Here is a 72,089-nt window from a genome sequence, read left to right on the forward strand (position 1 = left end):
TGTACGCATTCGTGCGCTTCAGCGACGTCACTTCCCGTGCCGGTGGGAGACGTCCGCCGGCTACGCCTCTGGCCTCTCGTTCCGGTGACGCACTTCCTGTGGTCATCGGGGCGTGGTTATGGGCGGGTCTGGCGAGCGCCGCTCAGGGAGCCCAGGGCCACCAGGGGGCGGAGATGCAATCAGTTTGATTGCTCTCACCGGACTGCGCTCCTATTTAGGCACCACTCCCAGCATGGAGCACTGAGTACATCCACTGCTGGGAGGAAGTTTGCCTTGGAGTCTGCGGTCTTAAGGTCAGTTCTCATTATCTCAATGGGATTTACCAACCTTCATTTATATACAAATATGCATATCTAGCCTATGTCTTGACTATATTTCATCTCTATATACCCAGTCTCACTGGCTATCCTCTATAGTCACAAAATTGCTATAGCATGGGCTCCATTTAACTTTATGCACTAGCTTCTCTTTTTTAGTAGTGCTATTAACCATGCCTGATCCTAGTAAGATGCCACACATGCATTCATTAGACATTTATATATCGGGCTATTGCCTTTTATGTATGCAGTATTTGTATATACGTGCATATTTTTGGTTTTGCTGCGTCATTGTACTCTCTATACATTGTACCCAGACAAAACAAACATTCTTGGATTTTATTTTTACCTTTTACGTCTTATTCATTGTATCTCCTTGCTATTTACAGCATTACTGTGACTGACCCCCGCCCCCTTGGTTGAGCCAATTTGGACTCCAGCTGGAGCAATTTGGGCCCCCTCTGGTCTGCACACTTTCCACCATATGCTATATTCTTTATTGGATCCACTCCAAACACCAAACCTCCCATTTATAGACAAGGCTGACGATGATCTCTGTGGGTGTTGCTAATGTTCCATGTTTTTAATCTATGGCAAAACAATTGTGGTGTCCATGCATCCTTCAACCATGTAAGTGTATATAACGTTTTTTTACTTACAATGTTGTTCTATAAATGAATGTATGTTTATACTCAAAAACATGCCTATATGAATACTTTGTTGTTATATTATCAACAACTGCTTGTTTGCTTTGATATATTTCTTCAATACTTACAGATAAAATTATTCCCCAAAAAATCCCTGAAGAAGAGGTTCTTACCTTGAAACGTCGGATCTTGCTTGGAATAATTGGTTGAGTGATTTGCACACCTCCATATCAATATCAGTTTTGCCAATAATTTTATTAGCTTTCAATGTTATTTGTGTATGTTCACTTTTTATTATTATTTTTGTAATAAAACCAATATATATTTAAATACAATTTTTTGTATATCTTTTGAGTGACCTCCAAAGTCCCACCCCAAGGGGAATTCTCCAATATATTGCTTACCACTGCATCATTCACCAGACTGTCCTGTGTGCCATTCTATCAGAAAAGTTTGCAGAAATCATGGACACAATGCTGAAACTCATCAACTTCAGCAGGGTATCCTCATCTCATCAACATTGTTTACTAAGGTGAGTTTCTTAAATAAGTTGAGGCAAATGCAAATGACCTTTTACTTCACAACAATGTTAGATGGTTGAGTAAAAGCAGTGTATTGGAACACTTTTGGTCCATTCGAAAAGAAGTAGTAGCTTTCTTAGTGCAACTCAAAAGCCAGAAAGCAAAATCGTTTTTACAAGATGAGAGCACAATGGATAATATTGCTTTCCTAGTGGACATAACATCACACCTTCATGAACTCAAGTTAAAACTCCAGGGCAAGAACAATTCCATCTGTGATTTGATGACCGCTGTCTGCTCCTTTCAGTGAAAACTGGATTTGTTCAAAGATCTTCAAAGAGAGTGCTTGCATTTCACAAAGGTGAAAGAACAGATTCAAAAAGGAAAGAGGTTTTTCCTTTTGTTGATTTCATAAATAAACTGATTGGAAACTTCAATAAAAAGGTTTAACTGCTTCAGTCTTGAACAGCAGATCCTCCTGCCCATCCACAATCTATTCCTCATCAAAGATGTCAGTGTTTTCAAGGAGGTGATGCAGACTTTCAAGTGGGAACATGAGGGATCTCTACAGACAGAACTTGTTGATCTTCAAATAAATGTTGCACTAAGAGCACTTTGGAGAAACTGATACTGCTAACTTCTGGCTGTAGACTGTGCCTGAGACGGATATCAAGGTAGCACTACACATCTTGACCAGGTTTGGATCTACGTACAGCTGTGAGTCAGCTTTCTCCACTATAAACATTATTAAAACAAAGTATCATTCCATGCTCACCAATGAGCACCTACATGTGTGAATGAGAGTGGCAGTAACTCAATTTAAGCCAAGATTCAAACTACTGGCAGGACAACCAAAAGCCAATTTTTCTCACTAGACAGGGAAGGTTTTTGGTTGGTAAAAAAAATTAAAAAAGGGATAATTTGTGCACTTTTTCAAATTGACACCTCAAGTCAGAAGGTGCCATTTTCTTTTACTTAAAACAGGTGGGCTTTTACGTTTTATTAAAAAGTTATTGATTTGTTTCCATGTTCTTTTAGACCCCGTTCACATAGGGGCGACGCTACTTGCTGGGGCGACCTGTGAAGGCGCGACATGCACGGACTTCATATCATTGAAGTCAATGCAGGTCGCCCCAAAGTAGTACAGGACCTTTTTTCTAAGTCGGAGCGACTTGTGTCGCTCCTATTAGAACGGGTCCTGTGCTAATCGATGGCAAGTCGCGCTAGTGTGAACCGGGTCTCAAAGATAGTTATTTGTTTTCCATACAAAGACCGGAGTAAATGTACAGCTATCTTAGTTCCAACTGTCCACATGTTTAACGTTGTAACTGAAACTTCACAATAAATATTGTTGAAATGCTATGGCAAAATTGTACATTTCTCATTTTTTGATCGATATACAGTGACTACAATCTTTAGTCATAGAATAGACTTGAGATTCAGCCCTTAGCCCAAAGAAAATTTTAGTCTTGCATTTTTATTTAATACCCCCCTGGTCTATCATATAATCTCCCAATAAAGTACATTTACCTTTTTGGCTGTAACATGACAAAATGTGGAATATATCAAGGAGTACGAATACTTTTTCAAGGCTCTGTAAAGTGGAATTCCATAAAAAACAGTTCTAGTTTTAAAGTGGAGGTTTTCAAAGCTTTTCGTTTTTGTTTTTTGATACTCTTTTGGAAGATTTTCCATTACTTCCTGTTTCAGAAATTAAATGAGAGGAGTATCTGCTCTATATATTTTTTTTGTTTTAGAAAAGAAAAAAATGGGTAAACACGCTATTAGTTACATTCTAATCTTACTGGCAAAAATTCTCACTATATTACATTAAGTCACATTTATCAGGGAGACATAATTCTGACAAAATGCTTTATCTACTTTCTGCAGGATGTATCATTTTTTTTTTCTTTTTTTGAGAAAAAGAGTTAAAAAGAGCAAGCAAGATTCAATTTTCACACCAAGAGTTTCATACAGACAGGTTACACAGGTCTAAGTAATACCCTAACTGACAGAATATAAACAGATGCAAATTGGACTGACTGGGTTGTTTTTGTGTTAATTAAACCAAATAATTAAATGGAAAAGAAAGTGGTTCTAAAGCCCAAACATTTTTTAATTTAACTTAATACATTCCCTACATTAAGGGTAAAAACATTTTTCAGCTTGCTGTCCTCCCTCACCTCCCTATATACTTACCCGAGTCCTCAATCGACCTAGCGCTATGCACGACTGCATCTCTTCCCTACCTTCACTTCCTCTGCACACAGGGACTAAAGCAGTGGCTCCTGCTGCTGTCAATCAAATGCTGTGAGAAGGAAGAGGGGGACAGGGCGAGGCTGCTCTGTGTGAATCTATGGAGTACAGCTTTATAGACACGCACACACTGTAAGCTCCCACACCAAGCAGCTTGCACAGGGAGAAAAGGAGAAGCCAAGATCGCCAATAGGGACCCCACAAAGAGGAGGTTCGGGCCTGCTCTGTGCAATACCATTGCATAGAGCAGGTGAGTAACATTTTTTTATTAGTTTAAAGCATAACTCCACTTTTTGTTGAGAAAAAAAAAAAAAACATTCTCGTCTGGGTGATCTATCTACATTACAAGGATTATAATAACCTTTGCTGCAGATGCCTACCTTTTGATATTCTGAAGAAATCCTAGTTTGTTCCCCAGTGCTGAGTGGGTTTAATGGGTGTGGTTTAATAATTATCACTCAACTGTGCAGCTGCATGACATTAATGAGGAAATCTTCTGGGCCTGCATCCCTTATGACGTGTTCCAATTGGGAGTAGCTCACCAAAAAAATGGATTTTTGTAAGATCTTACCGTAAAATCCTTTTCTCTTAAGCTCATTGACAGACGTAGTCTTCTTGATTCTCAAGAGCTGGGTTATGTTGTCTCCGCAGGAGTAGAACTAGGCAGAAAGACAAAACGTTCTGGCTCCACCTTAGGGGCAGTCCCTGAGGGTATATCCTCCCTCTCTCTGCTACAGGGAATCAGTTCTGTTCTAAAGCAGTAACAGAGAATTTAACCCAACCCAACTCAGTGATAGAGGGGCGGGTACTACGTCTGTCAATGAGCTTAAGAGAAAAGGATTTTACAGTAAGATCTTACAAAAATCCATTTTTCTCTATCGCTCATTGACAGACGTAGTCTTCTTGATTCTCAAGAGCTGGGACATCCAGAAGCAGTGCCACAAATGAGGGGTGGGATTGACAAAAAATCCAAATCCAATCTAGAAGGCCCAACCGGTGCCAAACTAGAAGTTTTAAAGGCTCATTATAAACAAAGAATGAGACTCAAATGAAAATTTCCAACGGAAAAAACCCTCGAGGTAGACCACTGGTCTCCTCAAATTGCGGCCTGCAAAACCTTGCGGCCAAACGAGGCATCAGATGATGCCATTACATCAACTTTATAATGTTTTGTAAAGGTATGCACCGACGACCAGGTATCCGCCTTGCACACCTGGACCACTGACGCCTGATGGCGAAAGGCCCATGACGCACTAAGCGCCCGAGTGGAGTGCGCCTTAACAGGGAACGGGGGCTCCCGACCCTTAATAGAATAAGCCTGTACCACCGTCTGTCTGATCCATCTGGAAATGGTCGCGGCAGATGCAGGCAACCCCTTTTTGGGTCCATCCGGGATCACAAAAAGTAAATCGGTCTTGTGAAAAGAGTCTGTCGTTTTCAAGTATACCCTGATCGCCCGGACCACATCCAAGGAGTGTAAAGCAAACTCCTGAGGATGACTGGGCTTAGGACACAGGGAAGGTAATACAATTTCTTCATTCAGATGAAATTCTGAAACCACTTTTGGTAGGAAGGATGGATTCGGACGAAGAACCACCTTATCTCTATGAACCACCAGATATGGTGAACGACAAGATAATGCGGCCAGTTCTGACACCCTGTGTGCAGAAGTAATAGCCACCAAGAAGGCCACCTTCTGGGACAACATAGGTAGAGGAATCTCCCTAATATCTTCAAAGGGAGGTTTCTGAAGAACCGACAACACTAAATTAAGATCCCAGGGTGGTAACGGCGCGCGCACTGGCGGAGCCAGATGTCGCACCCCCTGGATGAAATTCCGCACCAAGGAATGAGTAGCCAAAGGCTTCTGAAAGAAGATAGCTAATGCTGAGACCTGACCCTTGATAGTACTCAAGGCCAGTTTCTGCTCAACCCCTTGTTGCAGAAAAGCTAATATTCGACTAATCGAATAAGACCGTGGACGGAACCCCAGAGGTTCACACCATGCAATGTAGGACTTCCATGTACGATGATAAATCTTTCTGGAAGTCGCTTTCCTTGCTTCAACTAGAGTAGGAATAACTGAAGTTGACAAACCTTTGTCCTTCAGCACCTGGGTCTCAATAGCCAGGCCGTTAAAGCCAGCGATCGTAAAGCAGGATGGAAGATCGGTCCCTGAGACAGTAGGTCCTCCCTGAGAGGAAGTCTCCACGGGACGTCTGCCACCAGTCTGACCACGTCGGCGTACCAAGCTCGACGAGGCCAGTCCGGAGCTACCAGAATTACTGGAATTCCTTCCTCCTCTATCCTGCGAAGAAGTCTTGGCAGTAACGCGAGAGGAGGGAATGCATACATTAGCTGGTATTGCCCCCACGGGGCGATCAGTGCGTCTGCGGTCTCTGCTAGAGGATCGCGGGAGCGAGCCACGAATCTCTGAACTTTCCTGTTGAATCGTGATGCCAACAGATCCACATCTGGGGTGCCCCACCGTAGGCACAACTGGTGGAAAACGTCTGGATGGAGGGACCATTCCCCCTGATCCAGAGTCTGACGGCTGAGATAATCTGCCTGCCAATTCTCCACCCCCGGAATGAACACCGCAGAGATCGCTGGAACAAATCGTTCCGCCCAGCGAAGAATGCAAGCCACTTCTTTGGCCGCTCGGACACTCTTGGTGCCCCCCTGGTGATTGACATAAGCCACGGCCGTGGCATTGTCCGACTGGATCCGAACCGGGCTGCCCTGGAGCTGCTCGGTCCAGTGAATCAGTCTGATCGCTCTCAGTTCCAATACATTTATCGGCAACCTGGATTCTTCCGGGGACCAAAGTCCCTGGACAGATAACTGACCGAGAATTCCTCCCCATCCGGATAGGTTGGCATCCGTGGTCACTATCGTCCAATATATTGGCAGAAATGACTTTCCCTGGCTGAGCATCGGAGACCGAAGCCACCAGACCAGAGACTCTCTGGTCTGTTTGCTCAATCGGAACTGATTGTCCAGGGATTCCGGATTCCGATTCCATCTGAGAAGAATCTCTTGCTGAAGAATTCGGGTATGGGACTGGGCAAATGGGACTGCTTCGAAGGAAGCCACCATCAACCCCAGAACCCTCATGCAAGTCCGAAGGGAAGACCAGCTGTTGGATAGTAACAACTGGACTGCTGATTGAATCTTTCGGAGTTTCCCTACCGGAAGGAAAACTCTTGTCCTGACTGTGTCTAGAATTAGACCCAGATATTCGAGCCTCTGGGTGGGAACCAGAAATGACTTTTGCTGGTTCACCAGCCACCCGAATTCCTGTAAAGAAATCATAGTAATTTCTATGTTTTGTAGCAAGGTCTGAGGAGACTCTGCATGAAGCAGAAGATCGTCTAGGTAACCAAGAATCGATATGCCTCTTTGGCGCAGTAGTGCCAACATTGGGGCCAACACCTTCGTGAAGACCCGAGGAGCCGTGGCGAGACCGAAAGGTAACGCCACAAACTGATAGTGGTTCTCTTCTACAGAAAAGCGTAGAAACCGCTGATGTCCTGCGAAAATGGGAATGTGAAGATAGGCGTCCTTGATGTCTATGGACGCTAGGACATCCCCTGGATGCAGGAAGGCTGCTACTGTGCGAATGGACTCCATTCTGAATCTTCTTATGTTGACAAAATTATTGAGTGCCCTTAAGTCCAGAATTGGACGCACTTTGCCCTCTTTCCTGGGTATTGTAAATAGGTTTGAATAAAACCCTTGAAACCGTTCTGTCCAAGGAACGTGGACTACCACTCCTTGTTGTAGTAAATCTGTGACTGCTCTCCGCAGATCTTCTAAACGATCCGGGGATAGTGGAATATTGGAAGGGAAGAATCGCGCCGGTGGGAGAGATCGAAACTCGATCTTGTACCCTGACCTTATGACTTCGCAAACCCACTTGTCTGGGATTCTGGAAAGCCATGGATCCGGGAACCGGCGAAGACGTCCCCCCACCCCAGTTATGGGTGGGGGCGCACCTTCAGGCTTTGGACGATTTATCTTCAGGTCTGGCGGGGGCGGGCTTTTGCTTGCCCGACCAACGACCCCTGACGCCTCCTGAAGGAGCTTTGGAGGACTTAATTTTTTCACCCGCGGGACGAAAAAACCTCTTGTGAGCAGAAAAAGAAGGCCCTCGTCTTTGACGAGTTCCTTTACCTTTAAAATTTTGCGGTAAAAAGGTGCTCTTTCCACCCGTGAGATCCTTAATGATCTCATCTAAATTGGCTCCAAATAGACGCTCTCCTAAAAAGGGGATATTAGCCAATGCTTTTTTGGAACCTTGGTCGGCTAACCAACCTTTTAGCCACAGCGTACGCCTGAGAACCACTGCTGAGACTGATGCTCGCGCCAATAATGGAGTGGCGTCTAACGCCGCATCACACACAAACTGTAACCCCTGTATCATTTGTTCCAACAAATCTGATACCGCCTGAGGGACCTCTTCTAAGTCCCGGCGTAACCACTTGGTCCATTCAGTTACAGCCTGCGAAACCAGACCAATAGCTATTATAGGTCTGAAAGCTGATCCAATCAAGGAAAACATGGTGCGAGACATAGCTTCTATCTTGCGATCCACTGGATCTTTAAAAGACGGAGCGTCTTCTAGAGGAATAACCGTGGCTTTATTCAATCTAGCAATTGGTGAATCCACCACAGGTGGTTCTGTCCATTTCTTAATGAGGGTTTCCTCAAACGGATAACGTCTGTTAATGCGTTTAGAAATAGTAAAAGTGCGTTTTGGCAGACGCCATTCTTCTTCGATTGGATTGCCAAAACATTTGGGCAATGGAAAAACCTTCGCCACTTTGATGCGTTTTTTTAGTCCCAAAAGGGATTTCAGTTTCAGCTATTTCCGACGGAATACCCTGTAATCTTAAGGTTTCTTGAACAGATACAATGAGTGCGTTTACCAACGCTTCCTCTCTGGCTATGGCTGATGCCGAAACATCCTCCTCACTGTCTGAAGAGACAGTACCCGAGACACCAATCCCAGATGAAGTACCTGCAACTGCAGAAATAGGCTCAGAGTCTGAATCCGAGGTTTCAGATAATAAGGGGTTAGGCGGGGGTCGCTTTCTTGCGCCCTGTCCCTGACAAGCCACTTCCACCCGGGACACAAAAGTTTCCATAATAGCTGACAATGATTCAATCGTCAGTGGGGTGCTGGAGGATCCTGCAGACCCCTCGAGGGGATCCGGAGGAGATACATGAGTGGCAGGGTCCATGTTAATTCAGGACACCTTTGCCAGAAAACCAAAAAAAACTTTTTTTTTTTTTTTTTATGTGTCTCCCCCTAGCGCAATAGCGCCCCTCAGAGTACCTGCTTCTCGATCCCCACAGAGAGAGAGAGAGAGGGACCCCCAAGGCTCACCAACCGATGCAGTGAAGTTTCCAACCAACTGCAGTCAGCGTCTGTCTTTTACAGACTGGAAGGAGCTGTTTGCTTTTCCCGGGTAGAAGGACGTGGCTCCGCCCCCTGTGTACGCCTTCCGGCGTTCCCAGCTCTCCACGAGGTAGCTGGGCTCATGAAACATGGCCGCCCCCATACAAGAGACATAAGACTCCAAAAACATGGCGGCCGGCGTGACCTGAGGACATACATGCACTAGGTCTACGGCAAAATGGCGGCGGACCGCCGAAATCGTTTTCCCAGCACATCCACCTGCATCTCTGCTAAGTGGCGATATATGGATCTACAGGAGATACACTACAAATAAGGTAGGATTATACCTCCTATGTCTGCTGTAATGTTACAGTCTGCTGGGTAGAGTGTTAGCTCTCAAACCAAGTCCACTTCCCACAAACACATACTGTATTTACAAGGGGGACTTCTTAGTGTCAGATATATACTGACCATGTATGGAGGGGCCCATAATTCATACTGCCTCATAACGAGGAAAGAAAAAAGGGAACGTTTACTCACCATACCAAACCGACAGGCACCCTCTCTTCACAATACCCTCTCTACCGGGGTGGGGGGTTGTGGACCACTCCGGACGCCTCGACTCTCTGGTTCCTGGCGTCCAAGCGAGACTTTTAACTCGCAAGGTCAGTCCCTCCACTGGGACTCCGTCGCGGCCGACCCAGCGCGGAGCTCTGGTCTGCACGCGCTCGTAGGCAGAAACCGGGGTGACCACTGGATCTCAACATCCAGCCCGTCGCCCGGCCCCGCATACTTACTTGAATGTGTCGCGGCCGACCAAGCGCAATGCAATGGTCTGCGCGTGCTCGTAGGCCGGCTGGGGTGACCACAAGTGTCGCCCAGTCCGGCGTTTTTGCTTGAAGATCTCACAGGAAAAAAACACTGGAGAAAAACAACCTAAAAAATGTTTTTTCTAAAGAAAAAAATCTTGCCAGGACCAAAAGATCCCAGCAAGGAACTTAGGTCCTTACTCCTGACTAGACAGAAAAAAACTGATTCCCTGTAGCAGAGAGAGGGAGGATATACCCTCAGGGACTGCCCCTAAGGTGGAGCCAGAACGTTTTGTCTTTCTGCCTAGTTCTACTCCTGCGGAGACAACATAACCCAGCTCTTGAGAATCAAGAAGACTACGTCAGTCAATGAGCGATAGAGAAATGAAATTTTTGTTGCAGGGGATGCCTGAGATATGACTTGTATCTTAGGCAGACTTCTGGGAAAATTAGTGAGCCAATCACACAAGCAGGAAATTATGTTTCTGGGGGGGCTTTCTGTACACATTCTGTGTACAGAACCCCTCCAGGTAGCCATATTACGTTGCATTTTCATAAAATGACAGCAGCTGCAGATTTAAAAGGAAATATAATTTTTAACAACATTCAATTACAATAGGAGTTGTGTCACAATTGTATACGCTATATTTTTTCCCCACAAAAGAGTGGAGTTACCCTTCCATTTTTTTTTTTTTTTTTTTTTAATATTTGGTAACACTTTAAAATGACAAAAAAATTTTAAAGCTTTAATGCAATTTGTTCAAAATATACAAAATTAGAAAAACTATCCCTATAGTTGCGCACAATGAACTCTAAAAGAGGCAAAACATTATCATAGAAATGAGAAATACAAAATGGTCGTGTACTAAAAGTGGTCATCATAAAATGCATTTGATAAATGGGGAATACATGAAATTTGTAAACTGGGCCCTGCACAAATGCTTTATGATATTTAAATTTTAAATGATTTAAGGACCCCAGGAAGATGAGGGCCTAAAGTAAACATCTCATGAAAATGACATTGAGTCCCCGATTGTCCACCCCACCTTGTGGAAAGGATAGTAGCCTGGATGTCAAAATGACCCTATTCTATTGCAATACAGCATTCAAAATGTGTATGCAAAACAAGATTGTTCTGGGTTACTGAATCAGAAAGATTTAAAGCCAGTGGTTCCCAAATACAGCCAGGTGTCTGGCATTTGTAGATGAGCAGCCCCTGCACATCTCTCATGAAAGGTTTACATTTTACACTACCTTAGAAGTATCCATAATAAAAATTGTGTTAAGTGCTAATTAGCTTGTTCAAATCTAACATGTGTGCCAGAAATACCACTTTTATTGTGCCTCAAACCTTTTATCCATATAAATAAAATCCTTATGATATTCTTGCAACTTTTCTGTTTCTAACTATACATATGGAAGGCAAAAATCAAGGTATTGACATGGATGATGATGATGATGATGTCGTCTGAAGATGCCTACTGTGGACATATTTTGGGTGAGGTATGCAATATTAAAAAAAGGTTAAAAACCCCATGTTAAACCCTTCTTTTTGTAATAAAAATACAAGGGGGAAAAAAAAAAAAAAAAAAGATTTGTGCAGAATTACATTGTAAATGCAGGCGATGAATCAATCTCCCCACTGAGTCAGTTTCATTCTGGAATACCAATTTTCTTGACCTTACAAAGCTAATGAAATAATTCATAGTACTCCACTTAACAGTAGAAGTTATTCAAAGCCTAAATGAGACGGTTCTAGCTGGATATTCATCCTATAAAAATGTTTTACATAATCATTATCTTATTTGAACGCTTACAGCACAGTACTGATATTGATTGAAGTTTCATTAAACAATTTTTATTTGATTGTTAAGCCATAAAAATCTATTTGTAACTGCCAGGAGATGGTTGTTGTTGAGTGCAGTAAATATTGCTGTGTTTCTGGTGTCATCTTATGTAGTGTTTTTTTTACACTCCCAGGATCTTTTTCACATAACTGCGGACATTGTGATGAAGCTGTGGAGAGGTCTGGTGGAATGTTTCTGAGGCTAGAGCACGAGCGGCCTCTGATCCAGCTTTCATAGCACGGTACAATGGCAATGTGTACTTCTGTTTTCCCTGGAGGCACAATAAGAAAATATCTTCATATTTATTGGTTAACAGGGCACTTAAAATGACAAAAATTATATATCGAGAAAGAGAAAGCGAGCAAGAGAGTGAGCGAGAGAGCAAAAGAGAGTGAGCGAGAGAAAGAGCGAGAGAAAGCAAGCGAGCGAAAGAGAGGGAAAGAAAGAGCGAGCGAAAGAGAGCGAGCAAGAGAGCGAGCAAGCACGCAGGTACGCTTAAACCTTTAGTATTTATAGAACATTAAGATTTAAACCTAACAATTTTAACCAGTCTCAAACTAGCTTTAGGTGGTATGCTTGAATAAGGATCTTGTATACATTTTAGGGGGAAACCCATGCGGTTTATTTTTTTGGCGTTGGGTTTCCCATTGACATTCATACCAGGCCTACCAGTCGCTCATCAAAGATCAAAGGAAATGCAAATTTTGATCTAGGATTAAAATGCTAATTACTTCGGTTTGTAATTTCGCCTACTATATGTTGGTTATATTTCCCACTCACATACCTGGCAGTACAAAAAATCACGAACTTTAGAAAAATGATCTTGGTAATCATTTTTCAGCACAATTTGAGCCCAGCGAAGACGAAGTTCAGCATTGGTAGCTTCTGAAATCTTTGTGTAATATTTTCCAAGCTCTTCCACATTACCTTTGTAAAACAGGAAATGAGATGTTAATAAATGAAGCTTCAGGAGACTGCCTTTTACTCATTTATACTATTCTGTAAATTCCTATAGATTATTGGTTGCCATCTAGTGCATGTTATATTTGAAATAGTTACATAACTCTCACAAGTGTGCCATTACTTTACATAAAAGCAGACAACGTTCCCCTCCACTATTCTTTACAGCTAAGGTAGCAGTCATCTAAGACTCTCATCCACAGTTGTCATGATGCTGCAATGTGATCAGTTTTGACTTCAGCCATTTGATGCTTTGGCAGTTTGGTTGAGAGCACAAGCAACAGTGACAGTGATCATTCACCTCATGCCTTGAATGTAATCATTTTGGGAAACACTAATTTAGTGGGGTTTTTTTCTGCTTCAACCTAACTTATTTTCTTACCAGGTGGTAGAGGGGACTTTGCAAGAAGCCGATCCAAAAAGTAGACTATCTGATACGTTTTCCAAGAAGAAATGTCCATTTTTCCAATAGCTTGCATATCCAGTGGAGAAGATGACCAGAGATCAGCCAACTCATCAGCTGGTTTCATGAGCGAAGTACCAGAAGACAGGTCTGGCAAGAAGGCAGGCCAACCAGGGGTATCTAGCCAATGGCAAAATTCTAGGCCTGAAGTAAAAGAAAAACCTTCAGTGATGTGTATTTACAAGAGAATTAGAATACATACAAACTACTGCTTTGCAGAGTTGTGAAAAAAAAAAAAAAATGCCAACAGATATGGTGGTAGATTGAACAATCACACTAGTGGTAATCAAGGAAGTTGATTGCAATTAAATGTAAGCACACCGCTTCAACAATAATCCCTGAAAAAGTGAAATGGCAAGTCAAATTATAAATCCTGAGTTAGGCTTACCTGTAACTATTTCCAGTAGTCTACCCACTGAGTGATGGAGCTGTTTCCACTGGGACATGAAACCCATTGCTAAATCAGAAAAATTGGCAGTCCTCCGAAAACTGAAGGATAACTCTGAAAAATACGCCACCATAAAAAAAAGAAACAGGGAGGAATCAAGCTGTCCTGGAAGACTACTGGAAAACGGAATTTTTGTAAAATCTTACCTGTAAAATTCCTTTCTCTGAGTCCTCCGACAGTCGCCGCCCACTTCATATTCATCACCAATGGGGTTATGTCCTTTATTCCGTAGGAGTAGCTAGGCAATAGAATATGTTAATACAAAGATTTTTAACATATCCCACCCCCAGGGGGTGGTCCCCTCAGTACATAACCCTCCACTTCCTGTATCCAACTCAGTTTCAGTGGAATAGCAGTAGAGAGTACATCAAAACCCCAAAAGAGGGGCGGGGGCGGCGACTGTCGGAGGACTCAGAGAAAGGAATTTTACAGGTAAGATTTTACAAAAATTCAGTTTTCTCTTACGTCCTCCGACAGTCGCCGCCCACTTCATATTCATCACCAATGGGGAAGTCCCAAAGCAGTGTAAACATGAGGGGTGGGAAGAACACAGCCGCGCCCAAGGCAACGCCGTCTCCCCATCAGAGAAAGGAACCTTACCAAAGGAAGGAAACCAGTTGGGCATAAGAACAAAACACTCGCTCAACAGGAGCAAGAGAACCCAGGGAAAAAACAAAAATCCCAAAAAGCCAAAGAACCCGTAACAAGGGCTCTAGGGAACTGCCGCACTAAGAACCTTGCGGCCAAAGGAAGCATCAGCCGATGCCTGAACATCTACTCTGTAGAATATCGTGAAAGTGTGTACGGTCGACCAAGTCGCCGCCTCACACACCTGGGCCACAGAGGCCCCATGACGACAGGCCCAAGACGTACTCAGAGATCTGGTAGAGTGCACCTTCACAGGTACAGGGGAAACTTTTCCCCTCAAAGCATAGGCCTGATCAATGGTCTGTCTGATCCATTTGGCGATTGTAGAAGCCGACGCCGCCATGCCCTTCCGAGGACCTCCCGGAAGGACAAACAAGGCATCCGACTTGCGAGAAGACTCAGTCGATGTGAAATAGACTCTAATCGCCCGGACAACATCCAAGGAGTGAAGCAACACCTCCGTCGGATGCTTCGGCTTCGCGCAAAGCGAAGGTTTGACAATGTCCACATTGAGATGAAAGTCCGAAACCCTTTTTGGAAGAAAAGAAGGGTTAGGTCGCAAGACCACCTTGTCCAAATGCACAACCAGACACGGAGACTTGTAGGACAAGGCTGCCAGCCCCGACACTCGTCGAGTCGAGGTGATAGCCACCAAAAAGGCGACCTACCTGGACAACAAAGACAGCGAGATCTCCCTGAACCTTTCAAAAAGGAGCACGCTGCAATACTGACAGAACTAGATTCAAGTCCCAAGGGGTAAGAGGTTCCCTCCTAGGAGGGATCAGACGACGTACCCCCCGCACAAAAGTGCTAACCAAAGAATCAGATGCCACAGGCCGCCGAAAAAGAACGGCCAAGCAGACACCTGACCCTTGATCGTGGCCAGCGCCAGACGCTGGTCAACACCCGTCTGAAGGAAGGGCAACACCCTAGACACCGAATAAGTGTCAGGAGAGAAACCCCTGGATACGCACCAGGCAAAATACGCCTTCCAAGCACGGTAATAAACCTTCCGAGGAAGACTCCCTCGCATTTATTAAGGTGTAAATGAACTCAGGGGAAAGACCCCTGTTCTTCAGGACCTCGGTTTTAACCGCCATGCCGTCAAGGCCAGCGACTGTAAAGCAAGATGGAAGATCGGTCCTTGCGACAGAAGATCTTCTCGAAAAGGCAGACGCCACGGGGAGTCGATTGCCAGATTTACGAAGTCCGCGTCCCAGGACCGGCGAGGACAGTCCGGTGTCACAAGAATCACCGTGGTCGGTTCCGCGAAGGAACCTGGACAGCAATTGAATCGGTGGGAACGCATACATCAGATGGTACTGATGCCACGGGGCAACCAACGCGTCCGACGCGTCTGCCCGAGGATCGCACTCCTTGCCACGAACCGTGGTACTTTGTAGTTCAGACGAGACGCGAACAGGTCTACCTCCGGAAGACCCCACCTCGCGCACAACATCTGGAAGACAGCCGGGTGAAAGGACCATTCTCCCTGGTCCAGGGTTCGACGGCTCAGAAAAAACCGCCTGCCAAATTTTCACCCCCGGAATGTGACCTGCCGATATTGCCGGGACATGCGTCTCGGCCCAAGACAGAATCGCGGCCACTTCTCGAGCCGCCCGGGCACTCCTGGTGCCCCCTTGGTGATTGATGTAAGTCACCGCCGTGGCATTGACCGTCTGCACCCGAACCGGGTTCCAACGACGAAGACAGAGGAGTATCGCTCGCAGTTCCAGAACGTTGATCGGAAGGGAGGATTCCTCCGTCGACCAAACACCCTGGGCGGGCAGAACGCCCAGAACACCACCCCAGCCCGACAGGCTGGCGTCCGTGGCGATCATCGTCCACGAAAGGGGACGAAAAGACTTGCCCCCCGATACTGAGGGGGATAGAAGCCACCACAGAAGATCCCTTCTGGTCTGAGAACTCAATGACATCTGGAGATCCAGAGACTGCGGACGCCCGTCCCACCTGGACAATATCTCCGCTTGGAGATCCCGCGTGTGAAACTGGGCGAAGGGAAATCGCCTCGAAAGCCGAGACCATCAATCCCAGACACCGCATGCACGTCCGAAAGGACGAAGATGGAACGTCCCTGAGGGACCTGACTGCCTCCTAAAGAGCTGCGAGTTTTTCTTCCGGCAGGAAGACCTACGCCTGGACAGAGTCCAGAATCATACCCAGGTAAGAAAACCGAACCGATGGGCACAATGTCGACTTTGGAAAATTGATCGTCCAACCAAACTCCTGCAGAGTCTGTAACGTGAAGGACAGATCCTCCTCCAGACCCTGGCTGGTCGCAGACACCAGATAACCCAGGACCGAGATGCCCTGGGCTCTCAACAAAGCCAGAACAGGCGCCAGCACCTTGGTGAACACCCGCGGAGCCGAGGCGAGGCCAAAAGGCAATGCCACAAACTGGGCATGATCTTCCGCTATGGCGAATCGAAGGTACCTCTGGTGCCCCTCGAAAATCGGGATGTGAAGATACGCATCCTTCAAGTTGATGGAGGCCATGAACTCCCCTGGAATCAGGGCAGCCACCACCGACCGCAGAGATTCCATGCAAAACTTGCGCACCCGCACAAAGCGGTTCAGAGCTTTCAAGTCCAGAATCGGACGTACCTTGCTCTCCTTCCTGGGCACGGTGAACAGATTGGAATAGAACCCCCGAAATCTGACCCGATGAGGCACCGGGACCACCACTCCCCGAGCCCTCAGGTCCTGCACCGCTAGATGCAGGTCCCGCAAACGCTCCGGGGATAGCAGAAGATTTGAGGGAAGAAATCTGCTCTCCGGCCGAGAGAGAAACTCGATCTTGTACCCAGATCGAACGATTTTCTGAACCCACCTGTCCCGAACCCGGGACAGCCATGGCTGAGCGAAAACCGAACAAGCGTCCCCCCACCCCTGAGTCGGGTGAGGGCGCCCCTTCAGGCCGTACTGTTGTGGGCCGCGGAACCGGTGTGTTAGCCTCGACCTTTGGACGGCTTGCCCCTATAGTGTGACCGAAAGACACGAAAAAAGACCCCTGAGGGGGCCGAAAGGAGACATGCTTCTTACCAGGAGCCGTCTTAGTCTTGTGGGATCGAGGCAAGAGCGTGCTCTTACCACCCGTGACCCCCTAAATTAGGGCCTCAAGGGATTCACCAAGAAGGCGAGAACCACCAAAAGGCAGAGTAGCTAAGGTCTTACGCGAAGATTGGCCACCGACCAACACTTCAACCAAACCAGGCGGCGAGACAACACCGCCAAACCATGTACACGTGCAGCCAACGGAACCATATCCAGGTCCGAATCACACAAATACATGACACCCTGGTGGATTTGATCCACCATATGCCAAGTCGCCTGGAGGGCAGAATCAGCCACCAGGACACGTCTAATCACCTGCGTCCAGCTCGCGACCACCTGGGCCGCCATAAGTGAAGCAAGAAGGCTTTAAACATAGAACCCATAATAGAATAGGTATGACAGGCAAGGGACTCCATCCTCTTGTCCGAGGCATCCCAGAACACCGGGGTGTCTTCAGCAGGAATCGCAGTGGACTTGTTCAAAACTGCTATCGCGTGGTCCACCGGAGGGGGGACACACCAACGCTCATCAGTAGCGGTCGTAAAAGGATAGCGTAGCTTAAACCTACTCGGTACAGCAAAAGGTTTGCGTATATTACGCCAATGTTCATTCACAGCGCGGTAAAAACATCAGTGCAGGGAAACACCTGCGACATTTTGCGCCTTTTCTGCGTCCCATAAGCCACCAAGGCAGCAGGGGGACATTGTTCATCCTCTAAACGCAGTGTTTGCTTGATAGAAGCAACCAATACATCCATGAGTGCAAGCTCTTCAGACGAGCCAGGGGAAGAATTATCAACCCCCTCTACCTCAGCCTCCACCTCTGACCCTACAAGGTCCAGGGAGGAACGGGACCCCGATAGGGAGACCCCAGTCACAGCAGCCCCATCACCATCCCCCTCCGAACCAGAGGAAATTAAAACTCTGGGCCATGTGTGGATTGAGCAGCCACCAGCAGGTGCACTTGAGCAGCAAGATTAGCCACAAACGCAGCCAAAACCCCCCCCCCCTGGAGGGGGGGGGGGGGGAGAGACAGCAGTTCCCTGTGAGCCCACCAAGGTGGCAGGAATTTTGCTTCCTGAGAATCCATTGCCCCCAGAGCAGATCGGAAAAGAAAGGGTTAACAGCCCCCACAACAAGCGCGGCGAGCGCTGCCCACCGCACACACACACTTAGCCCAATATGAGACCCCCACAGGGAGAAGAGGCTAAACTTAGGTAATGACACAGAGATAAATAAAACCTGTAAGGTCCAATGCTGCTGCTGCTGCTCCGATCGGTGCGCCCAGGGATGTGATGCAATACAGGGCGCTTCTGTGTAAGCCTATGCAAGGCTACAAGAAAATGGCCGCCAGCAGTGTTACCATGCGGCCGGAGCGAGCGCTGACAAAATGGCGTCGTTTGGCGCCGAACACTCCGCTCCCTCACACAGTGAAAAGCACAGTAAACATGGCGGACCGCCGCAGCGGTCTTAGAAATGTGCCCCAACACGATACATGCATGTTATACAGCACACAGTCTGACACACAGATCCAGTCTGACACAGAAGTGCAGCACAGCCCCCCTCCTTGCAGCCCACAGCATGCACCAGAGAGATAGGGAACATTTACAGTGTGACAGAGGCAGGGTAACACAGTCCCAGACTGACAGCCCTCAGACAGACAGGTCCCCACATAGATTTACACTTACCTCATAGGTGGCGTGGGGAACCCGCACAGGCGAACAAGCCGCTGTACATGAGACAGGGAGAGTCGCATCCAGGACGCAGCAACGGTGGGTTGAGAAACCGCACAGCGTCCAGTGAGGTAGCCACCTCACCATAGCATCCCTGCACCGAACAGGGATGGGTCGTTCAGAAACTTCAGGAGCGGTACCTGACTGAACGCTCGATGGCGGGCTGAGAAACCACTGACCCACAACCTGCGACCAGGGGGGTCAGCCCGAGACGCAACCCGCATGATCCTCTTCATCAGAAGAACTAAACTAATGCTGGTAAAAATAACAGCTAAGTAAAGAAAGAGAAAAAAAAAAAAAACTCAAATAAAATCAAAAGAAAAGAAAAGGCTGAGACAAAAGTCCTAGCATAGAGACATGCAGCCACTCCTGACAAGCTAGACATTGAAACTGAGTTGGATACAGGAAGTGGAGGGTTATGTACTGAGGGGACCACCCCCTGGGGGTGGGATATGTTAAAAATCTTTGTATTAACATATTCTATTGCCTAGCTACTCCTACGGAATAAAGGACATAACCCCATTGGTGATGAATATGAAGTGGGCGGCGACTGTCGGAGGACGTAAGAGAAATAGAGTTACCAGTAAACTTACTCTGGATTTTCCTCTCTGCCTCTTCCAGGACAGCCCTTGAGAGGAGAGTGAGAACTTACCACTTGGGGGGGGGGGGGGGTGTACAATCATGTAGCCAATGCTCTGGTCCAAAAACACATTCAGGAACTGCAGAGAATTGTAAGCCTGCAAAACAGCAAACCTAGTCCAGCTGGCCAAAGTAACTTTGGAAGCTTGGTTCCCTTTGTGCTTACCTGTGAAGAACACAAACAAGGCCTCTGAAGCTCGAAAGTCTTTTCATGCAATAAGATAGGATAAAAAAAACCTGTTATAAACATCTAAAAGGACTGAACCTCTCTTCTATTATTTTATTAGCAGGCTGGCTACAGAAAGATGGCAATGCTATGTCCTGTAAATGTTGAAAAGTCAAAGATTTGAGAAGCTGGATCAATTTTCAAAATTACGCAGTCTTCTTGGAAGGATTCTCAAATGAACAGAGCTTGGATTTGACCAATTCTGTGGGGTGACCTTTAAGATCAAAAGAGCTTCTGATAATGGTTCAAAATCTTAAGACCAAAGACAAGTCCCAACTAGGACATATTTTTCCCTTAACGGGTCTTTTCCTGGAAAATGCCTTAACAGAATCTGGTGATAAGCGGATCTTCCTGAAGCGATTTTTGGAGAAAAATACTCCTTCACACCAAACATGCAGAAAAAACGAATAGAAAAAAAACGTGCAGATTTCACTTGCAATATACGAGCCAACATCAGTTCTCAGGTGCGTTTCAGTGAGGTTTTTATGCATGTTGACATCAGATTTTTTTTTATGCGCTTTTTCTTTTTATGTACAGATACACTTCACACCCTGTGTCATCACTTTCTCTTCCACCATGTTGAGGTCACGTCAGTTAATTTTCCACGCAGAAAACTGCATACACAGATTCCTGCTCAGAAAAAATCTGCACAATACTAATGTTGTGGTATAAAAAGGGCACATAGAGACCAATTGTTTTCTTTGTGCCCTTGCAGAACATGTGCAGAAAAACTCACATCTCTGCACATGGTGTGACCGAGGCCTAAGAGCTGCATTGGACCTTTATGGTACTAAAAGTGCCAGACCCTTATTCCTCCCCCGTAAAAACTCTTAAATAGTGGGTGTATCTACCACCAAAAAATGCTTTTCCACATGCCAGGCATTAAAATTTCTTCCATATATTCTAGTAAATTGCTCTCTTAACTGGCTTGCGGCTGTCAACAGTGTCCAATTTCAGGGAAGGTCTTCGATGATGCACAGCTGGTCCCTGCAATATCAAATCTTGCGTCACTGTAAAAATGTATGGAGGAACAAGAGGAAAAACGACTAGAGACTTAAGAAAGAAGACCCATGCCCCCTTTGACCAGTATGGAGCGAATACGATTTTCTGTTCTTGCAGGAATTTGATCAGAACTCATGGAGAAGAATAACAAAGACTGAACTTCCAAAGATATGGTGTAAACATGCCCATTGGACCACCGGAATTGAGGAAGTTAGAAAACTGAGTGCTGATTTAATGTCCCTCACTAGAATCAAGCAGATTACACTGAAGACATAAATCTGCAGAATTGATTTTTCTCTGGTAGGAATCTTTTCTGCTCCTGAAAAGGAATGGTTAATCCTAGAAAAAAAATTACCTGAGAAGATTAAAGATTTGATTTCTCTAAATTTATTAAGCGTCCCAAGTCTTTCAACCAATGTAAAAAGTCTAACCAAAATGTCTCTGAAGTTGTCCTAATAAGGGACAACAGTACTAGAGCACAACCTCAGAGGAGCAAGAAAGCCCGAAGGGCAGCGCTCTGCAGGGATGATAGATCACCCCTGCTATATTGACCACCAGCTGTAAAAACAAGAGCTTACTTGTGATCAGTATATGTAGATAAGTGTTCTTCAAATCCAACATTGCCATGAAGCAATCTTGTTGTAGAATGTCTTTACCTAGAAAAATGGATTCCATATCGAATTTCTTGCATCTTGCGGCTTGGTTTAGAGGTTTAAGATTAAAAAAAAAACAAAAAATTTTTAACCACAAAAAACTTGTTTCTGGACAGGGATTAAAACCTTCTGGTGTATCAAATCTCCTAGGAGGAGAATTAAGCCTCTGGCCTTCTCGTGATCTTTGGATAGTTTTTGTTCTTTTTTTCCCCCAAGAATCTCTTTGGTGGAGTGATGTCTAATTACAAACCAAACTATTATCTTTCAAATTAAATTGTTGAAAGAAACTTTTTGCCACTGTAGCAGGAACCCACTTAATCTTCCAGATGCCTCCTGTCATTGGACCTTGGTGGTCTAATCAGGAAAGTTAAAAAGGATCCCTCCCTTCCTGTTGTGACCAGCATTTTTAGGCTTAGCCTCCTTGTTCTCTTGAGATTGGATCCTTTGGCCGCAAAAAAAAAACTTTTTTGCAAGGGCTTTTTTATGGTCTGCTTGCGATCTAGGGCAGCTTCCAATTCAAGGCTGAAGAGCAAATCCCTCAAAAATGGCAGATTACAAAGCCACGGCTTGGAGAAGGGTTCCCTGACCAAGTCAGAATTGCCATATTGGACTCCCAGGCACATTTAGGCCTAACATCCCCTCTTCTATCCATAGGATCTTTTAGCTGTCCGATGTACACAAAAGAGATCCATTTTCTTTGAAACTTTAGATAAATGGCACATCCAGCCATCAAAATTAATTCCAGAGTATGCTAGGGTCTTTATTAAATCTAAAATTCCTTTCAAGACTGTTGTAGATAAAGGATTCTTTTCTGGACCAGACCACTAAGGATGGAATTCGTTAATACCTTATAGACTGTAAAAAAATTTGTAGCCCCCGATACATCTGTTCATGTCTTGACAATTGGACTTTTTCCTCCTGAATATCCATAGTCCTGTAAAATGGCACCCGGTAATTTAGCTACCTTTTCTAAGGACAATTTTAACCTGGAAATCCTGGCAGAATCATCCTGGTCGTCATAACTGTCTGGGTCACTAACAACCCAAACCAGACTGCACCAGATTGAAAGGGACATACACTATGGAAGACTGACTGGTTAGTTGTGCCCTGCATATTAGACAACAGATTAGAATAAGACATTAGGGGTCGGAAAATATGCAAAGGTGGATGCCAATTCTTCTTTGACTGAAGAAAGAAACCTAGTGCATACTGCAGCTAATTTTCCTTAAGATCACCTCTAATGCAAGAGCGACACAGTGGCTTAGAATAATTAGATCCCTAATTTTACTGCACAGCCTGGGCATTGCTCTTTAGCAACAGCACCTTTGTTTATCTCTGGACAAAATAAATCAGCAAAAAGAACCCAATTACCACAAGTACATCGGCTCAATATTCTAACACCACTGACCCATAAGACTACAGTGCCCTGTTCAAACACCAAGGAGACCTGTTCCAACCAACTTCCACTAAAAACAACACAGGATATAGCAGCATCACAGCCTTACTGCTAACCTGTGAAGCGCTGGTGCCTACTTTCACCAGAGCTAGCAAAAGGAAGTCTCAATAGCCACCTGCTCCCCCACCTGGCGATCCTGTGGGGCCTGGCTGGAAAATATGCCAGTCAGGCCTCTTCTCTTCCCCTCTGTGCTCGATGGAGGCTGTAACCACGGCCGCCAGCACCCAAGCTTCACTTCACTACTCCTGTAAATGACGTCCCTGCATTCTCCAGTCAAGCTGGGTTCCAACAGGCAGGAAAGGGGGGAAAAAATTCCACTCATCCTCATGTCACTATACAGGTGCATCTATCTATAGGCAAGCTGGATGTACATAAGTGGATCTCTCAATCCCCGCTGTCAGAATACAATAGTCCTGAGAAAGGGAATTTCACATCAACACTGAAGTGTATTGATGGGGGAATCAAAATATATTTTTTTGATCAACCCACTGGCCTGTCTTGATGTGTCAACTGGCACACCGGTGGACCCTCAGTGCAGAAACTCAGATCTAGCTTCCAATGCAAAAACATTTAAATATTTGAGATCTTCTGCAGTGAAATTTTCAGTTACTTCTAGGAAGAAACATACTTGGGCCAATAAATACATTGTGACCAGTGATTGAGATTCTCACCCTGTAAAAAACCCTTAGAATGTGTAATATAAATGGAATAGAGCATCTGCATTTTGAGTGAAGAGAAAATGCTAGGGTAGATGCTTTTTATACACATTATATTTGAACCGAACTAGCCTGCTGAAAAGGAAAGCTTTGGGAAAAAAAAAAAAAACACACAGGATGAAAGAATGTACAAGTGTAGAAGAAAAAAATTATCTTCATATAATACAAGGGCTGGAATTAAGTGTCGATTTAGCCTTACCCTTGATTTTATCAACATTCTTTACTTTAAGCTCGGGGAAGTAATCTAAATAAAATGCCAAGGCTTCATCAGCGGTTATGCTCTGAAATTTAAATTTGTCAACATAAGCCTGAAAAAGAAAAAAAACGATAATCATTGCAAGGCTAGAGCCATTATGTTCTTATTGCAAAATGAAATACTGTTTTAAGGAAGAGTATCAATTAACACAACAGACCTTTCAACATGGCCCACCTCAGTAGGCCCTGCTGTGAGGATGACACAGTGGCGGCTGGACAGAAGACTCCGGAGAGCACATTCCAGGCTGATAAGTGCCTCTGCTCTGCCAAAGGTAGAGCTGTGCAGGGAAAACTTGCACTGCAAGAGGCACTCTGATGTGAAGGGGGACCCATGACATAAAGAGGCATGGTGTGGAAAAGGGGCACATATGACACGGGCATTGCAATGTAAAATAGCACTCTGATGTGAAGGGGAGCTGTGATGTAAAGGGGAACTAAAGATACTGCTTTAAAGGGGAAATTACGATGTAAATGGGGACTATGGACACAGATGTAAAGGAGGAAACTGTGATGTTAAGGGGGGTTGTAAGGTGAAGGGGGAAGGTGAGGACAAGGACGTAAAGAGGGGACTGTGATGTTTTAAGGGGAGGTGTGATATGAAGGGTAGGCTAAAGATACTGATGTACAGGGTGGCTGTGATGTGTTATAGTGCAAACATGAGATTCAGATCTCTGCCAGAAGAAAACTTTACTGGTCCTCCGTAAATTTTAATTCAAGACCCCTGCTCTATATTATTTTGAACATGCAATCTCTATATCAGGGAGAAACCAAAACTTCATTTTACTTCTTGTATTTGTCTTTAACAAAAAAGAATAGTCAAAATATTTACAACTCATTTTGGAGAGAGTAAGGGAGGGTTATAACCCCTGTCAATTTATTTTGCTATCTGTGTCTTATTGGGGAGATTTACCTTCACTTCCTGTCCTATAGCCAAAACATGAATTGAGAGGAAATCCCTGAAAATTAATGGAGGTGACCAAGCCCCAGTGAGTGGGGTGAAACATGTCAGGGGGACATGGCTGGAGCGACACTGGCTGACACCACATTCATCTACATACTAATGCACTGGGTTGGTGAGCAGCGCTCTTTGATAGTTCTACTAGAGGTGTGAACAACCTACCTGTCCGAATCCTTAAAAACTTTGTACCTAGGAGATTTCATTCTGTTTTAAAGGCAAAGGATGGGCACGCCAAATATTGATGTGATGGAGACTTTTTTTGGTTTATGTACTTTGTAGGTTAATAACTAAAAATTATGGCATTGGTTTTGAAAGCATCCTAACAAAATGTTTTACTAGTGCCCCAAAGTTTGCACAGTACTGTATACTGCACAATCCCTACAATGTGTTTTGAATTCTGAAAAACCGATAGATGGGAACTCTTATTCCCAATGGTCTGTATGTGCCTACATTTACCTTAAGAAAATTGTCAAATTTGCTTTGATCCCCAACAAGGTGAGCAAGATAAGATACGAAGCAGAATCCTTTCTCATAAGGGGTCTCATTGTATGTGTCATCTGGATTCACTCCTGCAAAGCAAACACAGAAAATGCATATTAAAGCATTTTGCCTTGAATGTATCCTATTTTTACTAGCATGTTTTTATTAATGATAACTCATTACTAGATATCATAAAGAGACAAGTCACCATGTTTAAGACTTCTAAATACAAGTAAACCTACAATAAATGTAGTTAAAACATTTTTTTTACATTTTAGGTTAGGAAAGAGGGTTACATTTCCAACAAAATACAAGCAGAATGAAAGGAAATTAAATTGAAGCAGAATTTGGGAATACAAGATGCATTTTAGAACAGTTTACCGTGCATTTTTATGAACCCATGATAGGGAATAAAAGCAAGTCAAAAACGTATTCCAAACTCACACTTACTTGGGTCATGACCATACCTTTCAGTCATGTTTTCTTATTCTGTCAGGGAAACAAGCATTCATAAAACGCCCATCTCTAAAGTCTCAAAACGCCCAACAAGCAAAATCCTAGTAAATTCAATGGCCCCTTTTCACATATGAGCGTTTTGTCTCCTGAAGCTCAAAAAAGTACATGAGCTTCGTTTTTGGCAGAATACAAGCGTGTTTGTTGGATGTCAATGCCTGCCTTCAAAACACCTGCAAAAAACGCCTGAAAAGGCCCAAAATAAAAACGTCCAAAAAAAAGAAACGCCTGAAAAAAGCCCCAAAAAAAGGCCTGAAAAAAAGCCCCAAAAAAAGGCCTGAAAAAAAGCCCCAAAAAAAGGCCTGAAAAAAAGCCCCAAAAAAAGGCCTGAAAAAAGCCCCAAAAAATGCCAGAAAAAATCCCCCAAAAAATGCCTGACAAAAAGCCCCAAAAAAACGCCTGAAAAACAAACGGCTGAATGAAAAACAAACACCTGAAAAACAAAATAAAAACACCTGAAAAAAAAAGGCCTGAAAAAAACACCTGAAAACAATACGCTCAGGTGTGAATGGAGCCTAAAGCCCCGTACACACGTACCGATTGTCGGCCGTAAATATTCGGCCGACGACCGATCGGCCGATTGTAGGCTTGTTAGTATGGTGCATTTTCGGCCGAACAGAATCTGTTGTGCAGGCATTAAAATTTTTGTTGGCCAACACCAGAACGGCCGATTGTTCGCCAGTCAGTACAGATTTCGGCCGACAGACAGCAGATTAGCAAGACTGGGCATGCTCAGAAAAGAAAAAAGACAAGGAAAGTTACCCATCACATGACATCACTTCTGCAGTTGGCTGTTGTTGGCCGACAAAATTCGTGTGCAGTCTTTTGTAGTTTTCAACAGACACAACAGCCCTGGACAAAAGACGGCCGATCGTTCGGCCGACGATCGGTACGTGTGTACGGGGCTTTACAGAGCGCTGTGTTGATTGTCAACAAAGGGCTTCTGGGCTGTGATTGTACACAGCTGATCAGCAGGTCCCGACCGTGAATCATTGGCCTGGACTTGCTGACAGGCACCCACTGAGTAGAATTGCGTGCATTCTAAACCTGGAGGCAGGCAGCCACAAGTGGTTAAGGCTCCATGGACAACCGACTGCATGTTCATCATGCAAGTCCCGTGATTTTGCATAGACTGACAAACTAAACGTATGGGCACAAAAAAAACACAGAAAATATCTGCCAGAAATCCAGTTAGCTGGTAACTAGGGCTACTAGTATAACTTCAGCACTAGAAGTATAGGCTTTTACCCACCAGGTTCAATCTTAACTCTGAGCTTGTTTAAGGGATGGTCTTCTCCTGATGCATCCATGTGCTGACGGAGGAGCGCCCTTCCTGTTGCTGCTTCCAGACAACTGTATGCATGACCTGTGAATAGGATAAAATCGTTTTTAGTTATTAGAGAGAACAAATGTTTAAATACTTTATTTTAAAAGACTTTATTTCAATATATATGTAAGAGCCAAACAGGAACATTGTACACTAGATAGAAAAAGTGGTATGAACATCAATTCCTGGAAGAGATACATTTACACAAAACACATTGTAAGGTTTTACCGTAGATTTCAGTGGTAATCCTCCGCTGGGCATACATAGTAAAACCCTCATTCAGCCAGAAGTCTCCCCAGTTAGCATTGGTCACCAAGTTACCAAACCAGCTGTGGGATATTTCATGGATAATAACATCAGCCAGAGAACGATCGCCAGCCAGCAGACATGGGGTGACAAACGTGATACAGGGGTTCTCCATACCACCAAATGGAAACGATGGAGGCATGAACAAGACATCATACCTGAAGAGTCAGATATCAAGAAAATTAGACATGAGCCATAGTTTACAGTAAAAGCTGAAAACATATCATACAGGTGAATTAGAGACCTGAATAATACAGTTGTACTGAAAAGTATGCATACCCTGCCAGAAATCATGAAATTTTGGCATGGATATTGAAAATATGACTGATTATGCCAAAAGACGGTCTTTAGTTTAAGGATAGTGATCATATGAAGCCATTTATTATCACAGTTGCATGGCTCATTTTTAAATCCTAAAAACCGAAATCACCCAAATGGCCCTATTTAAAAGTTTACATACCCTGGAATGTTTGGCCTTGGTACAGACACCTATAGTGACACACACACACACACATTAAAATGGCAAATAAAGGGTAATTTCCCACATCAGAACTGGAAAATTCAGGGATCTCACTACCAAACCAAAGTCAGGCAGACCAAGTAGGATTGCAGCCACAACAGCCATAGAAATTGTCCAGGATACAAAGAAAACCCCACAGGTAACCTCATGAGAAATGCAGGCTGCTCTGGAGAGGTTTTCAAGGAGAGCAATTCCATGATACATAAACAAAAATAGCTGCAGGTTGTGTTGCCAGAAGGAAGCTTTTACTGGGCCAATGCCACAAAAAAGTCCAGTTACAATATGCCCAATAACAACTTGACAAGTCTCACTGGGCTTTTTTGTGGCATTGGCGCAGTAAAGTCTTCTTTCTGGCAACATGACCATACAACTAATTTTTGTTCCAAGTATCGTCGTATTGTGCTCCTTGAAACAATCACGCCGTCTTTTTTCAGATCAGCCCGTATTTCTTCTGAAGTTACCTGTGAGTTTTTCTTTGTATCCTGCACAATTCTTCTGGCAGTTGTGGCTGCAAGCTTTCTTGGTCTACCTGACCTTGGTTTGGTATCCAGAGATCCCCACATTTTTCACTTCTTAATAAGTGATTGAACAGTACTGACTGGCATATTGAAGGCTTTGGATACCTTTTTTTATCCTTTTCCATCTTTATAAAGTGCCACAACCTTGTTATGCAGGTCTTTTGACAGTTCTTTTCAGCCTCCCATGGCTCAGTATCTAGCCTGCTCAATGCATACACAAGCTAAGAGCACAAGCAGAGAGCTAACAAACTCATTAACTATTTATACACAGACAATAATTGCAATTAAAAAGTCACAGATGTGGGAAACTAACCGTTAATTGCCATTTACCTGTGTGTGATACCTTGTGTGTGTGTCTGTATCAAGGACAAATATTCCAGAGTATGTAAAGGCCACTTGGGTGATTTCTGTTAGCATTAGGATTTAAAAAGGAACCAAAACTACTACGTGATAATAACTGGCTTCATGTGATCACTATCCTTAAATTAAAGACAGTTTTGTTTTTTTGTTGTTTTTGCATGATCACTCATTTTCAATATCCGTTCCAACATTTTATGATTTCTGCCAGGGAAGGCAAACTTTTGAGCACAACTGTAATCAGTAAAGCCTTAAACAGAGAACTAGAGGGGTAAAGCTATGAAAACATATTAAAAAGAACATGACTGTTCATTGGGCAAGTATGGTGAAGTGTTTTAAAAATACATGGCCAATTACAATTGCTCAGGGACATTAAAATGAATGCTCCTTTGGAAAAAGTGGCACTTCTTTTAGCTTGTATTTTTCTGTTTAATAGGTGTACACTGAGTTGCCTGGGTACATTTACCCAACCCCTCTAGTCGTTTTCTCTTTTGGTGTGATTTAGGACTTTCCTATCATATATTGATTATATAGTCTTCAAAGTTTTCTGTAAAAGCACTGCGGAATGAGGCTGATTTACTGAAAGTCGACAAGGTTAAAAAAAAAAAACCACTTCAATTATCTAAATACCTGGAGCTGAGATCAACTTGAGTTTCCTTTTCAAATAGTTGTATAACTGAAATGAACATTCACCCTTTGTGTGAACACTCAACTCCTTTCGTAACTCAGCCTGAGTATGCTGGTGCTATGCAGATGAGCAGAGTACATAGATAATACTTTCAATTATATTAGTGTATAGCAATGTTGGTGAAACAAGAAAAGAAAAAATTGCTCTAAAGTCATTACAAACTTTTTGTAAGAACGCTCAGCAGCAGATTTAACATACAGTTCCTTGATCTTTTTTCTATGTTCCAGTTTAAGCTGGTGCCACAATCACTGCCCCAGGTTTCCTGTTATTTGGTGGCTCCTTTCCCTTGCAGCATCTTATGGAAGCACCCTTGCATTCAGGGAATAGAGCTGCATCTCTCTACACGGTGTGCACTGTGTGGCAACACACAACCCAGGAGCCTGGTATGGCAAGGCATTCCCCTGCTCCACACTAACAATCTGACTGGAGACTACAGTGCCCAACTGTTAACTCTTTCCTGTAAAGACCAGAAGTTCAGGAAAGCAGCACAGAAAAACAGGAGCCAGCAAAATTCAAAGTTGTAAACCGCAAGCTGCAAATCTTAATGCATTCAAATAAAAGGCCTACTGTGTGTAGCAGCCCCCCTAATACTTTCCTGAGCCCCCACTTTATCTAGTAATGTCCAGGAGTGCCTTAGCTCTCTGGGACTCTCTCCTGATGGGCTGAGACACAGCAGTGGAACCATTGGCTCCTGTTGCTGTCAAACTCAGTTAGCCAATCTGGAGAGAGGGGGCGGGGCCAAACAACAGCTCTGTGTCTAAATGGATACACAGAGCTGCAGCTCAGCTCGGGTGCCCCCATAGCAAACAAGCAAAAGGAGGGAGGGGTCAGGAGCTCCAGCCAGGGACCTGAGAAGAGACGCCTGAGAGGGGACATGATAGCAATTTATAAATATCTCAATGGTGATCTCTGCATAGAAAAACAGCTATTCAGTCGAAGAGATTGCATGAGGACTCGAGGGCATACAATGCGATTAGAGGAGGAGCGTTTTTAACCTCAGGCAACGGGGGGGGGGGGGGGGGGTTTCTTTACTGTTAGGGCTACAAGATTGTGGAATTCCCTACCACAAGAGGTGGTTTCTTCGGGAAGTATGGTGGCTTTCAAAAGACTCTTAGACGTACATCAAGGATCAGAACATTCAGGGGTATGTGAGATGATTACAGACACACACACCTATACAGGTTGAACTGGATGGACTATTGTCTTTATTCAACCTCACCTACTATGTAACTATGTAAGAGAAGGATCTGGGATGCCCTGTGCAAAACCAACTGCACAGAGGAGGAAAGTATAACATGCTTGTTATTTTATTATTAGTAAAAAAAAAAACAAGACTTTACAATCATTTTAGGCTAAAAAGTTTTTGCAGGATCACACAGAACAAATTGCCAGTAAGAATTTGAGGGTGACCTTTTGGACACCTGAACTCCGGGTATGGTTTTCACTGCATAGTTACATTGGTCTGAGCTGGACCAGTGTAAGTAAACAGCATACATTATCCATACCTGTTGGAAGTTGAAAGTCATGGAACTATTTGCCGCTACTACAATAATCACTGCAGTCTTTCGGGTCCTGTACTGAGTGGCTATCCTGCATAGTAAACACAGGAGGCACTCACTCAGCACAGCCGCTATTTACAGAACGCCTTGTATTTTTTTTCCAATAAATAAAAGCTGTTCTCTGAGTGGACAAGGTGGAGAGGCAGGGTAGTGAGGACAAGCTTTTTTAGCTAGCAATCACAAAAGAAAAAAAAAAGTAATGTAACCAGATTGACAACCACAAAAGGAAACCTGTGCTTAGGGTAATACACAGGCTTCAATTTCTGACTGGACTTCAATACTTTCAGAGTCACTGACCCACTGGCCTGCATCCAGGCTTGGACATCTGCCCTATCCACAGCGGATTGCTCTGTGTGCGACAACATGAGATCATCAGCGGCTGCTTTCAGCCCGCCATTAGTTTAAATGGGCTGCGCAGCCGATGCAGATCACATAATCAGGTCATTCCAGCGGCCACTGCTATTTGCAAGTCCTGGTAATTTCAGCCGTAAGAATCCACCAATCCTTAATGCTGAAATCCAGTAGCTGCATGTGAGTGGCCGTGTAAATGTGGCCTTAGAAGTGAAACTAGGACCTCTCTGTTAAAATTTAATCAGTGGAGATCACAGCAAAGAAATCACCATTCATGGCTCCCAACTGTGAAAATAGGGAATCAAATAGGTATGCAAGGCAGAGCTATTCTTTGTTATGATTTCTTGTTTACAGTTACAGTGCGGACTGCAGACAAGCAAAATGTACAGAGGACAATGTTTATAATTTGACTGGGTCTGTGATGACACCTGTCAAAGCACAGAAAATTAAAAGGACTAATTGGTTACATTTGCAAAATTATTATACAAGATTTAGGCAGCGGCAACAGTTTGGGCAGCGCTTTACAAAACAAAAAGCAGACAATACAATACAGAAGGGCCCTGCTCATGAGAACTTACAATATAAAGAGGCAAATGATAAAAATACAACAGGGAGGGATGAACTGATAAAGTAAAAGTACAGTTTTTAGGTGGGGGCATGATGGGTTAAAGTAATATTACAAACTCAGTTTTGGACTGACTGAATTTAGGGAAGTGGTGTGACATCATGCTGGTGAGTCAGTAAGTTAAAGAGGATCTCCAGGCACCTGTCAAAAAGAAAAAAAACAAAAGTCAGCAGCTACAAAATGTGTAGCTGCTGAACAGCCACTCGCCTGTCCCCCGGTCCAGCGGTGAGCTCACCTCAGCCGTCTTCTTCCTCCGTCCTCCCTCGGCGGCATCTTATCTTCACTATGGGCACCCGGCTGTGACAGCTTGCAGCTTCACAGCCGGGTGCCCTCTGTGCATGCACGAGTGGTTCCTGGTGAATGCAGTCTTCTGGGACCTGGAGGGAGGGTAGAGAACTTCAGTTGCCAAGCCCCCACCCCCCGCCCCCAAAAGTGCAAATTATGCAAGAGGAGCGGGGGACGAGTCCTTGAAACGGAACTTCCCCTTTTGGGTGGAGTTCCGCTTTAAATCAGTGATTTGTGAGAATAAAAAGATAGCTTAGGGCGTTGACAACATATAATGGTTTAATATTCCTTTTTAAATTTCAAAAGAGTTATTTTATTTTAAAAAGCACAGCTATCCTTTAAAAGTTAGACTGAAAGTAGAACTGTGCCCCATACGGGATTTTCCCCTTCACTTCCTGTCCCATAATCCGAATAGGAAGTTAGAGGAAATCTTTCCAAAAAGGTAGTCACCAGGGTAATCAGAACTAGTGCACCCATTAAAAGATTTTCCCTTTATTCCTGTTCTAGTGCCCACTCAAATTTGGGATTTCTTTTCACTTTTGGTGAGAATGATCTCCAGGACAAACAAAGTGGGTGAATCCCCCCAAAAAGGAGACAGCAATAAAAATCTGACAGGTGTTCTAATGCCTCTCCACTATCTAAAAACTTAAAAAAATAAAAAATAAATAAAAGTTTTGTTCAGTTGTCCTTGAAGCATTATACATGTAGAAAGAAACAAAGTAGTAATACATTTTCATAACAGAATAAAATGGCCAGGAACTCACCTGCCCCACACGTATGGCCCGAAGAGTTTTTCACCTACAGTTAGAAACTCTTCAATTACACCATTATATTCTTTTTTGGCAGCATCAATCAAGCATGGTTCTGCCCAAACCCTGCTCCTAAAAACAAAAACAAACCAATTTTCAGGGGAAAGCTGTAAAAAACTGAATGCAAAAAGGGCTCTGTTTATATATAACTCCATACCTTGGACCCACTTCTGCAGAAACAATATCCCCAACTACCAGAGCCACAAGATAAGAAGGAATAGGTTGAGTCATTTTGAAGATAAATGTATCGCCATTACGATCCCAGTTGTTGGCACTCATAATTGCGGTGAAACCCTCAGGAACCTGCACACACACGAATAAAAAAATAATGAGAGCTGAAATGAAAGAGTCTTCCTTTTAGTACAGGGTAAATGACAGTATACATAAACAGCCAATAGAAGAGGATCAAAAAGCAAATCATAACCGTGCCTTAGAATGTGCAAAATAATTCTCCTCAACAGCCACTCAAACAAATGTGCTCCCAACTTATTGTACACAAGTCTATAACCAATCCAACAAATATGAGCGACGCCAATACAATAATGACCAAATTCACATATATTGGTGCTTGAATTCCATTCAAGAAATTATATTGGAATGATCACACAGTTATCAATATAAACAATGTTCCACACTTATGTCGCAAAAAACGGTGTCATAAAAGTGAATAGTCCACGCTGTGTACTGCAGTTCAAGTTGTCTTCCCTAGTGCTTGTGACACCACATGCCCCATAAAGACTGAAACTCACTAGAAGCTTAATACTTTAATGGTTCAATAAGCGCTTGTAGGACCAAAGGACTCAGTTTCTAAATTCCAGTGTCAGTGTCTCTTCGCAAAGGCCTCTTTACTCCAAAACACTGGTATGTGAGGACAGAAGAACCGCTAATACAATAGAATACGGTAACCAGTATTTATTTTCATGATGCCTTACAATAGCCATAAAAACCTTGAGACATTCAGATGTACACAGATGTATACATTATTGTGCCATAAACAGGCACCCAGTTTATCCAGCGATACTGCAGTAACGCCCCCCAACCCCCCCCCCCCCCCCCCCCGCTGTTCCTAATCCCAAGACCAGCATATGTGCTTCACCAGTGGGTGATGTATGCATCATCCAATCCTGTCTTAACACCTTTCACCCTTGCCAGGCATCTTCTGGAAGCCAGCTGGTTCTGGGCCTTGGAAAAAATTGAGTAAGGGTACTTGCACACTGTACTGATGTATGATCATCAGATTTGTGGCAGAAAATTCCTGCATAAAAATGCAAGTGTAGGCTGTGTGAAAAACGTGCATATTACCGCATTTTTGCTTGAAAGCATACATGCGTGTAAAAGTTCTTCCTGGGTTTTGTTGTAAACACAAAAAATGCTGTCCAGGAACGGATCTAAACATGGTGAAAGTTTATCCTGTGTGTACAGGCCCATTAAAAACAATAATCTGCATTAAGATCAGTGTAAAAAAAAATTAAAAAAAGCCTGAATGCCTAAAATCATGGCATTTTTAGGTGTCCGTGTCTAAGAGGAGTTGGAGAGGCATAGACCCATTTTTTTACTGAGAAAGGATATAGTACATGTCTGAAATGCATCAAAATCTATTGTCTATGCTCAATCTTTTGGACTTATCCTCATCTCTAAGTGTTTTGTTAACTTTTCACTTTTTTTTACCAAATCTCCCTTGGATTGTGGTTGCCCGTGGTAACAGTGCAAGCTAGCAGCACTGAAAGCATAGGAAAGAGAAAATATTGTAGTATTATTAGCCTGACTTCAAGTTTTGCTATTGTGAGTGATTTTTTAGAATTGCAATTTTTAAAAAAAAAAAAAAAAACAACACTACACAAGGAGAAGGATGTCTCTTCTGTTTTTTTACTCCTAGCATCAAAGGTTTTCAGTCTACTGCAAAAAGAGTACTAGGAGAGCGGACAAATTCATGTTGTAAAGCTCTGCACAAACTGTCAGTGCTATATAAATAAATGATTTTGTTTGCAGACAGTGAGCTTGTGATATACAAGAGTGATACATGTGTTATGGAAGTTATACACTGTATGGTTTTGAGTGAAAAGAAACAGAAGAGGCTGAGTTTGTGTGTATATTTAATAATGCAAAGATAGTATCAGCTGTTCATAGCGCTTCATTCTCACAGGAAGGATATTTTTACTTGTCTGTAAGGCTACGTTCACATACTGGTGTATCGGATCGCGGGCAGAATCGCCACGATACTGCCCGTGATCCAGAATCATTGCAAATTGCGGGACGCCTGTGCGATTCCTGTGACTTGCAATGGCACCCCACTGGCGCCGCAATCACACCACTTGGGCATTTTTCTGCCGTCACTGAATCTAATTTTCTGGCCCCTCTGGTCCAGTCACACAAGACCCTGTGTCAGTCAGCGCCAGCAGAGGAGGGAGCACTCAACAGCTGGTAATGCCTGGAAGTGGTGACGTCACCCATAGGCTTACTATGACCCATTCATTGTTGGCGCTCCCTCCTCTCCCATGAAGCCGCCACTGACTGACACAGGGGTGCCCATCACGTGACCAGAGCAGAGCAACCTCAAAATAGGAAGGTATACCTCTTTTTCTTACACAGGTTAGCTAGATGTTAGGAGGGAGAATTTTTAAGATTGGTTTTATCCCAGAATCCTACCTTGTGTTGGAATTTCAATTGTGATGGACAAAGATGTGAGTAAGGGGCTATGCAAAGAGAGAGACCACACTGTGCAATATTGTTGAACAGGGCTGGTAAGTATAAGAAGCTTTTAGTTTTGTAGTTTTTTTTTTAATAAAAAAAATGAATTTATCCTGTACGAACAAATTAAGCTAGAAGCTTAACAAGACCTGCGTGTAAATGTGGAAAGACACTGGGAGGACTTCTTCTATGTAAACCCTGAAAAGCATGAAAATATTAAAAGATCAAAGTGTACATTTTTGCAAGCTAGAACAGTGATCTACAAAGTTTTTTTTTGTTTTTTTTTTTTTTTGGGGGGGGGGGGGGGGGGAATGAATAAAGCAGAATCCCAGCATTGCAGCATACTGTGTTGATACCATTATGTCCAATATTCCTGTGTCAATCACGCTTATCAATTCAGAGTTATATCTAAGGGATACCATCTCACCTGCAGGATTCCTTTTCAGAGGTGAGAATATTTGTAGTGCCAATATTTTCAGCAGCCTATCTAATGTTTTAAGAAAGATAAAACCCAATGACAGAACAATGTTTTCTGTAACAGTCTAGAATTTACTAACTACTAAGCATCATTAACCACTTAAGGACCAAGCCTATGTCTAACACATGTTGTTTACAAGTTAAAATCAGTATTTTTTGCTAGAAGCTTACTTAGAACCCCCAAACATTATATATATATATATATATATATATATATATATATATATATATATATATATATATATATATATATTATTTTTTTTAGCAAAGACTGGAGAATAAAATAGCAGTCGTTACTATATTTTTTGTCACGCGGTATTTGGAAAAAAATTAATTTCACTGCATTTAAAAAAAAAATAAAAAAAAATTAAAAACAATAAAGTTAGCCAATTTTTTTTTTTTTGTATATTGTTAAAAATGATGTCATGCCGAGTAAATACATACCCAACATGTAACGGTTTAAAATTGCGCATAGGTGACGCTTTAAAAAATTTTTAACGGTTACCAGTTTAGAGTTAAAGAGGTCTTTTCTAGAATTCTTGCTCTCGCTCTGGCAATCGTGGCGATCTCTCACGTGTGGTTGGAACACCGTTTTCATTTGCAGGCCCGATTTACATATGTGTTTTCTTTCATGCACGAGCTCATGGCGAAGCTTTAACATTTTTTTTTCCTATTTATTTTATTTTTCTTTAAAAAAAAAAAAAAACTCTAAACTGATTAACTCTTTATATAATTTTTTTCATAGTGCGTTACATGTGCAGCATCCAAAAGTTATCTCCTGACGAACCTAACCTACAGCGAAACATGTTGAGTAAATTGGATTAACTGCCAAATGTATGCAAAAAAATTTATTTTACTGTTGATTTTAACTTCAACAAATTAACTTAAATATCTTTATACAAAATGCATTCTTTTTTCATCTGGCAGCCTATAAAACCCATTTTTCCAATACTTGCCTTTCTCAAAATGTACTAACCTTTATATTAGCTGAATAGGTGCTTTTAACAGCAGGTGTATCGAAGCATGGAAAAAAGCAGCGGTTTAGAACAGCCTGGCCCTGTGTATACATGTAAGGCTTCTTCTTTCCAGCGGTCTGCTCTGGTTCCAGCCAGCATACCTATGGGTAGGTCAATTGAATAATGTAATAAACTATAACGAACACATTGAAAAATTGGGGAGGAAAAGGAGTTATTGACAAGGCATCATATTACACTTTACCAGCAATTCTTAAGATTCATTAGCAGTCACTGCTAAAATGTCCTCTGATGTTAGTGGCAATTTGCAAGACTAGCATTATCGGTTCTTACAGTACATTATTTTGCTTATTTTTCCTGCCAGCCCATGAAAACAAAGTCATATAAGCAGTTCAAATTTGTTCCCTTCCAACCCTGTACACTCTAAAAATATTTAGTTATCCAATATCCAAACTGTTTAATTAGTTCCAAATTAGGCAGTACCAACAAAACCCTAACATACATGGCCATTAAATTTTTAGTTCTTTGGTATTTAGAAAGAGTTGTAAAAGCAGAAGGTTTCTTATCCTAACCACAAGTCCCGGAGGATTTGGCTGGTCAAAGACCAGGGCCTATTTTGCGATTTGGCACTGCGTGAATTTAACGGACAATTGCGCGGTCGTGCGACACTGTACCTAAACTAAATCGACATCTTTTTTTTCCCCATAAACAGAGCTTTCTTTTGGTGGTATTTGATCACCTGTGCGATTTTTATTTTTTGCGCTATAAACAAAAAGAGTGGCAATTTTGAAAAAATAACAATATTTTTCAAATTTTTTTATATGAAATTCCCAAAAAAGATGTAAAAATCAAAATTTTTTAACATTTTAGGTCAATTTGTTTTCTGCTACATAATTTTGGTAAAAAAAAAAAAACGCAATAAGCGTATTTTGATTGGTTTGCGCAAAAGTTATTGCGTTTACTAACTACGGGAAAGATTTGTCATTTATTTATTTATTGTTTTTTTTTTTTTAACTGGTAATGGCGGCGATCTGCGATTTTTTTTGCGGGACTGCGACATTGCGGCGGACAGATCGGACCCTTGACTGACATTTTTTTACACTTTTGGGGGTACCAGTGACATTACTACTACTATAAATATGCACTGTTACTGTAAAAATGACACTGGCAGGGAAGGGGTTAACTTTATTGGTGATCAGAGGGTTAAATGTATCCCTAGGGGCGTTTTTCTAACTGTGGGGGGCATGGCTAGTGATGTAACCACAGAGACATACGATCCTACATAGCAGGATCGTATAGTCTCTGCCTTTATATCGGCCATCGGAGCCGCCGGTCACACGCGCAGGGATGCCCGTGAACGATTGGGGGCGGGGAGCGTGCCTCCGGCAGCGCGCACTCGCCCCCTACAGGCTCCTGGGCGAGCGACGTAGTACTAAGTCGGTTTGCCCAGGAGCGGCTAACTGCCGCAGTAAATATACTGACGGAGGTCGGCAAGTGGTTAAAGAATAAGTCCACCCTAACACTAAAATCCCTGCATCTATAGACCCCCATGATCTAAGACTAACCTATCTAACCCTGTAAAGAAGAAATCCGTATACATACCTTTTTTGAAGCCGAGCCGATCCGATCCGGTCCAGTCTCTAGCGACGGAAGCTCAGCAGAGGACATGGCCAACAATGGCTGTGAAATGAATGGGAAGTGACGTCACCTATAGTGTTGCTATGGGGCTTTCGTTGTCGAATGTGTCCTCTGTACCCACCTACACAGCGAAGCCGCTGCTGACAGCTCACAGTGGGATCAGGTCGGATTGGCTTCTTTACAGGGTTAGATAGGTTGGTGTTAGATCGTGGAGATCTATAGATGCATGAATTTTAGCATTAGGTTTGACTTCTCCTTTAATGCATTCTATGCATTAGGATAAAAAAAACTGTCACAGCCGCCCTCAGCCTCCCTAAATTTTACCTGAGCCCCATCTCTATTCAGCAATATCCACGAGTCCCTCAGCTGTCCGGGACTCTCCCTCCTGATTGGCTGAGTCACAGCAGCGGGGCCATTGGCTTCTGCTGTTGTCAAAGCCAGTTAGCCAATCAGGAGAGAGAGGGGCGGGGCCAAATGGCAGCTCCGTGTCTGAATGGACACACGGAGCTGCAGCTGGGCTCGGAAACCCCCATAGCAAGCTGCTTTCTGTGGGGGCACTCGACAGGAGGGAGGGGCCGGGAGCAGCAAAGAGGGACCTGAGAAGAGGAGGATCTGGGCTGCTCTGTGCAAAAGAACATGCTTATTATAATAATACACCAGTTCCCAACCTCTTGGCTACAAACGGTATAACTATATCCTTAATTAACTCCTATACTGTGCCTAATATGTCCTGCTTCAATGTTTTATAGAATCAAGCAGATTCTAAAGTTGGCCATGAACCTAGGATACAGCAGCAGAAACCCCTGGAAAACTCATGATGAAAGATTGGTAATTTAGGGATCATTTACATTTGTAGTTTGGGCGGGGGGGGTAAAACTCAGTGGCTAAGATGCCTTTTTACTGCCCCTCAACCACTCACCCTGTTACTGCTGAGGCCCGCCAGGCAAGTGGAACTCATTCAAGTAAATGGTGCCATGCAGTCTCGTACTTAGGGGGGTTAAAACAGGCAGGGAAGTGGCGATACAATACCTCCTCACCACTGAGCCTATTTCTGTCTGAAGAGCGATCTGAACGCAGATCACGCTTCAGACAGCAAAGCAAGTCTAAACTAGGCCTTAAAGTAAACCTCTACTGAAAGAAAAATGTAGGGTGCACTGCCAATTTCTTTTTTTGAGTCATTCAAGTCCACTGAATTCAGTACTTTGAGTCATCAACCAAAACAAGAGTGTAGAATGGGAGCCATGACTATTTGCTGCAAAATTGTTCAGTGATTCAAGAAGCCAGGGACAGCCAAGAAAATGGTACTTCCAGAAGGAAGTCAGCAAAACCTTTTTTTTTTTGTCTGCTCGCTATTCTTTTACCCAAAACAATCCAGGGAAAGAACGTGTTGGATATGTTCACTCCTGCTCCCAACTATATTCAAATATATGTGACTATTTGGCAGTTGATGCCTTGAAATCAAACCATCCTTGTATGTCTATAAACAGCCCTGATTACATTGAATTGTGTTGACCAACTGCACTTTCTAGCACACAACACTATTACCATAGCTTTATACAAAAGGGGAACAAGATATGCTACCCATCCTTAACAGATCTATTCTGTCACTTTTTACTGTAACTGTACTGTCACCCTTGTTCTGTAAAGTGCTGAAGTGTTGGCGTTATATATCCTGAATAAATATAATATTAAATTATTATCTAGGCAGCATATGAACAGTTCTGCCTGGTAATAATGTAGGCAATGAAAAGAAGGATGTAGTAACACTGCTCCCCTGTAAAGTTCTAGAATGACAGCTTCAAAGTGAACCAAAAAGAAACAAAATGTACTAGCCATGGTGTGACAGTACTCACTGTTACTGGGAGTGAAAGACCAATACTAAATGGTTTGGATTGCTTCAAATGGGTTCTGGGTTTAAAATTATGATAATGTGTATTGAACTTCAATGTCAGAGACAGGCTCTCCCTATTGTCTGTCTATTGTGGTGTGATGTGGATTCTGTTAAGCCTGTCTGTCCCATTGCTAATTGGTAATGAACTTCCATATTGTTTCTGTCCAGATAGCTAGATAATTAGTTCAGGTTAATTCTATTTCTGTATACAATTTCATCGGCATATGATAATGTAATCAGGCAACCCCTGACATGATGGGGTAATTTGATCAGGAGGGGGATGTGCTCATGTGTGTATAAATTGAGTGTGAAACTGTTCAATAAAGGGAAAGGTTCCAAAACTTATACAAGCTAATTTGTCGGCTTGTTTTGTATGAGGGTGGCTGGAAAATCTGATATCTATGTTTAAGACTAAAAGAAGCCGTATACTGACGGAAGTCCATAAGTACAGTGTGGGTCGCGGTTCCGTTACACATGGCTTTAGAACATCTTGAAAAGATAGGAGTAAAGTAGAAATGCCAAGCACTGCAATATATATCTGTACAGAACACCTGCCAAAGCAAAAGTGAGGATCAAAGGGCTTTACAAAGGTGATAAATTGTTGCAGAGTTAAGAAAATGCTACCAAACATTTGATTAGCAAAGCTTTACAAAAAAGAACTTTGTACAAGTGTAAGCACTGCGACACAATCTGGAAAACAGCTTCTTACATAAATGGGCTGCAGCAATAAAATACTACAAAGGAGCAAAGCGCCAAGTGTAAAGTACAAAACCCATAGCTGGTCATAATCCAACTCCTATTGTTCCGAGTTCAGTAAAAGCAGTTTTTAATGCATTTTAGAGACCCAACCCATGTGCTTTGCTTTAATGCCTAACCCTTTGCAGCATAAACGTACTTGTCCTTTGCTCCTACACCACCCTGCTCAGGGCCACAAGCCTGAGGACTCATTCAGAAGGGTGGCTCTGCATCTGGCACAGCAGCACTCTGTGCTCTGACCACATACAGACAGGATGATTAGCTACATCCATTATGAGTGCAACCAGAACCACCAAACTGTCTGCATTCGGGGCCAGTCAGAGCCATTAATCGCATTTAATGATTCAGATGAGTGGTTAGATGTGAACAGAGGAGGTGCCAGTCATTGATTTGTACAGGGTACAAATCTGACCAAACAGCTCCTAACCGAGTGTTCATGGAGGTAGTTTCTCTGCCAGAAAGAATCAAAAATTTTCCGCCAACCACCAGCCATGAGAATGTTTTTTCTTTAAGTAAACATGTTATAGTTACCTTCTCTGTGCAATGGTTTTGCGCAGAGCAGCCCCATCCTCCTCTTCTCAGGTCCTCTGCCAGTGCTCCTGGCCCCTCACATGCCGCTTGCTGTGGGGGCACTTGTGCATGTTCGCTCCCGAGCCACCTGCGAGTCCATAAGAAACATACACAGCGCGGCTCAGCACCCTCCCTCCCCCCAGCTCCCTATGCAGTGTCTCAGCCAATGAGGATGAGAGAGCAGCTGCTCTTGTGCATGTCGCTGGATTGAGATGGATTAAGGTAAGTATTGGAGGGGGGGGGGAGCTGCACACGGAAAGTTTTTACCTTCATGCAAAAAATGCATGAAGGTAAAAAATACCTTCAGCCTTTACAACCAAATATTAGCAATACTTGCTAATTCTGGGTATGGTGGAGCAGACCATAGCCAATCAGTGAAAGTCCCTGCACCTTGTATCCTTCAAGGACCTTCCTTTTGCTCCCGGCAGTTGAGTGGAGCAGCAGGAGAGTGAAAGATGTCCCAAGTGAAACTCTGCAGCCCTGTCAAATTTCTGTAGCCATAAAGCAAAGCATTGTGGCCACAGCAAGCGCACTGCCCTTTCAAGCTGTAGTGTTAGTATTCAGGTGGGCGGCTGGTGCAAATGTGGTTCAGCTGCCAGTTTTTACTACCCCCTAAGCAGGCCCCATAAAAGAGCCCTCACTGTACCATACTTTAGTTAGGTATCATTCAAACCATGTCAGTTGAGTTGTGTGGATCTGCATAAATAAATCAACATAAGCGCACTTTGAAATTGATTGTTTCCCTTGTGCACTGTTCACACTATACATGTTCAGTGGTATTGTGCAGCACATGGCATCCGAGGCCCTGCATTGTGAATTGTGTATTTTCCCCACCTGGAAAGCTGCAGGTTTACAATACACCTGCCCATAGACATGAATGACTGTACTCAGGTAAACCAGCTTATACCTGAGTACAGCTGTACACATATGCAGAACCAGGGCTTTCTGGGTGGGGAACTATGCAAAAATGTATGTTGTAGGGGGGTCAGATGCCATGTGCTAAAGACAACTCAGTGTGGCATTTCACTGAATTGCCTCACAACTCGCTGCACTGCATAGAGTAGAATAGTGTCAATTTGTGACACTGCAAAAAAGTAAAAAAAAAAAAAACTCAACTGTTCAATGCGTTGTAGCAATTCATAGCACAGTCCCTACAAAATATACACCAGCGCATGCGTTTTAGGCCTGGTTCACACCTATTGCAGTTTACTTTTGATCCGTTTCTGCAGTGCTTTTTGCACATGCGTTTTTTTATGCGTTTGTCGCATTTTGTATTTTAATGATTTTTTTTTTTTTTTTGCCCAATTTGTTGTTGGGCAAATTAAAAAATGCAAAATGCGGCAAAAGACACACTACATGTCCTCTGCACGTACTCCATTAAAGTCTAATGAACCAAAAACGCATCGTTTTGTGTTTAAAAAGTCCCTGACCCTTTCCAGAATTGCAGCCACTGACAAAAAAGCATAGATGTGAACATGTCCCATAGGAAACCATGTTAAATGGACTGTAGTGCGTTTCTGCAAAAAGCAGTAAAAAACACATAGGTGTGAACCAGGCCTTATGCGTGATCTGGTGTGAAAGAGCCCTTGTTCTTTAGTAAATCATGAACCTTAAATAGGGAACTGTGTGTTCCTGTCTGGTTAAAATTGTGGAATCATCAACATATATATGGAAGTGAAATAGTTGAGTCAGCAAAGCTATAAATGAGAAGGCAAAGTACGCACAATGCCTAGGTGTAGTAAAACAAAAAAAAAAACTCAGCACAAGGGACATGACATACTATCATCAGTGTGATGTGTCCTTTGTGCTGCTGGCTCCTGGTTTTGGCTCCTAGTTTTGTTGAAATCTGCCTTCAGAGATCCCCCCTCTACCTCTGTAATCTTCCAATTAGCCTAGGGACCTGTCATTTGCACTTGTCAAGAAAGCCGAATATGGCTGCCCTTTCTGCCAACCTCCTCAATTTATAGAAGCTGTATTATCTATGAATGGAGGGCAGATGGATGAATGCAAGATCGGTCTTCTCCAATAAAAGAAGCTATAGTATGGTTTCTATGAATAGAGGAGGAGGGCATAGTTTGACCCCTTGATGAGTGCCTGTCCAAATAAAGGACTCTCGGCTCTATTAACCCCCAGCACCAGAATTTTACAGAAGTGGGAGTGGGGGTAAACTACTTACCGTGCTGAGAGTGTGCTCCCAACACAGTAGCCAGCGATTACCGGAAAGCTCCCGATACATACTAGCGATCGGGAGCTTCCTGATCACTTGACAGCCAATCACAGCAGTCACATGACCCGAATGCCCGCCTCCCGTTGTTACATATATTCCTCTATAGCAACAAAGGGATGCACTGATACCAATTTTTTAACCCCTTCCCGCTGGCCACCTCCTGGCCCTTTAAGGTTTCTAAACAACGGGAGGCGGGCATTCGGGTCATGTGATGGCTGTGATTGGCTGTCACGTGATCAGGAAGCTCCCGATCGCTAGTATGCATCGGGAGCTTTCCAGTAACCGCTGGCTACTGTGCTGGGAGCACACTCTCAGCACGGTAAGTAGTTTACACAGGGCCACATATATGAGGCCATTCGGCATGAAGGCCCACACTCCGCACATGTGCTTTCGGCGTGTGAAGAGGTTAAGACGGAGTACCAAGACTTTTTCTCAAGTACTCGCTGATACCAATTACTGATAGTTTTTTTTTTGTTTTTTTTTAACACCAGTGTGATTTTTCATGCGATTCTACAGTTCAAATCGCATGACAAGTCGCACCCCATTGCTGGCAAAGGAACCTTTCAAATCGTGCAACTCAAGTTGTTAAAAAAAAAAAAAAAAATCAAAAAAGTTTCCTGCACTACTGCAAAGCCACAGATTACTGTGATTTGGACCTCCGATTTCATTGCAGCTTGCGACTCCATTTAACACAGCTCAATGCAAGTCGTACATAAGTTGTGCACTTGAAGGTATCGGTTTTAGTACAATAAATAAACTAAGGCTACGTTCACATGTAGGCGTTGCTATTTTATAGGAGTTTTTCAGGCGTTTTTTATAGGCATTTTTACAAGCATTTTTATTGCAGGTGTTTGGAGGCAGGTATTGACATCTAACAAAAACGCCTGTAATCTGCCCAAAAAGAAGCTCATGTACTTTTTAGAGCGTCTGGTGTTTTGTTCAAGGCGTCGGAATGCTCAGATGTGAACAGGGGCCATTGAAATGAATAGGATTTGTCTTGTTGGCGTTATTTGAGCTGATCCTAGAGCAGAAAAGCGCCCAAAAAACGCCTACATGTGAACGTAGCCTAAGAGTATGGATAACCCCATACGAAAGAAGGTACCCACATGATCTAAGTAATAGAACTAGAAAATGACTATTTTCATTAAACAGCATTTAAGAAAAAAGTAACATCACATAAACAAAAAGCACCACCTCCAAACACTATGTAAAAATGACAACGTTGTCATAATATAAAAACAAAGAGTCTGGACTCATGACAGTAAAATTTAAAGCGGAGTTCCACCCTGGGAATACTTTTTTTAATAAAAATACCCCCGGGACAGTCAGGGCTAGTACATTCTACAATGGATAGCCTCTGATCTGTCCCGGGTTGCACTTACCTTTTAGGAGAAATACTTACCTTGAAAAAGTATTGTCCAGCGCTGCCATCTCAGGTGTGGGCAGCTTGAAGCCAGCGCGATCCTCTTCTGTGTCCTCTTCCGCCTTCTTCGGTCCCACGATGCACTGCACCGGCCCCGCCGTCACTTCCGGTGTGCACGCGTCATCCCTCCACAGCTTCTGGGCATGCCCAGAAGCTGTTTAGAAGGGAATGACGCGCGCGCCCCGGAACTGACGTCGGGGCCAGTGCAGGCACATTGATTCCTGGAAGCGATGACGTTCAGCTCCCAGGAATCATTGGATGCCAGGAAGTGACGAATCGCCGTGGCTGCCGAGGGGAGGAAGAAGGAAGTAAGGTAAGTATATTTTCTTCTATACGAGGTAAGTAAAAAAAAAAAAAATTGCAATTATCCATTTGTTTTTCAGGTGACCCGGAGCGAGAAGATGGAGGTAAGTATAAATTTAGGGTGGAACTCCGCTTTAAATACCAAACTGGTTAGTCTGATCTCTGATAGCCGTGCTCAATAACAACTACCTCTGCTCATGGGCGAGTTTTAGTACAAGCACTTGTGCAAATGCTTAGAACTGGCACAGCTAATGGTATCGCTACAACGCTAATACAAATCCACTTTGTGTGCACTAAATGCCTTTGAAAACTCATATGTAGACATAGGCATTTACAGGCAAAAACAAAAGCCCTGGTCTTGCCCACACCTTTTTTATCTTTTCTTTCTTCGCTTCGGAGCTTCTTTGGGGCGACCCGGAGCGACCTGCATAGACTTCAATGTTATGAAGTCCGTGTCGGCTGCTCCGAGGTCGCGGGGCGAGCAGCGCGCCGCGACCTATGAGGTCGCCCAGCAAAGTAGCATCGCCCCAGTGTGAACGGGGCCTAAGTGTTTGATTTTCTTAGCATATCTGCAATCTCCCAAATTTTTATTTTTTTTCCCAAAACATATCGAAATACCTAGCCCAATTTTGTAATTTTGACATGTGTTAGTAAACCTGTACAGATCATGACAACTACTTTGTGCATCCAAATGGATTGTACCATTTTTTTTTTTTTCAGGACAAACCGGGCTTTTATTTGGTGGTAAATAGAAAGGAGAATCTTGTGTTTTTTTTTTTTTTTTAATCAAAGGAAAACTGTCCGAAAATAGTAAAAAAAAAAAAAAAAGAAATATTAAAAAAATTGTAACTGTATATGTCTTGCTACTACCATAACCTAACAAAGAACAACCCAAAATAAATTCTCCTGCTCCTGACAATCACAGGGATACCACATATGTGTATATAAGTTGTTGTTTGTACCCGTAGTACAGCCCACAAACAATAGCGCACATTTATTTTTTTTAATCCTAAGGGGCACTTAGGCCCCTTTCACGTTTGTGTGACTTAAAGCAATGTCTGTGTAATGTTTAGGTCTATGGACCCTCAAGTCGCATCAAAGTTGGACCAAAGTAGTACAGGGACTGACTTGAAGCCTCACAGATATGAACGGTACTCATTGGAACTCATAGGGTACAACTTGTCATTCGACTTTACAGTCCCAAATTGCAGGACAAGTCGCACAAGTGTGAAAGGGGCCTGATACTAATTTAAAAAAAAAAAAAACACCTGTCCAAAAAAAATATTGATACTGACCTTGATCCAAAACTAACGCTGGCACAGACCTAGATCAAACCTTGATCTAGGTTTTTTTTATTATTATTTATTTTTTTTCTACACACGCTTTTTTATTATTATTATTATTTCTGAGCAGAGAAAGATACAACGCATATCTCTCATCCATTCAGAGACAGAAAACACGGGGGTGGGCTTCACAGAGACTGATCACTGTGGTAGCCAATCGAAGGCTATCAGCAATCAGGTGACTCGGAATTAGAGCTGTACGATTCTGGATAAAATGAGAATCACATTTTCTTTTGCCTAGAATAAAGAGAACGATTCTCTCATGAATCTCGGCATTTAACAAAAAAAATTGGGCTAACTTTACTGTTTGTTCGTTTTTTAAATTCATTAAAGGGTATTTTTTTCCCCAAAAAACTGCCTTTGAAAGACTTCTGCGCAAATACAGTGTGACATATAAGATTGCAACAATTTCCATGTTATTCTCTAGGGTCTCTGCTAATATATATATATAAATTTAATGTTTGGGGGGTTCTAAGTAATTTTCTAGCAAAAAATACTGATTTCAACTTGTAAGCAATAAGTGTCAGAAAAAGGCTTAGTTTTTAAGAGGTTAAACTGCCTTCACAGACGGAAGTTCATTCCTTTGATCTAAAAGAAGGAAATGATACATTGTAAAACATTGTGTTTATAGTTATCTAGCAGCCTTTTAGTCCCGGTTCACACTTGTGCGAGGCGGGAACGCTGCAAATATGCAGCGTGTTCCCGCACCTCGATACCCAGGGGGTAATTAAAAGTTGACACCCCCAGTTGAGATCGCATATCGCAGTGCGATCTGCAAGTACGCACAGAATCGGATCGCACTACTGTGAACCGCCGTGCGATCCAATTTTGCTGCGGATAAAAAAAGAGGGTCATGTGCGTGTTTAGTGCGATTGCGGTGCAAATTCAGCCATATAAACTGTATGGCTGAAATTTGCACCGCACAGACATCGCATGTAATTTAGGAGCAGTGCACTCCGAATTACATGCGATCTCTGTGATTGCACTTAAGTGAACCGGTGTTCTAAAATTTAGTCGGACCCATGAAAATTCCAGACCCTCGTCACTTCCGGTTACGCTACGTCATGACCCAGCTGATGCGAGCCCCGGTGCGCATGCGCACAAGGCATTTGATTAAATTCTAAGACTTACGAACAGCTGAGAGGAGGAGGGGCTGAGGTGGGACGCACACATCGCTGCGGGATAATGTTACAACACCGCCGCGTCATCGAGCAAGGAACATGTTGCAGAGCTGACTTAGAGGAGGTGGGATGAAAGTGAATACTCATACTAAATAGTAATGATAAAAAATAATAAGAAATACTAAACATTTTTTATCATTACTATTTAGTATGAGTATTCACTTCCTTCCCGCCTCCTCTAAGCCAGCTCTGCGCGGCGGTGTTGTAACATTATCCCACAGCGGTCTGTGCGTCCCACCTCAGCCCCTCCTCCTCTCAGTCAGCTGTTCGTAAGTCTTAGAATTTAATTGGACCTTGAAAATGCCTTGTGCGCATGCGCACCGGGGCTCGCAGCAGCTGGTGGTGACGGAGCGTCCCGGAAGTGACGAGGGTCCGGAATTTTCACGGGTCCGACTAAATTTTAGAACACCGGCACTTAATGTTGATAAAGATTTGCCTGGAGGCTTTTTTTTTTTTTTTTTTTGACAGCTGAGAGTGAGCAGAGAACAGCTGTGTAAGAATCAAGGAAATGCAGTTTTAAGATCGGGAGGGGAAGGGGGGTGAATCGAGATCACGATTTTTTAATGATTAATCATGCAAATCTACCTGGAATTGGATGTTCCAGGTCCCGAATGTAAAACGGGTCCGGGGCTCTTGGTGAGCTCCCGGCCTCGGTGCGCTCCCAGCTCAAAGGGAGATACGCAAATATGCAGCCCCACAGAAAAAAGCCCAGTCCAGTGAGGCCGCATATTTGTGTAGGGTTGGGGTGAAGTGGATACATTTCAATGTTAGTTATATTTATATATTCTTCTTCCTATATCTTTAATACCTTGGGTATATTATAGCTTATGTTATTAACAATTTGTTAATTATATTATGTCAAGAATAAAAAATATAAAAAAATGTAACTGAAAACCCAGCTATTACTTTCTAAAAGTAGCAGTGACATCATAGCCTGGGTGGGGAGTAGAGCTGGGAGAGGGATCCAGCAGGCTCCACCCTCTACAGCAGGGGCCTCCAGCAGTTGCAGAACTACAAGTCCCATCATGCCTCCGCCTATGGGAGTCATGTTTGTAACTGTCAGCCTTGCAATGCCTCACAGGAATAGTAGTTCTGCAACAGCTCGAGGGCCACCAGTTTGAGATCCCAGTGTTCTATCAGAATACCGCTACCTATCAGATTATGCAACTGGAAGGGATGTTCGGATGAGAATAACTTACTGCGCATGCGCCATGCATTCCAACATGGCCGATATGCATTTCAATAGGTTTCCTAATGTGACAGAACACAAAGCAGCGGCGGACATCTTCTTACACCCAGGCAAGTCTTGAATTTTACAATTATTTTAGCAGTAAACTCACCTTATACATAGAATAACAGTATTAAATTAGGTGTTCTTGCCATACTATTATTTCACATTTATATTATTCTTATCATCGTGAAAGCCTATGGGAAAATGTGGCACCCTAACTCCTCCCACAGTTTTTACACTACATAGACAAGTAATATCCTGAAAACCAGTGGATTGTTCCCGATCGCTTTGCTATTACTTTTTGGAAGGTTTCACCGAATGGTATGCGAAATATCTGAGTTTTTGTGGCGAAATTTGGCAAAATTGGCCCCATAGGAATGAATGGCGGAATGTTCAAAACTAGAGTGGGGCCTGAAAATAGAGGGTGAGCGAAGACATCTTGCCACAATTTCTAAACTGCTACCACGGTGGCGGCAAGAACACTTCACACAATTTCCCCCGGAAATTGTACGTTTTCTAGCTTCTATTATTATTGTAATATAGTAAATATAGCGAGAGACCTGCAGGTAGAAGGTGGCGACGGCCATCTTGGTACACTCCTCACTGCTCAGCGACAAACTGATCATATAGTGAAATAGACTATTTCACTCGGTCGCGGTGAAACAGTCTATTTCAGTACACAAGGTGAGCTTACTGCTAAAATAAATGTAAAAGATAAAAAGAACCTTAAAAAATAAATAAAATAAATGTAATAATCAAGACTTGCGTGGGTGTAAGACGTCCGCCACTACTTCGTGTTCTGCCACATTAGGAAACTTGTGATGTATAACACCTTGCTCCTGCGCTGAGAACCCGAGCTCCCCAACCACTCTTTCCACGGGACTCACATTTGGCATCTCAAATGGCTAAGGCCTTGCTGCCCTATAGGACCGGGGTAGTCCAACAAGTACTGCAAACAAAGAAAGGGCGCACCGGCCTAGCGCATTATCCTCAATATAGGCTTTATTAATAAAACGCAACAATGACTACTCACAAACAATGGTATAAACCAGCATATCAAATCCGAATATCAGAAGCAGTCCATGTGAATGTCCACGATCCTTAACGGATGACGTGTTTCGAGGGCTCTGAGGAAGAGGCAAAGCCTCGAAATATGTCAGCCGTCATCCATTAAGGACAGTGGACATTCACATGGACTGAAAAGGGTTTAAATACCAGCGCTATGGAGTTTCAGTACTTTTTTGGACTAAAAAATGGTGGTGTAAGCTGCCCCCAACCATGGACTGCTCCTGATATTCGGATTTGATATGCTGGTTTATACCATTGTTTGTGAGTAATCATTTTTATGTTTTATTAAGACAATTGAGTACTGTTAAGTACAATGACCTCGTATGTTTTATTAATAAAGCCTATATTGAGGATAATGCGCTAGGCCGGTGCACCCTTTCTTTCTTTGTTTGCAGTACATTAGGAAACTTATTGGAACGCATAGCGCATGTGCAGTCAGTTGTTCTCGTCCAAATGTCACTTCCAGTTGCAGGATCTGATAGGTAGCGGTATTCTGATAGAACACCCTGCTCTACAGGCTGCCTGTAGAAGACTACAGGAGTAGGCGGAGACAAGACCTGTCACCCTGTACAAGGAGAGGGAACAACAGTGAGCGGTCTTTATTACAGGAGTGGGCGGAGACAAGACCTGTCACCCTGTACAAGGAGAGGGAACAAGAGTGAGTGGTCTTTATTACAGGAGTGGGCGGAGACAAGACCTGTCACCCTGTACAAGGAGAGGGAATAGTGAGCGGTCTTTATTACAGGAGGGGGGCGGAGACAAGACCTGTCACCCTGTACAAGGAGAGGGAATAGTGAGCGGTCTTTATTACAGGAGTGGGCGGAGACAAGACCCATCACCCTGTACAAGGAGAGGGAACAACAGTGAGCGGTCTTTATTACAGGAGTGGGCGGAGACAAGACCTGTCACCCTGTACAAGGAGAGGGAATAGTGAGCGGTCTTTATTACAGGAGGGGGGCGGAGACAAGACCTGTCACCCTGTACAAGGAGAGGGAATAGTGAGCGGTCTTTATTACAGGAGGGGGGCGGAGACAAGACCTGTCACCCTGTACAAGGAGAGGGAATAGTGAGCGGTCTTTATTACAGGAGTGGGCGGAGACAAGACCCGTCACCCTGTACAAGGAGAGGGAACAACAGTGAGCGGTCTTTATTGCAGGAGTGGGCGGAGACAAGACCTGTCACCCTGTACAAGGAGAGGGAATAGTGAGCGGTCTTTATTACAGGAGTGGGCGGAGACAAGACCCGTCACCCTGTACAAGGAGAGGGAACAACAGTGAGCGGTCTTTATTACAGGAGTGGGCGGAGACAAGACCTGTCACCCTGTACAAGGAGAGGGAATAGTGAGCGGTCTTTATTACAGGAGGGGGCGGAGACAAGACCCGTCACCCTGTACAAGGAGAGGGAACAACAGTGAGCGGTCTTTATTGCAGGAGTGGGCGGAGACAAGACCTGTCACCCTGTACAAGGAGAGGGAATAGTGAGCGGTCTTTATTACAGGAGTGGGCGGAGACAAGACCCGTCACCCTGTACAAGGAGAGGGAACAACAGTGAGCGGTCTTTATTGCAGGAGTGGGCGGAGACAAGACCTGTCACCCTGTACAAGGAGAGGGAATAGTGAGCGGTCTTTATTACAGGAGTGGGCGGAGACAAGACCCGTCACCCTGTACAAGGAGAGGGAACAACAGTGAGCAGTCTTTATTGCAGGAGTGGGCGGAGACAAGACCTGTCACCCTGTACAAGGAGAGGGAATAGTGAGCGGTCTTTATTACAGGAGTGGGCGGAGACAAGACCCGTCACCATGTACAAGGAGAGGGAACAACAGTGAGCGGTCTTTATTACAGGAGTGGGCGGAGACAAGACCTGTCACCCTGTACAAGGAGAGGGAATAGTGAGCGGTCTTTATTACAGGAGGGGGGCGGAGACAAGACCTGTCACCATGTACAAGGAGAGGAAACAACAGTGAGTGTTCCTTATTACAGGAGGAGGGCGGAGACAAGACCTGTGAGAGGCAAAGCTTCACATTGGATACCTGCACAGATCTGCAAGAAACAAACAGAGCAGTTAGCACTCAGGTGCCTGTTGTATTGGGAGGATATTTGTTTCGCTCATTGCTTAGCTACAGATGAAAGTGATAAGGTTTAAAAGTGAAAATAAAAGTAATGATGTATAGGAGAGGATCGCTCTCCAGGCCCTAGATTATGAATAGTAGAGGGATCAGTGTGCTGACATGAAGACTGTAGGAGATGGGATAGAGAGGACTCACCCCCGGGTTGTTGCCGACCTGGTAGTCTATGGTGATGGAGATGTTGCTCCCAGCTGGGACAGGCTCAGGCAGGGTGATGGCGGTAAGAGTACCATAGCTGGTAAAAGGCCGGTTCTCCCAGGTCAGCTCAGTCCTATCCCCGGCACTCAGCTCTCCCCACACACGCTCTATAGTCATACCAGGGTAAGAGTCCAGCCTGAGCTCTCTACTCTCCGCCATCACCTTCAACCCCAGCCTCTCCGAGCCGCTCAGCTTCCTGGCCTGGGTGTCCACGCTGAGCTCCAGGTGGAAGTGTTCCACATGGAAGTCCTGGTAATTGGAGGCCGTGGCCGCATCTTCCACCAGCCTCTGTCCGCTCATGATGCCGGGAGATAACTGACGGACAGCCAGGAGGAAGGCGTGTGTGACAGAGAGCTGACTGGCTGAGGGAAGGAGGGGTGTGTCACGGAGGACTGACTGACTGAGGGAAGGGGTGTGCTACAGGAGGAGCCCGCCTATTCCTTCCAGGTCCTAATGTCTGCCTCACTAGTAAAGTGGCTATAGGTTGCATTCACTAGTTTGTTAGGCTCTGTTCACATCTACAAATCTAAAAGTGGCGCTGCCTTAGAAAGAACTGAAGGTATATCTACACCAATGAGGAGCTTGGGTATGTACCTGGGGTGTAACTACAGGGGTTGCAATTGCAACCGGGCCCCATGCTTCAGGGGGCCTGTGCAGGTCCCCTGCAGTGGCAGCTGGTGCTCAAAATTTGGGGGGAAGGGGGGCGCAAACAAAAAAATGTAATAGGCATTGCTTTGCCGCAAAAAACGCTGTAAAAAATTGTGTGACTTTGAGGTCGCAAAAGTGTGAAAGGGGCCTTCAGTAATTAAGGTATAGTGTGCCCCCTTTCCATGCACAGTGACCAGCGTGCCCCCTTTCAATGCACAGTGACCAGCGTGCCCCCTTTAAAACACTGACCAGCGTGCCCCCTTCAATGCAGAGACCAGCATACATGCCCCCTTCAATGCAGAGACCAGCGTACATGCTCCCTTCAATGCAGAGACCAGCGTACATGCCCCCTTCAATTCAGTGACCAGCGTACATGCCCCCTTCAATGTAGTGACCAGCATACATGCCCCCTTCAATGCAGAGACCAGCGTACATGCTCCCTTCAATGCAGAGACCAGCGTACATGCCCCCTTCAATTCAGTGACCAGCGTACATGCCCCCTTCAATGTAGAGACCAGCATACATGCCCCCTTCAATGCAGAGACCAGCGTACATGCTCCCTTCAATGCAGAGACCAGCGTACATGCCCCCTTCAATGCAGTGACCAGCGTACATGCCCCCTTCAATGTAGTGACCAGCACACATGCCCCCTTCAATGTAGTGACCAGCACACATGCCACCTTCAATGTAGTGACCAGCACACATGCCCCCTTCAATTTAGTGACCAGCACACATGCCCCCTTCAATGTAGTGACCAGCGTACATGCCCCCTTCAATGTAGTGACCAGCGTACATGCCCCCTTCAATGCAGAGACCAGCGTACATGCCCCCTTCAATGCAGTGACCAGCGTACATGCCCCCTTCAATGTAGTGACCAGCACACATGCCCCCTTCAATGTAGTGACCAGCACACATGCCCCCTTCAATGTAGTGACCAGCACACATGCCCCCTTCAATTTAGTGACCAGCACACATGCCCCCTTCAATTTAGTGACCAGCACACATGCCCCCTTCAATGTAGTGACCAGCACACATGCCCCCTTCAATTTAGTGACCAGCACACATGCCCCCTTCAATGTAGTGACCAGCGTGCGTGCCCCCTTCAATGTAGTGACCAGTGTACATGCCCCCTTCAATGTAGTGACCAGCGTACATGCCCCCTTCAATGTAGTGACCAGCGTACATGCCCCCTTCAATGTAGTGACCAGCGTACATGCCCCCTTCAATGTAGTGACCTGCGTACATGCCCCCTTCAATGTAGTGACCTGCGTACATGCCCCCTTCAATGTAGTGACCAGCATACATGCCCCCTTCAATGTAGTGACCAGCGTACATGCCCCCTTCAATGTAGTGACCAGCGTACATGCCCCCTTCAATGTAGTGACCAGCATACATGCCCCCTTCAATGTAGTGACCAGCATACATGCCCCCTTCAATGTAGTGACCAGCATACATGCCCTCTTCAATGCAGAGACCAGCGTGCGTGCCCCCTTCAATCCAGTGCACTTACCTGGATCATCAGCAGCCACCGGGGCGTCTCCTCGGGTCATCCTGCCTCCTCCTCAGCCAATGGCATGGGGTTTGCCTTGCGGCGAATCAGGTATTAGACCCGCTTCCTGATTGGCTGGGAGGAGGATCCATGTGACAATAGCGAATTTTCATTCGCTATTGTCACACAATGGGTGGAGTCGGGGTGCACTGCTCTGCGCCCCGGGTCCACCCTTTGCATCGCCCTTTTAGAGCCTCTGGCTCTAATCAGGTGATGCAAAAAAAAAAAGCCCCATTGAACTCCATGCGCCCGGCGCCCCTGCATGCTGATTAGGGGCCAGACGCATGGATAGGGGGGGTGGCGCCCCTGCGCCCCCAACACACCGGCCGCCACTGGTCCCCCTGTACACCTGGATAGGAGGGGGCGGCAGGAGTAGCATGTCGAGAAATCCCTGTCCTCCTTTTTCCTCCTGTAGCTGCAGGAGGAAAATGGAGGAGATTGGTTCCTCTATATCGGCCGTCACTAAATGGTGGCCCGCGGTCCATTGGCGGCCCACACAATGCTTTCACCCGGACCGCGAGGCCGCCTCCTGTATTCATTCAATGGTTTGCTGGGACCGCGGGTGTCCCAGCAACCAGTGACGTGCTGTGTGTGCGCTGCGGCTCCCGGCCGGTGTCCTGCCGGGCCGCGAGTAGGGGCGTGACGTCACGCGCGCCCCCCGCTCCTGACTGCGGCTCCCATTCAGCCAGACAGAGAGTTGGGGCATGACATTATGTGCACGCCCCGCCCCCCTGCTCGCGGCTTCTGGCTCAGCTCCTGGCTCCAGGTATGTGGAGCACAAGGGGAGAAAGCAATGTGGTCATAGCTGCACTTAAAGCTGATATGAGGTTTTTAAAGTCTGCAGATTGATGGGCATATTTTGTAGTGCTCATTAGAGTGCCCCATAAAAAAAAAAAAAAATGTGCCCATCAGAGTGCCCCCTAACATAAAATGTGCCCATCAGCATGCCCCTTATGCACTCTGATGGGCATATTTTATGTTAAGGGGCACTCTAATGGGCATATTTAATGTTAAGGGCACTCTAATGGGTATATTTTATGTTAAGCGCAACGCTGATTTACACGTTTTGTTTTGCCCATCAGAGTGCCCCCTAACATAAAATGTGCCCTTCAGAGTGCCCCCTAACATAAAATTTGCCCATCAGAGTGCCCCCTAACATAAAATATGCCCATCAGCGTGCCCCTTTTTTTATGTTAAGGGTCACGCTGATGGGCCTATTTTATGCTAAGGGGCACTCTGATGGGCACATTTTATGTTAGGGGGCACTCTGATGGGCATATGTTATGTTAGGGGGCACTCTGATGGGCACATTTTATGTTAGGGGGCACGCTGATGGGCACATTTTATGTTAGGGGGCACTCTGATGGGCATATTTTATGCTAAGGGGCACTCTGATGGGCATATTTTATGCTAAGGGGCACTCTGATGGGCATATTTAATGCTAAGGGGCTCGCTGAGGGGCATATTTTATGTTAAGGGGCACTCTAATGGCCATATTTTATGTTAAGAGCAACGCTGATTTGCACATTTTGTTTTGCCCATCAGAGTGCAACCTAACATAAAATGTGCCCATCAGAGTGCCCCCTAACATAAAATGTGCCCATCAGAGTGCCCCCTAACATAAAATGTGTCCATCTCAGTGCCCCCTAACATAAAATGTGTCCATCTGAGTGCCCCCTAACATAAAATATGCCCATCAGAGTGCCCCCTAACATAAAATTTGCCCATCAGCGTGTCCCTTATTTTATGTTAAGGGTCACGCTGATGAGCAAATTTTATGCTAAGGGCATAATTTATGTTAGGGGGCACTCTGATGGGCATATTTTATGTTAGGGGGCACTCTGATGGGCACATTTTATGTTAGGGTGCACTCTGATGGGCACATTTTATGTTAGGTTGCACTCTGATGTGTGCTCCCCTGGTCCCCCCCCCCCCCCCACTGTGCTCCCTCCCCTCTCCTGCTCTTCTTCCGGCTGCTGCAGGGGATGTGACACAATAGAGAACCAGGAAGGGGGTCAGTAAATATGTAATTTAGCAGCTTCTTCCTTTTCTGAATGGACAGAGTCATAGTCAGTGACGTAAAAAAATAAAATAAAATTATAAAAACAATTACAATTAAAATACCAAAAAATAAAAACTACTGACACCAGTGGGTGAACTTCCAGGATCGCAAAGGTCACACCTGCAACTGACATTCCACCACCGTGGGGAGGCCCCAAGATAGCAGGAAGGGGGCCCACTGCAGAACTTGTGAAAGGGTCCTGCTGCAGGACTGTAATAAAGGGCCCCGCAATGAGAGTAAAGGGCCCCAGGGTCAGTGGGAAAAGCCCCAGGCTTGAAGGGAAGGGCCCCCGGACTTCATGGTTTCTTGCACTGGGGCCCTGAAGGTTCTAGTTACGCCTCTGGTATGTACTAAACAAATGAAGAAATGTTGATGTAACAAACTGTGTTCTAATACATTCCTATATGTGTCTATAGTATATGAATCAATACATACGAGGGATCAAATCACAAAGAAACAAATAAATCAGTTTGCAGGTGTTTTTTTTTTTTTTTTTGCGTTTTTCAGGCCTTTTTTAGGCCCTGTTCACACCTGAGCATATTTCAGCTCATAAAACGCTCATCTCTGAAGTCTCAAAACGCCCAACAATCAAAATCCCATTCATTTCAGGGGCCCCTGTTCACATCTGAGCGTTTTGTCTCCAGGACAAAAAGGCACATGAGCTTCTTTTTTGGCAGATTACAAGCGTTTTTGTTAGATGTCAATGCCTGCCTCCAAACACCTGCAAAAAACGCCTGAAAAAAGCCAGAAAAATGCCTGAAAACAATACGCTCAGGTGTAGCCCTGAAGCTGGATACACACTATACAATTTTCTTTAGATTTTTTCCTTTAGATTTACTAAAATTAGTGATCGACCAATATCGTTTTTTTTTTTTACCGCCGATACCGATTTTTTGGTCATCAGATATCGGTATCGGCCGATATTGGCCAATATTTTCGGACATTAAAAGAAAAAATGTTTTTTTCAATGTCTACAGGTACTGAGGTGAAGGGATCTGGGGGTCTAAAACACCCAAAGCCCCTCCTCTGCACTTAAAAGCATTCAAAACGCCAAGTTTGGCTGTCTTGAATGCTGCAAGTATTTTAATTTGGCGCCGCCAGTACCTGGAAGTGATGTCATGTCATGACATCACTTCCGGATACTCGGCGGCGCCAAATTCAAAGAAATGGAGACCCAGTCAGACGGCGACGGTGAAGGTAGGATGCCCGGGTCTCCCGGTGGGACAGGAGACCCAGGCGAGCCGCGGAAGGTGGCGGGAGGGGGGGATGTCCTCTCCCGCTCCTTGAAATGACAGCCGTGCGGCTTCTCAGCTGCATCGGTTGTCATTACAAGACAGCCGACCGTCGGCTATGGACACCGGTACCGGAGTGATGCCTCTAGCTGCAGGCATCACCCCGGTACATGCACTTTCCCGAAATATTGGCAATATTTGTAAATCAAAAGGCCGATTCCGATATATCGGAATATGTTTTTTGGGCTTTTTTTCAGGCGTTTTTTTTTTTTTTTTTTTCAGGTGTTGGAGGCAGCCATTGACATCTAACAAAAACGCTTGTAATCTGCCAAAAGAGAAGCTCATGTACTCTTTTGAGCTTCAAGTGACAAAACGCTCAGATGTGAACAGGGGCCATTGAAATGAATGGGATTTTGCTTGTTCGGCATTTTTTAAGCAAAACATTTTTATTTGGTTTTGCATAAACAAACACAAAAAACATGACAATTTCAATATTGTGCAACATGCACAAATAAAACAAAAATACACAGGATATGGTTATCAAATGCAATACAGTAACTCCAGACAGTCAGAAAAAATATCAAAATCTATTGTTAATATGAGGAACGTGGTAGAAGAGCCTCTTAGACACAAAAGAAGATAATATCTCGTTGAAGCGGGAGACAGTGCATCGGTCGTTTTTCCGTCATCCCCTCCCCTCCTGCACCCCCCAATGGGTACTAACTGTACAAGAGGGGAGGGAACAACAGCCTCCCGACCAGGCCCCATCTTAACAAAGCGCCAACCTCTAGTAGAAAGTGAAGTTATCAGTCAGTTTTGTTACCCTCTAAAGTCAGTCCACATCTTCCATCTGTTATCGAAGGCTACACATGAGCCCTGAATAATTGCTAGTAGGCGTTTAAACAGGTGATTGTGATTAACCGCTAATCTAACGTCTGATATCTTATGTGAAGTTTGAGTGCCCCAATTGACTAGTATGTTGTGGCGTGCCGCTAATAATACTTGACATACAACTTGTCTCATAGATAATGGAAACATATCGATCCCAAGATTGAGTAGGGCCAGACCCATGGAGGGTTTTTGTATAATCCCTGTTAAGGAGGAAACCATTTGAAAGATAAGTTTCCAGTATCCCGTTAGATATGGACATTCCCACATAATATGGGTTCAATTTCCCACCTGTCCACATTGATGAGTCCAGATCTTTATTCCATTTCTGAAAAGCCACTGAAAGTTGGAATTCTGATTTGTATTGGAGAGCATTATAAATGAGAGATTCCACCTTTCCTGTGTGTTGGAGCCGTGAGGAAAGCCCAAACAGAAGGAAAGACATATAAAACAGGTAAGGGGTATTTTGACAAATATTGTGAAATGTGAAAGCAAACAAAATATAGTCTAGAAGGGAGGGAAAAACGACCCTGCATATCTGACCACTTACGTGGATGGCCATCTGTGTAAAAATCTTGAACATATTTGATTCCATGGCTGAGTAGAGGTTTGGTATATAGAAAGGGTATTCTGGATTCCAAATTTTGTATTGGTATAGGTGGAATATCGATAGGGGGTTCTCTATTGGCACTGGCCATAACATGGCGCCATGCCATTACAGAAGTTTCCATGGGTGGAGAAAGGGAGGAAGTATTTCCAGGGACTAAATGATCCATATATAGAACTGATGCCAGATCCGGAGCATTGCAGAATGACGTCTCCATGTTTACTAATCGAGGTCTATCGGATAGCTTGAACCAGTAGCCCAATTGTTCTAAGATGGCCGCTAACCTGTAGTCATGTAGATCCGGGAGCCCCATACTTCCTGTTTTCTTATGAGCAATAAGATGTTTCCTTGCACACCTTGGTTTTTAGTGTCGCCCAATGAACTGGGTTGACAATTTTGTGAGGGTCGTTATGTACTTTTTCGGAATTGGGATGGGAAGGACTCTAAAGAAGTAAAGGATCTGTGGGAGGATAGACATTTTATATGCCGCTATTCTACCTACCCATGATATAATAGAGCTTGTCATGTTATTCAGTTGCGAGTGAATATTAGTGATCAAGGGTTCATAGTTCGCGCGGGCCATTAGGTGTATTTTGGGAGTTAATGTGATCCCCAAATAGGGGATCCCGTCCCGCGCCCAAGTGAATGGGTAGGAAGACTGTAGCTTGAGTTTCACTTTGGGGGCCGTTCCCAAGTCAAGAATAAGAGATTTAGAATAATTCATTTTATAATAGGATATGGAACTGAAAACATTGAGTAAATTGGTCACTGCTGGTAGGGACTTTTCTGGTTCGGTCAAAAGGAGGATCACGTCGTCAGCAAAAAGGCTGACCACATGATTCTCTTCTCCAATTTGGAAACCAGATATTGAGGGGTGCTGGCGAATGGACTCAGCCAGTGGCTCAATCATGAGATTGAAAATAATGGGCGAGAGCGGACACCCTTGGCGAGTACCATTAGAAATTAGGAAGGATTTAGATAAGAGACCAGATGTGTATACTCTGGCTGACGGGCAAGAATACAGGGCCATTATAGCAGACTTCATTTCCCCACAAAACCTGAATCGGGATAACACCATGTCCATGTAATGCCATTCCACCCTATCAAACGCCTTCTTTGCGTCAAGGGATAACAACAAAGAAGGTGTTCGGGAGGTCTCTGCATAATGTATCACATTCAAAATTCTTCGGGTTGCGTCCGAGGGCTGCCTCCCCTTTACAAACCCTTGTTGGTCATTCTTTATCAAAAGTGGAATAATGTCTGATAGTCTAAGGGCAAGAATTTTTGCATAGACTTTAACGACTGAATTTAAGAGTGATATGGGTCTAAAATTAGCCGGCGTAGTTGGCTCTTTCCCTGGTTTGGGAATAGTTACTACGTAGGCTTGCAGCATTTCCTTGGGAAAGGCGGAAGGGGCAGCCGCTCGGGCGAACACAGATGACATATGAGGAGCAAGGATCGTAGAGAAAGATTTATAGTACTCGTTGGGTAGTCCATCAGGACCAGGGGATTTACCCTGTGGGAGAGATGCTATAACTCTGCAAATTTCTTGCTCTGAAATGGGGTCACTCTGTAGTTGCACTTGATGCGGGGTCAAAGAAGGAAGGTTAAGAGTATTCAAAAAATCAGAAATTTGGGATTCAGTAGGGTGAGACATAGTATAATTGTCTCTTAAGTTGTATAGGGTACTGTAATATTCGGCAAAGTGGTCTGCTATATCTTGGGGATTATACATTTTTTGTCTAGCTAAAGGATGTATAAGAAACGCAATCTTGTTTTTAGTTCTAGCGGCTTTCAAGCGATTAGCCAGGTATTTACCAGCTCTATTGGCATTAGCATATGTTGTGAGTTTCAATCGTCTAAGGTACGTGTCATACTTCTGCGCAAGATTGAGACGGAGTTCCTCCCTCAGTCGCAGAAGAGTTTGTGAACGCGCCTCTGACGATTTCCGTTTGTTCTGTTGTTCTAGGGTATGAATATCATCTAAAATCGAGTCAAAGCAAGAGTTATAGCATCTCCTTAATCTGGCCCCCTGTTGCAGCAACATGCCCCTAATATATGCCTTATGGGCGTTCCATAAGGTAAAAGCATCAGAGGTGGAGGGGGCATTAAAACAGAAGTACTCAGTAAGGTTAGCAGATAATTTCTTAATGCATTTAGGGTTTTGCAATAGTTTAGTATTTAATATGACAGCTTAAATGCCCAACGAAAACCAAATAAAGGTATAAGCTATCCCAAGCGCTTCAAATGAGGACCACTCACCAATAAATAAATTGGCTATGCAGCTACTTAACTAAAACATATGGAGAAAGATATATAATAGATAGATACTCAGCAATATCCCTATATATATATAGTAGCGCAAACTTGTCAAGAAGCAAGTGCCAAAAAAATACTGTGCCCACTGCACAAAAGTCCGAAATGCAATAGATGTCACATAGGCAGCAGGAAAAAGTTCAGAAATGACTCAAACAGTCCATAATCCTTCACTCTATCTCCTGGGATGATAATGTACGAAGACGTGTTTCTCAAAAGGATCACCACCACCACCGTGCTCCAAGGGGGGAGGAGAATTGCCCACTCACCAGATGCTGTGGCCCAACCCACTTTCGTGTTTGAGCATTCAGGCTTATAATGATGGTCACTGGTCCAGAGTATCCACAACAGGAATCGCACCAGCGCAGTCAAAAAAAGCTCAGCAGCATATGGGGAGGAGAGAACATAATCCCAATAGCGTGATACCGTTTAAAAGGGTTTTATTAAATAAAAATAAAACATAAGGTAACACACTCACATGTCTTGTATGTCATCAAACGCAAAAAAACAGTGGGGCGTGACCAGGCGGTGTAACCAGGCTGTGTAAGAGGAGTTCGGATTACCCAGAAGGCGCGGCGTCCACGGCGTGGAGCCTGGACATCATCTCCCGAAGGGCATCCCTCCCCTATTCGTGACTGTTTTTTTGCGTTTGATGACATACAAGACATGTGAGTGTGTTACCTTATGTTTTATTTTTATTTAATAAAACCCTTTTAAATGGTATCACGCTATTGGGATTATGTTCTCTCCTCCCCATATGCTGCTGAGCTTTTTTTGACTGCGCTGGTGCGATTCCTGTTGTGGATACTCTGGACCAGTGACCACCATTATAAGCCTGAATGCTCAAACACGAAAGTGGGTTGGGCCACAGCATCTGGTGAGTGGGCAATTCTCCTCCCCCCTTGGAGCACGGTGGTGGTGGTGATCCTTTTGAGAAACACGTCTTCGTACATTATCATCCCAGGAGATAGAGTGAAGGATTATGGACTGTTTGAGTCATTTCTGAACTTTTTCCTGCTGCCTATGTGACATCTATTGCATTTCGGACTTTTGTGCAGTGGGCACAGTATTTTTTTGGCACTTGCTTCTTGACAAGTTTGCGCTACTATATATATATAGGGATATTGCTGAGTATCTATCTATTATATATCTTTCTCCAATAGTTTAGTATTACATCGCCAAACTAGATTGGGATTACTGCCCTCCAGACCATCAGAAATGGAGATCAAAATGGGTGCATGGTCAGACCAAGTAATATCAAAAATATGTGATCTTGCAATCTTTTGGAGCAGCCGTTTGTCCGTTAGGAACAGGTCTATTCGGGAATACAAGTTGTGTCTGGGAGAAAAGAAGGTGTAGTCTCTCTCATTGGAATGGTTGCATCTCCAGACGTCAAATAGGTCCTCTCTATGGAGCAGACTACCAAGTTCCTGGCGGCCTTCAGAGGGGCCTTTGGAAGCATCCAGAAATGAATTAGTTACAGCATTGAAATCTCCACAAACAATAATTCCACCGTATTTAAGACGTATTTTTTTAAAAAGGTTATTGAGGAAACGGATCTGGTGGACATTAGGAGCGTAGAGGGATACAATCGTATAAGGTTTTGGGTTGATGTCATCACATGTCGGTATGATGAATCTTCCATTTTAGTCAATGGTTGAGCTATGAAGGTGGAAACTGACTGTATCTCGCACTGCATTTAAAGAGGTTGTAAACCCAAATTTTTATTTATTTTTTGTTTTTTTTTAACCTGAAAGAGAAACCCATAATGAGCTAGTATGCATCGCATACTAGCTTATTATGAAATACAGGCATACCCCATTTTACGTACACTAGCTTTACGTACACTCGCGAGTACGGACATACCCCGAGAGTGTACGTAAAGTGCCTTGCAAGTACGGACGTTCCGACATTCCCGCGCCGCGCAGCCGCAGTATACCCAGGAAGATACAGTAGCCAGTAGCAGTCACGAGTTGCCAGTCACAGTAGCCAGTCACGAGTTGTCAGCCCACAGACAGCTTGGACTTGACCACCAGCCATCCGCGAGTTGCCTGCCAGCCATCCCACAGTTGCCGCCTGGAGTTGCGAAGGCCACGAGTGAAGAGACCAGGTTCCTGCCCGGAGTAGCCAGGCCCTAGTTACCGCCAGCCAGGCCCCAGTTGCCACCAGCCAGGCCCCATTTGCCACCAGCCAGGCCCCAGTTGCCGCCAGCCAGGCCCCAGTTGCCGCCAGCCAGGCCCCAGTTGCCCCAGCCAGGCCCCAGTTGCCGCCAGCCAGGCCCCAGTTGAAACAGAAGATACCTGTATGCCTTCATCATTCCTACTTCATTAAACTCTCTCAGCTTCTCTGGCCTTGCGACAACAATCAAGATGGGGTAAGCTTACAATTTTTCTTTTAATATTATGTTTATTTTAGTTATCAATGCATTATTTATATCAGTTATGCCTCTAAATGACTATTGGAATGTAGTACATGCATTGAGAAGTGAAAAAAGGTATTGCTTCACTTTAAGTACATTTTCGTTTTACATACATGCTTCGGTCCCATTGCGTACTTAAAAGTGGGGTATGCCTGTACTTACCTTAGAACGAGCCCCCGCCGTGCCGCCCGCTTACCTCTATGACGGGCGACATGTTCAGTCGCCCGTCTTCCGGGATCGCGGCATCCGGGCCATCTGATTGGCCGGAGCCGCGGTGACGTCACTCCCGCGCACGCGTGCGGGAGCCAACGGTCACGGCAAGGGGCTCAGAAGGAATAGCACCAGCGCGCGTTCATTCAAGGCCTCATGCGCCAGTGATGTCACTGGCTGCATGTAAGGTAAATATCTCCTAAACGGTACATGTTTAGGAGATATTTACAGTACCTATAGGTAAGCCTTAACATAGGCTTACCTGTAGGTACAACTTGCAGAGGAGGGTTTACTTCCTCTTTAAGACTCCTTTTGTTTTATTGCTCGCACATGAACACATAAAATGTCCACTTTATGTGTGAGGGCTTCTTGCCACATGGAGCGGCGTTTGGTGGGATGGTTTAATCCCTTAGCGTTAAGTGATAGGCATGTAATCATCACAGAAAAGATACATTTTCCTTTTCTTTCTTAATTTTCCAAAACAAATGAGAGGTGCAAAATACTCACCATAGTAATGGAGCAAAGGTGACAAGCGCTATGGAGTTTGTGGATAAATATATGTAAAATGGGTATTAAAAGGTGTAAGCTGCCAACAACCGAACCCCTAAGGGTTAAAGGTAAAATAGAAAACAAGGAGGTTGATAAAGGCGCTACCTATCGATAATGAAGTGCTAAAAACAAATGGTGTACCAGACCAATAGTGAAACCAGAAATTATGTAGTTTTAAATATAAAGTGCACAAGTGACAAACAAAAATTGTCTAATTATAAATATAAAGTGCACAAGTGATGAAATTGTCCCACTCCACTGGGGAAGGTGCTCAATTTTTGTCCTAGACCAGACAATGTACCATAAATAAATGAAGTGCTAAGTGCAATAAATAAATAAACAAAAAACGGTGATGAATTTTATTCCAAACCAGAAATAATGTACAGTGCACGTTCAAATTAGGGTATGGTGCTCACCGTATTTCCCAAAGTATATAATTGATATATAAAGGTGAAGATAAATAAATAAAGACTTCTTCCTGAAAGTGCTGAGTACAAGATAGTGAAGGAACTTTGTTGAAATTAATAGAAACAAAGTTCCAATAAGAATGGAAAAAAGAGTGCGTACCCCAGTGTAGCCACTAGGTGTCGCACCTTATATACGACCTGTTTGCTTGGTGTGGCAATATAGCAAAGCTGGAATGAATATTCGGGGTATCCTCCAGTCCAGATGAGCAAAGTGCAGGTTATACTAGCGAGCAGTTGTTGGAATGCATCCGTCTGGCCCACTCGTTTGTTGACCAAGGCAGAGTTTTGTTCAAAGAGATTCAGCCACTCTAATCGTCCGTTAGCAATCTTGCTGTGTGGGGGGTGGTGCAGTGAACGATCTTTTTGCCCTCACTTGAGCCCACTGAGGAGGAGGAGGGAGAAAAAAATATATTTTTATCAGTCTGTTGTGTGCAGCGTTCAGCTATATTTTACTACAGATTGCTGTTCTAATCTGCTATTTAAACATTACAAAGTTAAAGGGGAATTTTTTTTTTTTTTCCCTTCATAGCCTGCTGCTGACGGTGACATAAAACATAAGACACTGCTGTGTTCACATGTGCTATTGAAAAATCACCAATTTTATATACATTTTTCTATTCCACTATTCAATATACACCCTTTTGGGTTAAAAAAAATTAAATTGTGGCATAGTCTATACTAATCTGCTATTTAAAAATTACAAATTTAAAGGGGATTTTTTTTTCCCTTCATAGCCTGCTGCTCACCGTGACATAAAACATAAGCCTGCAGCAGAGCTGACTGACATAAGACACTGCTGTGTTCACATGTGCTATTGAAAAATCACCAATTTTATATACTTTTTTCTATTCCGCTATTCAATCTACACCCTTTTGGGGTAAGAAGAATTAAATTGCGGCATAGTCTGTATCGGTACGTGTGAGATACACCTTTCAAATTTTTGGGCGCATCTTACACCGCCGAGGATTGCAGGGTGCTTCAGTTTGCCTCCTGTTCCGAACTCCTCCTACTCCTCATCCTGCCTTTAGGGTACAAAAAATTGTAATCGGGGCCTAGTCTGGGTTTGTACGTGTGAGATACACTTTTTATACCATATTTTCTACAGTATTCCGCTATTCAATCTACACCCTTTTGGGGTAAAAAAAATTAAATTGCGGCATAGTCTGTATCGGTACGTGTGAGATACACCTTTCCAATTTTTTGGGCGCAACTTCCACCGACGAGGATTGCAGGGTGCTTCAGTTTGCCTTATGTTCCGAACTCCTCCTACTCCTACTCCTCATCCTCATCCTGCCTTTAGGGTACAAAAAATTGTAATCGGGGCCTAGTCTGGGTTTGTACGTGTGAGATACACCTTTTTATATCATATTTTCTATTCCGCTATTCAATCTACACCCTTTTGGGGTAAAAATAATTAAATTGCGGCATAGTCTGTATCGGTACGTGTGAGATACACCTTTCCAATTTTTTGGGCGCAACTTCCACCGACGAGGATTGCAGGGTGCTTCAGTTTGCCTTATGTTCCGAACTCCTCCTACTCCTACTCCTCATCCTCATCCTGCCTTTAGGGTACAAAAAATTGTAATCGGGGCCTAGTCTGGGTTTGTACGTGTGAGATACACCTTTTTATATCATATTTTCTATTCCGCTATTCAATCTACACCCTTTTGGGGTAAAAATAATTAAATTGCGGCATAGTCTGTATCGGTACGTGTGAGATACACCTTTCCAATTTTTTGGGCGCAACTTCCACCGACGAGGATTGCAGGGTGCTTCAGTTTGCCTCCTGTTCCGAACTCCTCCTACTCCTCATCCTGCCTTTAGGGTACAAAAAAATGTAATCGGGGCCTAGTCTGGGTTTGTACGTGTGAGATACACCTTTTTATATCCTATTTTCTATTCCGCTATTCAATCTACACCCTTTTGGGGTAAAAAGAATTAAATTGCGGCATAGTCTGTATAGGTACGTGTGAGATACACCTTTCCAATTTTTTGGGCGCATCTTCCACCGCCGAGGATTGCAGGGTGCTTCAGTTTGCCTGCAGCAGAGCTGACTGACATAAGACACTGCTGTGTTCACATGTGCTATTGAAAAATCACCAATTTTATATACTTTTTTCTAGTCCGCTATTCAATCTACACCCTTTTGGGGTAAGAAGAATTAAATTGCGGCATAGTCTGTATCGGTACGTGTGAGATACACCTTTCAAATTTTTGGGCGCATCTTACACCGCCGAGGATTGCAGGGTGCTTCAGTTTGCCTCCTGTTCCGAACTCCTCCTACTCCTCATCCTCATCCTGCCTTTAGGGTACAAAAAATTGTAATCGGGGCCTAGTCTGGGTTTGTACGTGTGAGATACACTTTTTATACCATATTTTCTACAGTATTCCGCTATTCAATCTACACCCTTTTGGGGTAAAAAAAATTAAATTGCGGCATAGTCTGTATCGGTACGTGTGAGATACACCTTTCCAATTTTTTGGGCGCATCTTCCACCGCCGAGGATTGCAGGGTGCTTCAGTTTGCCTTATGTTCCGAACTCCTCCTACTCCTACTCCTCATCCTCATCCTGCCTTTAGGGTACAAAAAATTGTAATCGGGGCCTAGTCTGGGTTTGTACGTGTGAGATACACCTTTTTATATCATATTTTCTATTCCGCTATTCAATCTACACCCTTTTGGGGTAAAAAGAATTAAATTGCGGCATAGTCTGTATCGGTACGTGTGAGATACACCTTTCCAATTTTTTGGGCGCAACTTCCACCGACGAGGATTGCAGGGTGCTTCAGTTTGCCTCCTGTTCCGAACTCCTCCTACTCCTCATCCTCATCCTGCCTTTAGGGTACAAAAAAATGTAATCGGGGCCTAGTCTGGGTTTGTACGTGTGAGGTACACCTTTTTATATCCTATTTTCTATTCCGCTATTCAATCTACACCCTTTTAGGGTAAAAAGAATTAAATTGCGGCATAGTCTGTATAGGTACGTGTGAGATACACCTTTCCAATTTTTTGGGCGCATCTTCCACCGCCGAGGATTGCAGGGTGCTTCAGTTTGCCTCCTGTTCCGAACTCCTCCTACTCCTCATCCTCATCCTGCCTTTAGGGTACAAAAAATTGTAATCGGGGCCTAGTCTGTGTTTGTACGTGTGAGATACACCTTTTTATATACTTTTTTCTATTCCGCTATTCAATCTACACCCTTTTGGGGTAAAAAAAAAAAAATTAAATTGCGGCATAGTCTGTGTTTGTACGTCTGAGATACACCTTTTTATATACTTTTTTCTATTCCGCTATTCAATATACACCCTTTTGCGGTAAAAAAAATTTAATTGCGGCATAGTCTGTATCGGTACGTGTGAGATACACCTTTCAATTTTTTTGGGCGCATCTTCCACCGCCGAGGATTGCAGGGTGCTTCAGTTTGCCTTATGTTCCGAACTCCTCCTACTCCTACTCCTCATCCTCATCCTGCCTTTAGGGTACAAAAAATTGTAATCGGGGCCTAGTCTGGGTTTGTACGTGAGATACACCTTTTTATATCATATTTTCTATTCCGCTATTCAATCTACACCCTTTTGGGGTAAAAAAAATTAAATTGCGGCATAGTCTGTATCGGTACGTGTGAGATACACCTTTCCAATTTTTTGGGCGCAACTTCCACCGACGAGGATTGCAGGGTGCTTCAGTTTGCCTTATGTTCCGAACTCCTCCTACTCCTACTCCTCATCCTCATCCTGCCTTTAGGGTACAAAAAATTGTAATCGGGGCCTAGTCTGGGTTTGTACGTGTGAGATACACCTTTTTATATCATATTTTCTATTCCGCTATTCAATCTACACCCTTTTGGGGTAAAAATAATTAAATTGCGGCATAGTCTGTATCGGTACGTGTGAGATACACCTTTCCAATTTTTTGGGCGCAACTTCCACCGACGAGGATTGCAGGGTGCTTCAGTTTGCCTTATGTTCCGAACTCCTCCTACTCCTACTCCTCATCCTCATCCTGCCTTTAGGGTACAAAAAATTGTAATCGGGGCCTAGTCTGGGTTTGTACGTGTGAGATACACCTTTTTATATCATATTTTCTATTCCGCTATTCAATCTACACCCTTTTGGGGTAAAAATAATTAAATTGCGGCATAGTCTGTATCGGTACGTGTGAGATACACCTTTCCAATTTTTTGGGCGCAACTTCCACCGACGAGGATTGCAGGGTGCTTCAGTTTGCCTCCTGTTCCGAACTCCTCCTACTCCTCATCCTCATCCTGCCTTTAGGGTACAAAAAAATGTAATCGGGGCCTAGTCTGGGTTTGTACGTGTGAGATACACCTTTTTATATCCTATTTTCTATTCCGCTATTCAATCTACACCCTTTTGGGGTAAAAAGAATTAAATTGCGGCATAGTCTGTATAGGTACGTGTGAGATACACCTTTCCAATTTTTTGGGCGCATCTTCCACCGCCGAGGATTGCAGGGTGCTTCAGTTTGCCTGCAGCAGAGCTGACTGACATAAGACACTGCTGTGTTCACATGTGCTATTGAAAAATCACCAATTTTATATACTTTTTTCTAGTCCGCTATTCAATCTACACCCTTTTTGGGGTAAGAAGAATTAAATTGCGGCATAGTCTGTATCGGTACGTGTGAGATACACCTTTCAAATTTTTGGGCGCATCTTACACCGCCGAGGATTGCAGGGTGCTTCAGTTTGCCTCCTGTTCCGAACTCCTCCTACTCCTCATCCTCATCCTGCCTTTAGGGTACAAAAAATTGTAATCGGGGCCTAGTCTGGGTTTGTACGTGTGAGATACACTTTTTATACCATATTTTCTACAGTATTCCGCTATTCAATCTACACCCTTTTGGGGTAAAAAAAATTAAATTGCGGCATAGTCTGTATCGGTACGTGTGAGATACACCTTTCCAATTTTTTGGGCGCATCTTCCACCGCCGAGGATTGCAGGGTGCTTCAGTTTGCCTTATGTTCCGAACTCCTCCTACTCCTCATCCTCATCCTGCCTTTAGGGTACAAAAAATTGTAATCGGGGCCTAGTCTGGGTTTGTACGTGTGAGATACACCTTTTTATATCATATTTTCTATTCCGCTATTCAATCTACACCCTTTTGGGGTAAAAAGAATTAAATTGCGGCATAGTCTGTATCGGTACGTGTGAGATACACCTTTCCAATTTTTTGGGCGCAACTTCCACCGACGAGGATTGCAGGGTGCTTCAGTTTGCCTCCTGTTCCGAACTCCTCCTACTCCTCATCCTCATCCTGCCTTTAGGGTACAAAAAAATGTAATCGGGGCCTAGTCTGGGTTTGTACGTGTGAGGTACACCTTTTTATATCCTATTTTCTATTCCGCTATTCAATCTACACCCTTTTAGGGTAAAAAGAATTAAATTGCGGCATAGTCTGTATAGGTACGTGTGAGATACACCTTTCCAATTTTTTGGGCGCATCTTCCACCGCCGAGGATTGCAGGGTGCTTCAGTTTGCCTCCTGTTCCGAACTCCTCCTACTCCTCATCCTCATCCTGCCTTTAGGGTACAAAAAATTGTAATCGGGGCCTAGTCTGTGTTTGTACGTGTGAGATACACCTTTTTATATACTTTTTTCTATTCCGCTATTCAATCTACACCCTTTTGGGGTAAAAAAAAAAAAATTAAATTGCG

At 44.0% G+C, this 72,089-nt stretch overlaps 1 protein-coding gene across 2 annotated transcripts; it reads right to left on the bottom strand.

Moving 5' to 3' along the window:
* Nucleotides 1-11,893: 11,893 nt before the first annotated feature.
* Nucleotides 11,894-53,765, bottom strand: RNPEP (arginyl aminopeptidase). 2 transcript variants are annotated; one of them, XM_082246267.1, is made up of 11 exons: nt 53,404-53,765; nt 37,512-37,652; nt 33,528-33,673; nt 33,326-33,436; nt 27,581-27,816; nt 27,278-27,391; nt 25,489-25,601; nt 24,019-24,127; nt 13,144-13,368; nt 12,586-12,728; nt 11,894-12,072 (listed from the first exon to the last, which is right to left on the bottom strand). In XM_082246267.1, exons 1-11 carry the CDS (start codon nt 53,761-53,763, stop codon nt 11,923-11,925), a joined length of 1,848 nt encoding a protein of 615 aa, XP_082102393.1. In that variant the 5' UTR covers nt 53,764-53,765; the 3' UTR covers nt 11,894-11,922. The 2 variants fall into 2 exon arrangements, with proteins under 2 accessions (XP_082102393.1, XP_082102392.1); XM_082246266.1 differs by having other exon boundaries at nt 33,326-33,442.
* Nucleotides 53,766-72,089: the final 18,324 nt, after the last annotated feature.

The sequence above is a fragment of the Pelophylax lessonae genome (assembly GCF_965119305.1).
Source record: "Pelophylax lessonae genome assembly, chromosome: 2".
Lineage (NCBI taxonomy): Eukaryota > Metazoa > Chordata > Amphibia > Anura > Ranidae > Pelophylax > Pelophylax lessonae.

Coding starts and splice junctions, on each gene's coding strand:
- RNPEP (XM_082246266.1), bottom strand. CDS start 53,763: ATGAGCGGACAGAGGCTGGTGGAAGATGCGGCCACGGCCTCCAATTAC. Junction 37,653..53,403: donor AGGTCGGCAACAACCCGGGG/GTGAGTCCTCTC, acceptor ACCTACCCATAG/GTATGCTGGCTGGAACCAGA. Junction 25,602..27,277: donor CAGAGTTAAGATTGAACCTG/GTGGGTAAAAGC, acceptor TTTGCTTTGCAG/GAGTGAATCCAGATGACACA.